This window comes from Pristiophorus japonicus, chromosome 6, assembly GCF_044704955.1.
Source record: "Pristiophorus japonicus isolate sPriJap1 chromosome 6, sPriJap1.hap1, whole genome shotgun sequence".
NCBI lineage: Eukaryota > Metazoa > Chordata > Chondrichthyes > Pristiophoridae > Pristiophorus > Pristiophorus japonicus.
Genome location: NC_091982.1, coordinates 249,885,922 through 249,958,010, shown reverse-complemented (window position 1 = coordinate 249,958,010; position 72,089 = coordinate 249,885,922). Strand labels below are relative to the sequence as shown.

Genomic DNA, 72,089 nt, shown 5'->3' with positions numbered 1-72,089 from the left:
TTCCAATCCGCTGGTACCTCCCTAGAGTCCAGAGAATTTTGGTAGATTATAACGAATGCATCTGCTATAACTTCCGCCATCTCTTTTAATACCCTGGGATGCATTTAATCAGGACCAGGGGACTTGTCTACCTTGAGTCCCATTAGCCTGTCCAGCACTACCGCCCTAGTGATAGTGATTGTCTCAAGGTCCTCCCTTCCCACATTCCTATGACCAGCAATTTTTGGCATGGTTTTTGTGTCTTCCACTATGAAGACCGAATCAAAATAATTGTTTAAAGTCTCAGCCATTTCCACATTTCCCATTATTAAATCCCCCTTCTCATCTTCTAAGGGACCAACATTTACTTTAGTCACTCTTTTCCGTTTTATATATCTGTAAAAGCTTTTACTATCTGTTTTTATGTTTTGCGCAAGTTTACCTTCGTAATCTATCTTTCCTTTCTTTATTGCTTTCTTAGTCATTCTTTGCTGTCGTTTAAAATGTTCCCAATCTTCTATTTTCGCACTAACCTTGGCCACCTTATACGCATTGGTTTTTAATTTGATACTCTCCTTTATTTCCTTGGTTATCCACGGCTGGTTATCCCTTCTCTTACCACCCTTCTTTTTCACTGGAATATATTTTTGTTGCGCACTATGAAAGAGCTCCTTAAAAGTCCTCCACTGTTCCTCAATTGTGCCACCGTTTAGTCTGTGCAGTAACCTTTTATGTGACAAGTGACTGTGAAAAGTAGCACCAATGCTGCCTCCGCAAAATCCTGCAAATTCATTGGCAGGATAGGCGCATCAACGTCAGCGTTCTCTCTCAGGCCAACATCGAGGTATTGACCACGCTCAACGAGCTCCGGTGGGTGGTCACAATGTCCGCGTGCCCGATGCTAGACTCCTGAAACAAACGCTCTACTCCGAGCTACGTCACGGCAGGCGAGCCCTGGGTGGGCAGAGAAAACGCTTCAAGGACATCCTCAAAGCCTCCTTGAAAAAATGCAACATCCCCATCGACTCCTGGGAATCCCTGGCCCATGACCGCTCAAAGTGGAGGAGGAGCAGCATCCAAGGAGGCACCGGACACTTCGAGACTTTTCGCCGGGAGCATGCGGAAGCCAAGTACGAAAAGCAGAAGCAGCGCATGACAAATCAGATACCCCACCCACCCGTCCCTCCTTCCACCGTCTGCCCCATCTGTGACAGAGACTGTAGATCCCGCATTGGACTCATCAGTCACCTTAGAGCTCAGCTTCGTGAGAAACAATTCATCCTCGACTCTGGGGAACTGCCTCAGAGAAGAGAGGGCCTCCACTGCCATCTGCTAACAGACAATAGTATGACAGGAAGATACATTTAAGATGGTGCTGTGGAGGAATTTATTCTCTCAGAGGGTCTTGAATCTTTGCAATTCTCTACCTCAGAGAACTGTGGAGGCTGAGTTATTGAATATATTCAAGACGGAGATAGACAGATTTTTGAACTTCAGGGGAGTCAAGAGTTATGGGGAACAGGCAGGAAAACATGCAATATGAAATAGGAGCAGGAGTCGGCCATTTGGCCCCTCGAGCCTCCTCCGCCATTCAATGAGATCATGGCTGATCTGATTTTGGCCTCAAATCCACTTCCTTGCCCGCTCCCCATAACCCTCGACTCCTTTATCATTCAAAAATCTGTCTATCTCCGCCTTAAATACATCCAGCCTCCACGAGAGTTCCACAGATTCATGACCCTCAGAGAAGAAATTCCTCATCATCTCCATTTTACATGGGCGACCCCTTATTCTGAAGCTATTCCCGCTAGTTCTAGATTCCCCCATGGGGGAAACATCCTCTCTGCATCTGCCCTGTCAAGCCTGCTCAGAATCTTATGTTTCAATAATATCACCTCCCATTCTTCTAAATGCCAATGAGTATAGGCCCAACCTGCTCAACCTATCTTAGAAAGATAGAAAATAGGTGCAGGAATAGGCCATTCAGCCCTTCGAGCCTGCACCACCATTCAATAAGATCATGGCTGATCATCTCCTCAATACGCCTTTCCTGCTTTCTCTCCATACCCCTTGATCCCTTTAACCATAAGGGCCATTTATAACTCCCTCTTGAATATATTCAACGAACTGGCATCAACAACTCTCTGCAGTAGAGAATTCCACAGGTTAACAACTCTGAGTGAAGAAGTTTCTCCTTATCTCAGTCTTAAATGGCTTACCCCTTATCCTTAGACTGTGTCCCCTGGTTCTGGACTTCCCCAACATTGGGAACATTCTTCCTGCGTCTAACCTGTCCAGTCCCGTCAGAATCTTACATGTTTCTATGAGATCCCCTCTCATTCTTCTAAACTCCAGTGAATACAGGCCCAGTCGATCCAGTCTCTCCTCATATATCAGTCCTGCCATCCCAGGAATCAGTCTGGTGAACTTCATAAGACAACCCCTTCATCTCAGTAATCAACCAAGTGAACCTTCTCTGAACTGCCTCAAATGCAAGTATATCCCTCCTTAAATAAGACAAAAACTGTACACAGTACTCTAGGTATGGTCTCACCAACGCCCTGTATAGTTGTAGCAAGATTTCCCTACTTTTATACTCCATTCCCCTTGCAATAAAGGCCAATATTCCATTGGCCTTCCTAATTACTTGCTGTACCTGCATGCTAACTTTTTGCTTTTCTTGCACAGGAGCCCCAGATGCCTCTGTACCGCAGCATTTTGTGGTCTCTCTCCATTTAAATAATAATTTGCTTTTTTTATTCTTCCTTCCAAAGTGGATAACCTCATATTTTCTCACATTATAATCCATCTGCCAAATCTTTGCCCATTCACTTAATCCATCTATATCCATTTGGAGATTCTTTGTGGCCTCTTCACAACTTGCTTTCCCACCCATCTTTGTATCATCAGTGGAGTTGAGGCCATGATCAAATGGTGGAGTAGGCTTGAGGGGCCAAATGGTCTACTTCTGCTCCTATTTCTTATATTCTAAGATATTACTCCTCAGACCCTGTCGCTGTTCATGTCCTGCTGCTTCTCCTTGTGTTTTGGAGAATGTCTGACTCAGCCTTCCCCTGCTGATGGGTACATTTTCAACTTGCTGCCCGGGTATAAAATTCGATTTTTCAGATCAGCCGCCCATTATAGAAATGAAAACAGAAAGTGTGGAAATACTCAGAAAGTCAGGCAGAGTCTGTGGAGAGAGGAACTGAATTAATGTTTCAGGTCGATGACATTTTGTCAGAACTGGAAAAAGTTAGAGATGTAACAGGTTTTTAAGCAAGTGTAGGGACAGGGAAAGGGGGGAAGGGAGAAAAGAACAAAAGGGAAGGTCTGTGATAGAGTGGAAGGCAGGAGAGATTAAATAACAAAAAGGTATGATTATATAAAGCAAAAGGAGATAATAATGGGACAAGTAAAGAAACAAATAATGAGTCTAGAAGAGGTGTAAATGGGAATGACAGAATCATCAACAGCTGGCCTGTGAAAAAATAAGGGTAGAGGTTATGGTCTGAAATTGTTGAACTTGATGTTGAGTCCAGAAGGCTGTAAAGTGCCTAATCGAAAAGAGGAGGTGTTGTTCTTCGAGCTTGCATTGAGCTTCATTGGAATAGTATGAGAGGCTGAGGACGGAGAGGTCAGAGTGGGAGTGGAGTGGGGAATTAAAGTGACAGGTAACCGGAAGCTCGGGGTCACACTTACGGACTGAACCGAGATGCTCCGCAAAACAGTCACCCAATCTGCATTTGGTATCTGCAATGTAGAGGAGACCACATCATGAGCAGCGAATACAGTATACTAAATTGAAAGAAGCACAAGTAAATCGCTGTTTCAACTGGAAGGAGTGTTTGGGGCCCTGGAAGGTGGGAAGGGAGGAGGTAAACGGGCAGGTGTTGCATCTCCTGCATTTCCACCGAAGGTGCCGTGGGAAGGGCAGGGGGTGCTGGGGATGATTGAAGAGTGGACACGAAGGGAGCGGTCCCTTCTGAATGCTGAGCGGGGAGGGGAAGGGAAGATGTGATTGATGGTGGGATCATGCTGGAGGTGGCGGAAATGTCGGAGGATGGTCCGTTGAATGTGGAGGCTGGTGGGGTGAAAGGAGAGGAGAGGAGGAATCCTACTGTGGTTCTGGAAGTGAAGGGAAGGGGTGAGGGCAGAAGTGCGGGAAAGAGAACGGACACGGTCGAGGGCCTTGTTCTCCATGATGAAGCGGAATCCTCGGTTGAGGAAAACATATCAGAAGCGCTGATACGGAAGGTGGCGTCATCAGACCAGATACAACAGACCAAGAAACCGGGAGAATGGAATGGCGTTCTTACAGGATGCGGGGTGGGAGGATGTGTGGTCCAGGTAGCTGTGGGAGTCGCTGGGCTTATAGTGGATATTGATCGATAGCCAATAGCTGGTGCACCAGAGATACCTGGCTTAGAATCTGCAGATGGGAGAGTAAGGATGAGGGGTGAGGGTGAGGGGTGAGAGAGAAGGTGGAGGGTGCAATGGGTGAGGGTGAGGGGGTGGGGGACTGAGGGGGAGGAGTGATGGTGGGAGGGGTGAGGGGGTGAGTGTGAGGGGGAGGGGCGAGCGTGATGGTACAATGATTGAGGGTGAGGGGGAGGGGTGAGTGTGTGAGGGGTAGGGGTGAGGGTGCAATGGGTGAGATTGGGGGTTAGGGTGAGAGGGGTGAGGGAGAATGAGGGGCGGGGGAGGGGGTGAACCGTGGGTGCAATGGGTAGGGGTGAGGGGTGAGTGTGAGGGGATGCAGGAGTGCAATGGGTGTGGGGTGCAGTGGATGACGGAGAGGAGAAGGGGTGGGTGAGGTTTACCACAGGGTAACGCTACTAATGGCCTCTCAGCTCCCGGTGACACTGTCATTTAAATAAATTATTTAATCAGGTGCCACAGCCAGTGCAATTGATCACTCGGTGATTGGTTAATTGCATTATCATAGAACCCGGCACAGGAGGAGGAGGCCATTTCGTGTCCGCACCAGCCAACAAAGAGCTATCCAGCCTAATCCCACTTTCCAACTCTTGGTCCATAGCCCTGTAGGTTACGGCACTTCAAGTGCATATCCAAGTACTTTTTATATGTGATGAGGGTTTCTGCCTCTACCACTCTTCCAGGCAGTGAGTTCCAGACCCGCAACACCCTCTGGGTGAAAGAAGTTCTCCTCAAATCCTCTCCAATCCATCTACTAATTACTATAAATGTAGGCCCCCTGGTTATTGGCCCCTCTGCTAAGGGAAACAGGTCCTTCCTATCCACTCTATCTGGACCCCTCATAATTTTTATACCTCAATGAACTCACCCCTTAGCCTCTTCTATTCCAAAGAAAACAATTGTAGCTTATCCAATCTTTCCTCATTGCTAAAATTCTCCAGTGCTGGCAATATCCTTGTAATTCTCCTCTGTACCTTCTCCAGTGTGATCACATCGTTCCTGAAACGTGGTGACCATAACTGCACGCAGTACACTAGCTGTGGCCTAAGTTGTGTTTTATATAGTTCAAGCATAACCTCTCTGCTCTTATATTTTGGGCCTTGGCTAATAAAGGAAAGTATACCTTCTTAACTATCGTACTTACCTGTCCTGCTCCCTTCAGGGATCTGTGGACATGCACTCCAAGGTCCCTGTTCCTCTACATTTATTGTGTATTCCCTTGCCTTGTTAGCCCTCCTCAAATGCATTACCTCACACTTCTCTGGATTGAATTCCATTTTCCACTGTTCTGCCCACTTAACCAGTTGATTAATTGCAGTCTACAGCTTTATTCCTCACTATCAACCACACAGGCAATTTTTGTATCATCTGCAAACTTCTTAATCATGCCTCCTACATTGAAGTCTAAATTGTTGATATATACTACAAAAAGCAAGGGACCCAGTACTGAGCCCTGCGGAACCCCACTGGAAACATCCTTCCAGTCACAAAAACACCCATCAATCATTACCCTTTACTTCCTGCCTCTGAGCCAATTTTGGATCCAATTTGCCACTTTGCCCTGGATCCCATGGGCTTTTACTTTCTTGACCAGTCTGTGATCAATTGCTCGGTGATTGATTGCTCGGTGATCAATTGCTAAGTTATTGATTACGCAGGCTTTCAGTATATAATAATTTAATTCCAACCCCCCGCGACCCCCCCATCACCCTCCCCCCACATCATAACCACCAAAACAAAGCTCACTGCCCGGGGTGAGCAGACTTATCAAACACCAAGAAATGAGCGGAATCCCTTGCATCTAGAGTTGCTATGGGTAGAAATTGCTCCTCGAACCGATTGAGGGCGGTAACCTTCTGGGGCCGGGACCTCCTCCGCCCAGCCCGGACGTCCCGCCCCGACGGGGAATTGGGTCGTGCGCCCCTCAAAGAAAGCGGGGCGCTGCCTCTGTCACTCCGCTTCCTGGCAGGGGCATTCCCGGGGCAGTAGCGCGGCACGGAGTCCAGCGCCCCACGGAATAGGTCAGCACTACGCGGATGCTCTGCGTAGCGCTCATGCACTACAACGCCCCTCCCCTTCAATTAAAGGGGAAGGTCGCCGAGCACTCTGCAGGCCCTTGGGTGGCCGTCAATGGGCCAAAACTGAGTGCTGGGCTGCATGATGGCGGCCCGGTCGATCCAAGGGCCAGCATTGTCGGGCAGACTCAAGAGTCAGCCGATAAATAAAGCTGACGACGGATGTCGACCTCCGCTCGTGCCTGCCTTGCGGCCCGTGGGGCAGTGAGGGGTCAGCATAAACTGCGACAATGTCATCACTGGTTGTGCGCCGGCCCAGGGAGTGGTGCGCACTGCCGGGACCGCACCCCCTAAACCTCCAAGGACATTTCCCGGGAGGCAGTAACGCCCCTCCCTCCCCCAGGCGAAAATGCTATTGTGCCCGGTTAGTGCCCCCAATATGTTTAATCGTGTATATCCACTTTCTGAATATCCTTTCTGTGACCCACCCATATATTAGCGGGAATATTGAAGCAGCCCATCACTTCAGCACATGGTCCATGAGGCATTTTGTTTTGTTCCATTTTGTTGTCTCGGTTCCCCATAGAATCAGTGGAGAGAAGGAGGGATACCACAGCCAGAATCCTGAAGCGATCATTAAGCATTTTGAGGATGTGGGCATCGCTGGCAAGGCCAGCATTTATTGCCCATCCTAAGTTGCCCTGAGAAGGTGGTGGTGGGCCTTCTTGAATCACTGCACAGACTTTGTGATGCAACAGAGTGTCTTGCTAAGCCATTCAGAAGGCAGTTGAGTCAACCATGTTGGTGTAGGACTGGAGTCACATATTGGCCAGACCGGGTAAGGGCATCAGATTTCCTTTCCGAAAGAACATTAGTGAACCAGTTGCGTTAGTAACAACAATCTTCCAGCTTCATGGTCACTTTTACTGACACCAGCTTTTTATTTTAAACCAAATTCAAATTCTTAAAGTGCTGTGCTGGGATTTGAAATCACATTCTCTGGATAAGAACATAAGAAATAGGAGCAGGATTAGGCCATTTGGCCCCTCGAGCCTGCTCCGCCACTTAATAAGATCATGGCTGATCTGATCATGGACTCAGCTCCACTTCTCTGCCGACTCCACATACCACTTTATTCCCTGAATCTTTCAAAAATCTGTCTATCTCCACCTTAAATATATTCAATGACCCAGCCTCCACAGCTCTCTGGGGCAGAGAATTCCATAGATTTACAACCCTCAGAGAAGAAATTTCTCCTCATCTCAGTTTTAAATAGGTGACCCCTTATTCGGAGACTATGGGCTAGAACCTCCACTTTTTTTGCATGCTTAACGATCATTTTACCGCTGAAATGATGCATAACACCCATATCTTGCTCATTTTGGCACAAAATGGAAACTGATGGGCATTTTTAGGAAACTTATCACCTAGCGTTACTTTCCCTATGTGCTTAATGCCGAGAAAAAATATTATCGCCCGCCCACTTTTTTTAGAATGGGCGAAATTAACGCCAATAATATCACCCAGCATTACTTTCTGCACGGAATTAATGCCGAGATTCAATAATACCGCCCGTCCATTTTTTTTTGTAGTATAGAGCACATTTGATGAAACTAACACCCAGGAGATTACCCATCATTTCACCACCTCGCACACATATCGTCCACAATATCGCTCGCCCAAAAAAACACCCAGAAAAAGTGGAACTGTTTGAACTAAAGCCAGCAGTGTGGCTGCCATTTTAAAAATCGCAGGTTGCTTCATTCAAAAGGCTGCTGTGCTTCAACCTCGGTGGATTTCGGATGTATTCTGCAGGTCGTTGGAGTTGATGTGAACATCTCTACAAACACCTTGACCATACTGTGACCGATTGCAATTGAATAGGTGTCTTCATTGGGACATTCCTTGTTTGTGACCAATCGGTGGAAAACAGAGAGCTACTGCAATGGGGCCTGTCCTTTCTCACCCTCCCTTGGTGACCAATTACATACAGCAGACTCAAGTTCACTGAAGGTACGCTCCACTGCATTATGTGCCTAATGTAAGACGTGACAGACTGATGAAGAGAGCCAGATGTTACACCCCCCACAAGTACAAGGAGAAGCATTCTTACCTCGACTTGCCTGACACCACCTGCCTTCGGAGACTGCGATTCCCCAAAGAAGTTATCACTGAGGTATGCCAGCTGATAAGGGCAGAGCTGCAGCTTGCCAGCATCATCAGTACTGCACCGTCCGTTGAGGGCAAAGTCACCGTGGCACTGTCATTCTATACCTCAGGTTCTTTTCAGGCCACAGCTGGAGACATTTGCGGACTTTCTCAGCATGCCACACAGCGCTGCATTAGACAGGTCACTGAAGCCTTGTGTGCACACAGGAGGGACTCGATCAGATTCTCTATGACCAGGGAGGCACAGAGTGAGAGGGCTCTAGGATTCTCCAGAATTGCAAACTTCCCCAAGATTCAGGGAGCAATAGACTGCACGCACATCGCAATGCGGGCACCTTTTCAGGATGCAGAAGTTTTCAGGAACCGCAAGGGATTCCACTCCCTGAATGTCCAACTGGTTATCGACCACCAGCAAATTATACTGGCAGTGAATGCTAAATGTCTGGGCAACATCCATGATGCTCACATCCTGCGTGAGAGTGCTGTATCTGACTTGTCACAAGGTCAATGCTGGATGCTTGGTGACAAAGGATATGACCCCTCTGCATGACACCCAACCGAAGCCGAGAGGTGATACAATGAGAGCCACAGAGCAACTCGCAATATCGTGGAGAAAACCATTCAAGTGCTGAAGCAGCGCTTTAGATGCCTGGACCACTCAGGAGGTGAGCACCAATACCACCCTGAGCAGGTAGCTCAATTCGTGGTGGTGTGCTCCATGCTGCACAACTTGGCTATCAGGAGGGGGCAAGAATTGCCTGATGAGCCTGACAGTCCACCTCACGAGAGAGAGGAAGAGGAGGATGAGGAGGCAGATGCTGACGTCAGCCCAGACAATCAGGCTGAAATTGAAGCCACGCCCCCACCCCTCTGTAGACCGCATGAAAGGGCCCATGGTGGCATGATAGCTGCAAGAACCTTACGTCAGGAGCTCATCAATGATCGCTTTGCCTGAAAGAATGTTGGTGTTATTTACAAGGCTGATACACTGCTGGATGTGCAGGTCATACATCAATGGTGGCATCACCTTAGTGACAGTTAAAGTTTAAGTTGATTGAAGTTAAGTGTAATTATACCCTTTGATGTTAAGGAATCACCAGCATGTAACGGTGCAGCTATCTGAGCCAATACGCTACAAGGTTTTGTTAAATAAAAAACATTTAAACCAAACATTACTCTGAAATCATCAGTATTTCTGTACAAACCAGCCCTCCCCCTCGCTTCTCCTCCCCACCTCTACCCCTTCCCCTCCTGACTCCAAGCCGCCTGGCCAAGGAGCTCCTCAGGCAATGCTTCATTGGGGGGGGTGGGGGAGGGGGGGTTGATGGCCGAAACGCTGCTTGGATGGATATGGGAGAGGACGGTCCCGAGGTGGGAATGTGCTCCAAGCCAGAAGCAAGATGTTGCTGCTGGCTCTCATATATGGTTGGCAATGGGGGTGTGGCACCTTGGGATGCAGTGCCGTGCTCCAGGATCACTGGCAGCCCTCTGCTACCAGTGTTCCTGGCTACCAGCTCCAGGGCCTCCTCCATCCCTTCCATGTTATATCTTATTTGTTGGACAAAAGCTCGGTGCCAACTATGTTCTTGGTGCTCAGTAAGCTTTTTGCTGCTGGCGGATCTCCCTCGTGCCTCCCACAACAGCCAGACAGGCACACACCACAGCCACACACGCTTTCAGTGCATCTGCACTCCCTCTCTATATCTCTCCTCTTCTGCGCATGTCATGATGACCCTTGACCTCCTGAATCGCGGGAATTGAGCATTGCCATGCCATTGCTAAGGACGGCAACACTTTACGGCAGAAGGTCAAAAAAATTTAACGCTAACGGCCATTTCATATCATTCGCGGTAACACCCATTTTCAAAAATGGAGACTAGGTGCTTTGAAAATGGGCGAGAAGCCAGCAATCTGAAACCCCTTTTTTACCGCCCACGCTGGAAATGGGCGATAAGAACAAAGGTGGAGGTTCTAGCCCGATGTCCCCGAGTTTTAGTTTCCCCTATGAGTGGAAATATCTTCTGCATCCACTTTGTCGAGCCCCCTCATGATCTTACATGTTTCGATAAGATCACCTCTCATTCTTCTGAACTCCAGCGAGTTTAGGGCCAACCTACTCAACCTATCTTCATAAGTCTACCCCCTCATCTCCAGAATCAACCTGGTGAACCTTCTCTGAACAGCCTCCATTCCTTCCTTGGAGACCAAAACTGTACGCAGTATTCCAGGTGTGGCCTCACCAATACCCTGTACAGTTGCACCAGGACTTCTCTGCTTTTATACTCTACCCTTGCAATAAGGGCCAATTACTTATCCAGAAACAGAACCACTATACTACCGTGTCCCTCTGGATGATTTGTTCAGTAACATAACCACTATACTTTCCATATTAGTCCTACCAAAGTGCATCATCTCACACTTCTCCACACTGAACTCCATTTGCCGTGCTTCTGTCCATTTCACCATCCTGTCCACTTGAAAAGCGGAGAGAATTTGCGCCAAGCAGCAGGAAATGGCATTTCCAAATGAGATGACAAATGATTAGAGTGAAATTTGAAGAAAAATTGGGATAGGCATGTGACAGCATCAATGGGAAGGAGAAAAAATATGCTGCAATTTGGAAATAAATTCTTAATCCAGCAAGATTTTCTGAGGAACAGATTTAACGTTTCAGGTCGATGACCTTTTGTCAGAACTGAAGAAAGGCCATCGGCCTGAAATGTTAACTCTCTCTCTCGCTCCACAGATGCTGCTGAGTATTTCCAGCATTTTTTGTTTCTATTTCAGGTTTCCAGCATCTGCAGTATTTTGCTTTTGTAAGATTTTTTGAGGAATCATTCCCAAATAGGACTGGCTAATCCGAGTGGAAACCTTTATTTCCTCATGGTATTAAAGTGATGATCTTAAGATTCTAGCAGCTGCGGTCTTTGTAGGATAGGAGCAGGGGAGGGGATTCCCTGTGTGCCGTATTAGGGCAGTACAGCAAAGTGTGCACCAGAAATAGTCTCCGGTCCGGATGTAGTGGAGAGGAAATCAATTGGGAGCATATAATGGAATGAGTACTTCTAATTAATATAATACAAATGAGCTCCGGAGCTGCTTCTCTGAGAAACATCTGAAGATATCAGATCCTCACGAGATTGGTTGCTCAATGCTCCATTGCTATATACAATGAGGAAAAATAATTACTGCACACTTTTAAATTAATACAAGTCTCAATGGAGTTGCCTGCCTCCTCACTGACCAGAGAACATGTTTATATTGATGTTTGTGAAACCATTTTTTACATTTTGCTAATTTTGTTTCTTTACAGAGTTAGGAAGGAAGGACTTGCATTTCTATACCGCCTTTCACAACATCCCAATGCGCTTTACAGCCAATGAAGTACTTTTTTAAAGAAGTGCGGTCACTGTTGTAATGTAGGAACTGTGACAGCCAAATTGCACACAGCAAGCTCCCACACACAGCAATGTGATAATGACCGGATGATAATGGCCCGGGTTTTGCGGTCAATGGCGAAGGAACGACACTTACCTTTGACCTCAAAAAAGCTGCTGACAAAGCTTTAGCATTCTCTGGAGCATCATTTTGACATCATTTTAATTTTGGAGCCATCCACAGGGGATTGGTGCCATCCAGGAACGGGGCAGGCGGCAGGCAGCTTGACGAATTCGCAGAGACGGCAAAGTAGGAAGTAAAAAGCTGGAAATATAAATCACATTTAAATCTTCATATAGAAAACAAAATAAAGATTGGGACATGCACATGGATTACATAGGATTACATAGGATATACGGCACAGAAGCAGACCATTCGATTGTTTTTTTATCTGGAGCTTCATAGAATCATAAAAATTTACAGCAGAGGAGGAGGCCACTCGGCCCATTGTGTCCGCGCCGGCCTATCAAGAGCTATCTAACATAATCCCACTTTCCAGATCTTGGTCCATAGCCCTTTAGGTTACGGCACTTTAAGTGCACATTCAAGTATCACGATCCTGCAAATCACCTGGGAGGACAGATGCACCAACGTTAGTGTTCTCGATCAGGCCAACATCCCCAGCATCAAAACACTGACCACACTCGACCAGCTCCATTGGGCGAGCCACATTGCTCGCATGCCCGACACAAGACTCCCAAAGCAAGCGCTCTACTCGGAACTCCTACACAGCAAGTGAACCACAGGTGGGCAGAGGAAATGATTCAAGGACACCCTCAAAGCCTCCTTGATAAAATGCAACATCTCCACCAACACCTGGGAGTCCCTGGCCAGAGCCCACCCTAAGTGGAAGAGCATCCGGGAGGGCGCTGAGCACCTCGAGTCTCGTCGCCGAGAGCATGAAGAAAGCAAGCGCAGGAAGTGGAAGGAGCATGCGGCAAACCAGACTCCCACCCACCTTTTGCTTCAACCACTGTCTGTCCCACCTGTGACAGAGACTGTAATTTCCGTATTGGACTGTTCAGTAACCTAAGAACTCACTTTTAGAGTGCAAGCAAGTCTTCCTCAATTTCGAGGGACTGCCTATGATGGTCATGATGAAGTATCTTTTAAATGTGGTGAGGGTTTCTGCCTCTATCACCCTTTCAGGCAGTGAGTTCCAAATCCCCACCACCCTCTGGATGAAGAAATTTCCCCTCTAAAACTTCCCCCAATTACTTTAAATCTATGGCCCCTGGATGTTGACCCTTCTGCCAAAGGAAACAGGTCCTTCCTATCCATTCTATCCAGGCCCCTCATAATTTTATACCCTCAATCAGGTCTCCTCTCAGCCTCCTCTGTTCCAAAGAAAGCAGACCCAGCATCTCAAATCTTTCCTCCAGTCCAGGCAACATTCTTGTAAATTTCCTCTGCACCCTTTCCAGTGCAATCATATCTATCCTGTAATGTGGTGACCAGAACTGCACACAGTATTCCAGCTGTGGCCTAACCAGTGTTTTATACAGTTCATTGAAACATAGAAAATAGGTGCAGGAGTAGGCCATTCGGCCTTTTGAGCCTGCACCGCTATTCCATGAGTTCATGGCTGAACATGCAACTTCAGTACCCCATTCCTGCTTTCTCGCCATACCCCTTGAACCCCCTAGTAGTAAGGACTGCATCTAATTCCTTTTTGAATATATTTAGTGAATTGGCCTCAACAACTTTCTGTGGTAGAGAATTCCACAGGTTCACCACTCTCTGGGTGAAGACGTATCTCCTCATCTCGATCCTAAATGGCTTACCCCTTATCCTTAGACTGTGACCCCCTGGTTCTGGACTTCCCCAACATTGGGAACATTCTTCCTGCATTTAACCTGTCTAAACTCATCAGAATTTTAAACGTTTCTATGTGATCCCCTCTCATTCTTCTGAACTCCAGTGAATACAAGCCCAGTTGATCCAGTCTTTCTTGATATGTCAGTCCCACCATCCCGGGAATCAGTCTGGTGAACCTTTGCTGCACTCCCTCAATAGCAAGAATGTCCTTCCTCAAGTTAGGAGACCAAAACTGTACACAATACTCCAGGCGTGGCCTCACCAAGGCCCTATACAACTGTAGTAGTACCTCCCTGCCCCTGTACTCAAATCCCCTCGCTATGAAGGCTAACATGCCATTTGCTTTCTTAACCGCCTGCTGTACCTGCATGACAACCTTCAATGACTGATGTACCATGACACCCAGGTCTCGTTGCACCTCCCCTTTACCTAATCTGTCACCATTCAGATAATAGTCTGTCTCTCTGTTTTTACCACCAAAGTGGATAACCTCACATTTATCCACATTATACTTCATCTGCCATGCATTTGCCCACTCACCTAACCTATCCAAGTCACCTATCACGCATAACCTCCTTGCTCTTGTATTCGATGCCTCAACTTATAAAAGGAAAGTATTCTGTATGCCTTCTTAACCACCTGATCTACCTGGCCTGCTACCTTCAGGGATCTGTGAACCTACACTCCAAGGTCCCTTTGTTCCTCTACACTTTTCAATGTTGTACCATTTAATGTGTATTCCCATGCTTTGTTAGACTTCCCCAAATGCATTACCTCACACTTATCTGATTGAATTCCATTTGCCACTGTTCTGTCCACCTGACCAGTACATTGATATCTTCCTGCAGTCCGCAGCTTCCTTCTTCATTATCAACCACACGGCCTATTTTAGTGCCATCTGCAAACTTCTTAATCATACCCCTACATTCAAGTACAAGTCATTGATGAAGACTTCACAGGCGGTGAGTGCCCGAAACAGGAAGTGTCTGGGCTGGGGACACGGGTCAGAATCTAAGGGGCCGAACTTGGTGGACTTACCATCCGCTGCCGCCAAGTTTTGTGTGCGGTCTCCCCTCTGAGCGAGTTTGGTGGAGGCCTCCTGCCGGCGGGGAGGGAAGACCGCTGGGGACCACCTGCTGACATCCGCTGGTGTGCAATGTGCGTAAGTGTCCTCCCGCCCGCCGAGCTGCCAGTTTGGTCCGGGCGGGAATCTGCGGTAGCAGGGGGAAGGACTGCCGCATGGAGGCAGGTCTAACCTCAGCGGTCAGTAGGAAGCCTGCAAAAAAAGGTTAGTAAACTTCTCTTTATTTTTTTCCCCCAGTGATTCAGGTGGATGGCGTCCCCTGAAGATTTTCCAGTGTTCTTTGTATTTTTTGGAAATTTTAATTTTATCAGTTCCCCCCTTCCTGGGCCCGACTTAATCCTCGGCGGGACTTTTTGGTAGCTCCCATCCGCTGCCACCCAGATTCAGGGCGCAAGTCCTTTTTTTGCCGCTGAGCGGTCTTTCCAGGACTTTTTCATGAAAGTTCCACCCTAAAGTACCGTCAGGATCTCAGCGATCATTTGGGCGGCACTTGGGCAGAACTTACCTTCCACCAAATTCGGGGCCATAGAATCATAGAACGGTTACACCACAGAAGGAGGCCATTCAGCCTATCAAGCCTATGCTGGCTCTCTGCAAGGGCACTTCAGACAGTCCCACTCCACTGCCTTTTCCCCATAGCCCTGCAATTATTTTTCCTTCAGATACTTATCCAATTCTCTTTTTGAAAGCCACGATTGAATCTGCCTCAAAATCGAGGAAGACTTGCTTCCACTCTTAACATGAGTTCTTAGGTGGCTGTACAGTCCAATACAAGAACCACAGTCCCTGTCACAGATGGAACAGATAGTCATTGAGGGAAGGGGTGCCGCATGCTCTTTCCGCTGCCTGTGCTTGATTTCTGCATGATCTCGGCGACGAGACTCGAGGTGTTCAGCCCCCTCCCAGATGCACTTTCTCCACTTAGGGCAGTCTTTGGCCAGGGACTCCCAGGTGTCAGTGGGAATGTTGCACTTTATCAGGGAGGCATTGAGGGTGTCCTTGTAACATTTCCGCTGCCCACCTTTGGATCGTTTGCCGTGAAGGAGTTCCGAGTAGGGCGCTTGCCTTGGGAGTCTCGTGTCTGGCATGCGGACAATGTGGCCTGCCCAGCAGAGCTGGTCGAGTGCGGTCAGTGCTTCAATGCTGGGGATGTTGGCAGCATGCTACCCACCACCACCTCAGTAAGATCCCAACACTGCTCGAGGTAGAAAAAGCCATACGATAGCTTAAAAACAAGGCTACAGGTGCGGATGGAATCCCTGCTGAGGCACTGAAGTATGACGGAGAGGCACTGTTGGCACAAATACATGACCTCGTCTCTCTTTTCTGAAGGGAGGAGAGCATACCGGGAGATCTCAGAGATGCAGTGATCATGACCATCTTTAAAAATGGGGACAAGTCCCTCTGCGGCAACTACAGAGGGATCTCCCTGCTATCAGCCACTGGTAAAGTCGTCGCTAGAGTCCTCCTCAACCGTCTTCTTCCTGTGGTCGAGGAGCTCCTCCCGGAGTCGCAGTGCGGATTTCGTCCCCTATGGGGCACAACTGCCTCCACTACCCTCTCAGGCAGTGCATTCCAGATCCTAACCACTCGCTCTGTAAAAATGTTTTTCCTCATGTCGCCTTTGGTTCTTCTGCCAATCACCTTAAATCTGTGTTCACTGTCCCTTCCGCGAATGGGAACAGTTTCTCTCTACCTACTCTGTCCAGACCCGTCATGATTTTGAGCACCTTTATCAAATCTCCTCACAACTTTCCCTGCTCCAAGGAGAACAATCCCAGCTTCTCCAGTCTAGCCACATTACCGAAGTGATTTACCAATATGACTCACTCTATTTCCATGCTGCGAGGAGGAGGATGAGGAAGAGTCTAGATTGACGACTCTTTGTGTGAGGCATCACAGAAGACATTTGTTTCCTACATGTCAGTGGCTATTCCACAGGGTTTACAGACCGAGAAGGTTTTACTCAGATCTTTCTGGCCATTCAGGCCTCAGAAGTTTGTGGAACATACTCCTCCCATCTTGAAGCTCTGGGAAGATAGGCCAACCATTGGCTGGAGATCTGTAACCCACTTCTTCCAGGACAACAACATTGTCAGTACCAGTGAATCTGACCATTGACTTGATTTCTTTTCCCACTGGGTCCTTACAGACAGCCTTGAGTGACCATTATTACGTTAGTTAATCAGCAGCATACTGTTGTATAAAGAAGGCCACTGATGCTCTATTCAGGTGGGAACTTGCACTTAAATAGCATCTTTCACAAACTTGGCACGTCCCAAAACACTTCACAACCAATGAAGTACTTTTAAAATGTAATGTAGGTAGGCTTAAGGAGCTTCTTAGAGGAGGAGGAGAGAGAGGTAGAGTGTGGCGAGGTGGCGAGGTTTGGGGAGGTGGCGCGGTTTGGGGAGGTGGCGCGGTTTTGGGGGGGAAGTTCAGAGCCTAGGGCCTCAGCAGCTGAAGGCGTTGGGGATATGCAAGAGGTCAGAATTGGAGGACGGCAGAGATCCCAGGGGTTTGTTGGGCTGGAGGAGGTTACAGAGATAGGGAGGGGCAAGGCCTTGGAGGGACTTTCAGACAAGGATAATCATTTTAAAACTGAGATATTGCCGGACGGGAGCCAATGGAAGTCAGTGAGTACAAAGGTGATGGGCGAACAGTACTCGGTGCGAGTTAGGATACGGCCAGCAGAGTTTTGGATGAGCTGAAGTTTATAGAGGGTGGAAGAAGGGAGACCAGAGAGGATAACAGGGATTTCCCCTGCAGCCATGGCTTATGATTCCAGTTAGGCATCTGCAGAGAAATATAATGAGGCCCATGGGTTCATAGAATCACACAGCACAGAGAGAGGCCATTCAGCCCATTGTGCCCTGTACCAGCTCTCTGAAAGATCTAGCAATATGTCCCAATCCCCTGGTCTTGCCCCATAGCCCTGCAAAAATTTCCTTTTGGAATGACAAGAATGGTATAGAGCCATCTATTGTTAATTAGATGTCTTGTTTTAGATACTTGTATAAATCTGGAGGAGCCCAGTGAGAGTCTGAAGACAATTGTCGTTTTCTGTTTTCTGCAGAATATCGCCATGCAGAAAGGATTAGGATTCATGAAGGGGATGATGAAGATGAAAATGAAGAGGGAGACCTCAGAAGGATGGTGCAGAAGGAGGTGGAGCTGTAGAACCATTAGGCTGCTGCCAGAGATAGGAGGAAGCAACTTATTGACAAGTGCTTTCAGTGAATAAAAGTTGTTGAACTGAATACAATTGTCCCCCTCCCAATTAGTCTTCCCTCCCAGCCCCAAATGCCTGATGAAGATCTGAATTTTCAAAAGCACCTGCACCTGGCCTCCACAATACAGAAGTCACACTTTTCCAAGTCTACTATATTGTCAACATCCGTAGAAATGAACATCAAAAGCTTCCAATAATTTCACACACTAACTGCTGCTATTTCCTACACTGTGTCTGCCTTTTGTGCCATCTACCTTACTTGCTCCAGCTCCTTATCTCCCTCAGGTGCTGGCATTGAGGGCCTTAAAGAAGTAAGCACATTCTCACTATCATGAGAGATAGCAACATCTATGGTCACTCCTTGTAGCCTACTGGTGTAAGGCACAGCTTCAAAGGTTCTACCAGTCAATGTCATGAAAGTGCTCCCATTACAGGAAGTCCAGGATCTTGACTCAGCAATGATGATAGAACGGCGACATATTAAGAAGTTAGGAAGATATGTGACTTGGAGGTGATGGTGCTCCCATGGCATTGAAACTTTTCAAGGTTACTATTGAATCTGTATCCACCACCCTATCAGGAAATGTATTGCAAATCCTAACCACTTGTTCTGGAAAAAGGTTTTTCCTCATGTCACCTTTGGTTCTTTTGCCAATCACCTTAAATCTGTGCCCTCTGGTTCCCGACCCTTCAGCCATTGGAAAGAGTTTTTCTTTATTTACTCTATCCAAATCCTTTATGATTTTAAACACGTCTATCAAATCTCCTCTTAGTCTTCTCTGCTCTAAGGAAAACAATCCCAGTCTATCCACCTAGCTGTAATCTACCATCCCTGGAACCATTCTAGTAAATCTCTTCTGCACCCTCTCCAAAGCCATCATGTCCTTCTTAAAGTGTGGTGCCCAGAATTGCACACAATACTCCAGCTGGAGCCAAACTAGTTTTTTTAATATAGATTTAGCATAACTTTCTGGCTTTTGTACTCTATGCCTCTATTTATAAAGCCCAGGATCCCATATACTTTATTTCCTGTTTTTTTAATCTATCCTGCCACCTTCAATGATTTCTGCACAAACACTTCCAGGACTCTCTGTTCTTGCACCCCCTTTAAAATTGTACCCTTTAGTTGTATCAGCTCACACATTCCTGCATTGAATTTCATCGGCCCATTCCACCAGCCTGCCTGTGTCCTCATAAAGTCTATAACTATCTTCCTTGCTGTTTGCTACACCTCCACATCTGCACATTTTGAAATTGTGCCCTGCACCCCCAAGTCCAAGTCATTAATGCATATCAAAAACAGCAGTGGTCCTAGTACTGAACCTTGGGGAACGCCACTGTGTACCTCCCTCCGAAAAACAGCCATTCACCACAACTCTTTGTTTTCTATCTCTTAGCCAACATTGTATCCACACTACTACTGTCCCTTTTATCCCATAGGTTTCAATCTTGTTAACAGGGCTAATATATGATACTTTACCAAACGCCTTTTGAAAATCCACAACATCAACTGCACTGCCCCCATCCACTCTGTTACCTGATCAATAAACTCAGTTAAATTAGTGATGGAAGGGATAGATATTGAGTCCAGTGACATTCAGTCCAGTGACATTCTTTATTTACATCTGGGAGCCATACTGAGGAGCATGCAGGACATACACACACCTCTCATTAACAAGTATAGACTCAAAGAACATGACCCTAAATAGACTAACAGGTCAATCAAAAGTGGAAGAAAAAATAAAATGAACTCCTCTAAGGCTACAGGGCGAAGAGGGAATTGTCCACTGGGAAGAATACAGGAAATTTCAGAAGCTTCTCAAGCGAGTGATTAGAGGGGCAAAGAGGCAGCTGGAAATTAAATCGTGGCAGACAGCAAACACAACAGCTAGAAATCATTCTTGCGTCACAGCAGCAAGAGGATGTCCTAGTTATGGAGGGGTTAAGGAAGGAGGACAATAGCAATCAAACAGAGATTGGGCAGAGAATAATTAATATATTTAATGAATAAGCCATTACCATATCCATTAAGACTACAGTAACAGGCTCCGTATTAATGGAAGTCATCAATGTCAATTTATAGATCAGGCCATCAAGATCTGGCCATCACAGTCAGTGGGAGTGAAATTGGTCTTTGCCAGTTTTGCAAAATAAACTCATAGCAAATGTGTAGCATTCAATGTAAAAAAGCTTTGTGTGCATGTAAAACTGGCTACTGAATCACTAAGAGCCTACTACTGGCATAAAGCAAATTTTTCCTTAGAATACAGTATTGTAGTATTTATGTCACTGGACTAGTAATCCAGTAGCACACGAGTTCAAATCCCTCCTTGGTAGGTTCAGAATTTGAATTTAGTTAAAAAAGCTGGAATGCCAGAATGAAAACAATCTTTTGTCAGTAAAAGTGAACATGAAGCTGTTGGATTGTTGTAAAAACCCAACTGGTTCACTGACGAACCTTTAGGGAAGGAAACCTGCTGTCCTCACCCGGTCTGGGCCTATATGTGACTCCAGTCCCTTACCAACATTGTTGACTCTTAACTGCCTTCTGAAGTGGCCTAGCAAGCCACTCAGTTGTACGGCAGTTCAAATAGAAGGCACATCACCACCACCTTCTCAGGGCAACTAGGGATGGGCAATAAAGGCTGGCCTTGCCAGCAATGCCCACACCCTGAGAATGAATGAAAAATATCACAAGGTAGGCGGAACAATAGCATATCAAATTTACTATGGACAACTGTAAAGTACTGCACATAGCGAGATAAAATGGGTGACATTTTAAGGTGATTGGCAAAAGAACCAGAGGCGACATGAGGAAACATTGTTTTATGAGTTGAGATCTGGAATGCATTGCCTAAAAGGGCGGTAGAAGCAGATTGAATAGCAACATTCAAAAGGGAGTTGGATAAATACTTGAAGGAAAACAATTTATGAAGGTGGGGAGTGGGATTAATTGGATTTCTCTACCAAAGAGCCGGCATAGGCACGTTGGGTTGAATGGACTCCTTCTGTGCGGTATAATTCCATGATTCAATGCATACTCTATGAATGGTGTTGAAATAGCAGAGGATGAAGTTGAAACAGATCTTGGGATTTTAGTAGGTCCAATACTTAATAGCCTGGATTTTATGATCAGATTTGCTTGATTCTTTTAAATAATTCATGGGATGTGGGCACTGCCAGCAAGGCCTGCTTTTATTGCCCATCCCGAATTGCCCTTGAGAAGGCAATGGTGAGCTGTCGATTTGAACTGGTGCAGCCCATGCGGCTGGTACAACTGAGTGCCTCGCGAGGCCATTTCAGAGGGCAATTAAGAGTCGACCAAATTGCTGTCGGTCTGGAGTCACATATAGGCCCAGACTGGGTAAGGATGGCAGATTTCCTTCCCTAAACAACATGTGAATTGAATAGGTTTTTACAACAATCTGGTAGTTTCATGGTCACCATCACTAATGCTAGCTTTTTATTCCAGATTTATTTGATTAATTGAATTGAAAAGTGGTGTTGGAAGCCCCTGCTGCAAACAAATGGTAATTTCAATCAAATATTAATTCGGAGTGAGGACGCACTTCACACCATTTCTCTAAGTTTGTGTGCTAAATTTGTCCATATATAATCATGGCCATGTCAGATAGACATCAGCGTTGCTAGGTGATGGTAAATATACAGATTGTTATATTAAGGTATGTGTACTTCAGTCACTTCTTACAACTGACCCTATTTGCTTTCCTATTGGAATCCCCCTATCTGAAGCATTTGGAAAAAGAGCATAGGAACAGGAAGAGGCCATTCAGCCCCTCGAGTTTGTTTTTCCATTCAATTGATTCATTGCAGATATGTACCTCAACTCCATTTACCCGTCTTGGTTTCAGATCTCTAAATTCACTTACTCAACAAAAATCTACCGATCTGAGTTTTGAACTTTTCAATTGACCCCCAGCCTCAACATGGATTTATGAAAGGGAAATCACGCTTGCCGAATCGGTTTTGGAGCTTTTTGATGTTGTAACTAGCAGAATAGATAAGGGCGGGGGGGGGGGGGCGGGGGGTGGGGTGGGGGGGTAGAAACCAGTGAATGTGGTTTATTTGGATTTTCAGAAGGCATTCAATAAGGTGCCACATAAGAGGTTTTTGAACAAAATTAGGGCTCATGGGATTGGGGCTAATATACTAGCATGGATTGAGAATTGGTTAATGGACAGAAAACAGAGTAGGAATAAACAGATCATTTTTGGGTTGGTAGGCTGTAACTAGTGGAGTACCGCAAGGATCAATGTTTGGGCCCCAGTTATTCACAATCTATATCAATGATTTGGATTAGGGGACCATATGTAATATATCTAAGTTTGCTGTTGTTACAACGCTAGGTGGGAATGTAAGTTGTGAGAAGGATACAAAGAGGCTTCAAGGGGATATAGACAGGCTAAGTGAGTGGGCAAGAACATGGCAAATGGAATATAATGTGAAGATATCCACTTTGGTCATAAAAATAGAAAAGCAGAGTATATTTTAAATGGTGAGAGATTGGGAAATGTTGGTGTTCAGAGGGACCTGGGTGTCCTTGTACACAAATCACTGAAAGTTATCATGCAGGTACAGCAAGCAATTGGGAAACAAATGGTATGTTGACCTTTATTACAAGAGGATTTGAGTATAAAAGTAAAGATGTCTTTCTGCAATTATATAGGGCCCTGGTGAGACCGCATCTGGAGTATTGTGTACAGTTTTGGTCTCTTTACCTAAGGAAGGATATACTTGGCATCGAGGGAGTGCAACAAAGGTTCATCAAACTGATTTCTGGGATGGGGGGATTGTCCTATGAGGAGAAATTGAGTAGAATAGGTCTATATTCTCTAGAGTTTAAAAGAATGAGAGGTGATCTCATTGAAACATGCAAAATTTTTACAGGGCTTGACAGGGTAGATGCAGTAAGGATGTTTCCCCTGGCTGGGGAGTCTAGAACCAGGGATCACAGTCTCAGAATAAGGGGTCGGCCACTTAGGACTGAGATGAGGAGAAATTTCTTCACTCAGAGGGTGGTGAATCTGGAATTTTCTACTCCAGAGGGCTGCAGGTGCTCAGTCTTTGAGTATATTCAAGACAGAGAGCAATAGATTTTTGGATATTAAAGGAATCAAGGGAAATGGCGGAGGAGGCTCGAGGGCCAAATGGCCTACTCCTGCTCCTAATTCTGATATTCTAAGAAGAATCAGGAGGGGAAGCAGAGTGACAATGGATTAATGTCCGACATGTCAGGCTAAATGAGAGGAGCTCACTTCCCATTTGCAGAAGCCTGCATGCTTGCCTCTACAGAGAGGAGTGAACAGGCCCCACCATGGTGGACAATTAGTACATGTGGCAGCTTTCATTCCTAAAGAAGGCTGGGGCAATGTAGCCTATCCTCAGATATAGTCCAATCAGGGTATGTCATGCTTGCAATGGAACTGCGTGGAAGAAGCATGATGGGATGATCACCAACCAGTGTAGCTTGAGTGCCCATACTTGTCATGGTGCTACCAGCCATTTCTGAAGGAAGTGCTAAACCTACCTGGCAACAGTTTACCCTTTCGATTTGCCTTTGAGAGGGTACAATGCAGGTTCACCAGAATGACACCACTGATAAAGGGGTAAATTATAAGGTCAGGTTGCATAAACTTGCTTTGCATTCCCTTGTAGTTATAAATAAACTGTTTCCTCTGGTGAGTGATTCCATAATCTTAAAATTATAGCTAGGTCATTTAGGAATGAAATCAGGAAGCACTTCTTCACACAGAGAGTTGTAGAAATCTGGATCTCTCTCTCTCCTGAAAGGTTGTGGATTTTGGATTATTTGAAATTTTCAATACTGAGATCGATGGATATATGTTGGGTTGGAGTATCAAGGAATCTAGATCAAAGGTGGGAAAATGAAGTTAAGGTACAGATCAGCCATGATCTGATTAAATGGCACAACAGGCTTGAGGGACTGAATGGCCTCCTCCTGTTGCTATGTTCCTGAGTAGCCCCTATTGAAATTCTAGCATAGAGTTGAGTGAATTTATGGTGTTCAGTAAGCCAAGGCAGTGGATGTTGAGTGAGCGGAGAGAGCGAGTGTTCAAATGCTATTTGACTGTGGAGATTATCACAGTTGATCATTCCATCACACAACCTGACTTTCACACACCTGCAGTTTCCAGGAGGTGTTATTGGACAGTGATCAGGAGTGGGGACATTGGCTGATATTTCCTCTCCTTAGCCCAGTGGCACTGACGCCAATGGTGGCAACCTACGTACATCCTCAACTGAGATCAGCTATGTCGACATGGGCCAGGGATCAAACCTGGCATCTTGTGGCCTTTGCCACTTGATACTACACCCTCAGCCAATGCAGTTGCCCACAGGGTCGTTGGACACACATCCAATAAAGGTGCAACCTAAAAGGCAGTGAAATTGGTCTTGGACGGGAACACAAATTGGGCGATAGTGAATTAGATGCCCGTTTTACAACCTGCCCGATGGGAAATAAAACCTGGCAGTGTGTAAAATGGGCACCGCCTGTAATGTATTTGCTTCATGGGTTCTTTGCTTAAGAATTCATAGCGACATATTGCAATTAAGAACTAGTCGGTTTATTAACAAAGGATTAACGATCATACGACACATTACTAGTTTATCCACTAGGCTCACAACTGCATACCTCATCATGGATAATCTAGGCTCAAGTGACTGTGGTTTTATTGAGTCTTGTGAACATCATGTGACTTGCTAAGCCAATCACAATGCAACAGCTCTACAAACCTGTGAGCATACTCACAGATGCATACATTATATCACCTATTTTGCCATACTGCCAAAAACCCCAAAAGATACAAACACATTTGAAAGACTGGGAGCAACAGTAAATTTACAGATGGTACATCACATCAGATATATGGTACTGTATCTTGTGTCAGAAACTATTCAATGTGAGCACTTTAACCTGTATTGAATCTGGTATTTTCCAGTTTACAGAAACTGTTTATTTATGTTGGAATGAAGTCAGGTGGAATTCCATTCATGATGATTAGTCCAAAAATCCCAAAGAACATCTTATCCCCATCGGACAAAATTATTTACTTGGAATTACTCAGGTAGAACTAATACTTTATGGTATCATCTCACGAACTCCCCAGTATGATACACGAGAAGCACAAGCAGAGGAGGAACAATATCTTTATATATATTTCTGTCTCAGGAGCTGGATTTAGATCATTTGGGATTGAACCAAGCTGTACTTCGAAATCCCCGCTGTTGCATGCATCTATTGGACTGTATAAATGCTAGATATATAAGATATTCATACCATTTTAACAGTGTTGCTTGCCTTCATGGGTCATGCAATGTATTGGAAATTCTCTTTAGTCATTCTGCACTCTATACTCGTGCCCCAATCCAAAGCAACTGGAGTGTGCAAACTACAAGAACACTTTGTTTCACCTGGGATGGCACAGGACAGCGACATAACAATCGGTGGCATGTTCCCCGTTAGTTTATATGTTAATGTGCCAAAGCTTCACTATACGAGAAAACCTGACCAGTTACGCTGCACAGGGTGAGTCACTGTACGTTGGATTGTGTAAATATTGCACTGTATAGTTTCTTTGCTGGGGTCTAAGTGACTCGCCTGTGAAATATCAAAAATTTTTAGTATTGATAAAGGGACAAGACCCACAATGAAGGATAACACCAGGGTTGGGAAGAGTAGGAGAGAAGATCAAGTAAATTAGGAAAAGTGGCGTGGATTTAAAACCTCATGGGATGGGGATGAGTAAAGTTCAGTTTCAGGTGGAGGGGCACAAACGGGCGGTAAAGGATCGGCCACCCATATACACCCCAACTGATTTTCCTTCCCCATGAGTAACGGAGTAAATAACAGGCTCCCGATCTACTACTGCCCGCTTTATGACCCAGCCAAAGTTGAATTTCACCCCATCTAGTAGTTGGACAGAAGCAAAAATTGGGAGTTCTCTAGTTTTAGGATCCTGGGAAAGAATGAGTTAGAGTAGGAAACAGTGTGAAGAGACTTGATTTTAACCTGTGAGGATGCAGGGAGGAGGACGAGTGTAGGACAAGGTACTTGCAGCTCAGAAAGAAGAATAGAGGAAAGTTGAGAAGAGTGATGAGTGGAGTAATACTGATCAAATAGGGAGAGACAAGGTATTCGTACACAATGAATGGGTTTCATAGAATCATAAAAGTTTACGGCACAGAAGGAGGCCATTCAGCCCATCATTTTTGTGCCGGCAAAAAAAAGAGCTATCCAGCCTAATCCCACTTTCCAGCCCTTGTTCCGTAGTCTTACATGTTACAGCACTTCAAGTGTATATCCAAGTACTTTTTAAATGTGATGAACATTTCTGCCTCTACCACCCTTTCAGGCAATGAGTTCCAGACCCCACCACCCTCTGGGTGAAAAATGTTCTCCTCAACTCCTCTCTAAATCTCCCACCAATTACTTTAAACCTATGCCCCTTGGTTATTGACCTGTCTGCTAAGGGAAATAGATCCTTCCTATCCACTCTATCCAGGCCCTTCATTATTTTATACATCTCAATTAAACTTCCCCTCGATCTCCTTTGTTCCGAAGAAAGCTGCCCCAGCCTACCAATCTTTCCTCATAGCTAAAATTCTCCAGTCCTGGCAACATCATCGTAAATCTCCTCCGTACCCTCTCTAGTGCAATCATATGTTTCCTGTAATGTGGTGACCAGAACTGCACGCAGTACTCTAGCTGTGGCCTAACTAGTGTTTTATACAGTTCAAGCATAACCAAGCTGCTCTTATATTCTATGCCTCGGCTAATAAAGGCAAGTATCCCGTATGTCTTCTAAACTGCCTTATCTACCCTATCCTGCTACCTTCAGGGATCTGTGGACATGCACTCCAAGGTCCCTCTGTCCTCTGTTCCTCTACATTTCTCAATATCCTACCATTTATTGTGTATTCCCAATGCCTTGTTAGCCCTCCCACACACCTCTGGATTGAATTCCATTTGCCACTGTTCTGCCCACCTGACCAGTCCATTGATAGCTTCCTGCAGTCCACAGCTTTCTTCCTCACTATCAACCACACAGCTAATTTATTTTATCATTTTGTTTCATTTGATTGTGTGATAAATGTGATTTTCAGCTTCATTCACAAGTACACAAATTATCTTTTCTGACAATAATTGGATATTCAATTTTTGTTCTGTTATTTATTTGTAATATGTTAACATAATGACCCTTTTTTTCAAAGTCCAGGAAACAGAGCTGCGATAACTGGCTATCTGGCAGAACATAAGGGGAAGATTGTATAATCTGTTCCCTAATGGAGGGATAAAATATTCAATCTGTGGGATTACTGATGGTGAGATTGCAGGCATAAAATGCAACTTTGGTGATGGTACAAAACTAGCAATAAAGGACTGACCCTCTTCTTAAGGCAGTCCCTCGGCATCGAGGATGACTTGCTTTCACACGAATATGAGTTCTCAGGTGACTGATGAGTCCAATGTGGGACCTACAGCCTCTGTCACAGATGTGTCAGACACAGGTTGAAGGGACATAAGAACCTAAGAAATAGGAGCAGGAATGGTCCACATGGCCCCTTGAGCCTGGTAGGCATTTAATACAATCATGGCTGATCCGATCATGGACCGAGGTCCCCTTCCCTGCCCGGTCCCCATAACCCCTTATCGGTTAAGAAACTGTCTATCTCTAACTTAAATTTATTCAATATCCTGGCTTCCACAGCTCTCTGAGGCAACGAATTCCACAGCTTTACAACCCTCAGAAGAAATTCCTCCTCATCTCAGTTTTAAATGGGTGGCCCCTTATTCTAAGATTATGCCTCCTAGTTCTCGTCTCCCCTATCAGTGGAAACATCCTCTCTGCATCCACCTTGTCAAGGCCCCTCATAATCTTATACGTTTTGATAAGATCACCTCTCATTCTTCTGAATTCCAATGAGTAGAGGTCCAACCTACTCAACCTTTCCTCATAAGTCAACCCCCTCATCTCCAGAATCAACCTAGTGAACCTTATCTGAACTGCCTCCAAAGCAAGTTTATCCTTTCGTAAATATGGAAACCAAAATTGTACACAGTATTCCAGGTGTGGCCTCACCAATACCCTGTATAACTGTAGCAAGACTTCCCTGCTTTTATACTCCATCCCCTTTGCAATAAAGGCCAAGAATCCATTGGCCTTCCTGATCACTTGCTGTACCTGCATACTAAATTTTTGTGTTTCATGCACATGTACCCAAGGTTCTGCTGTACTGCAGCATTTTGCAATTTTTCTCCATTTAAATAATAACTTGCTCTTTGATTTTTTTCTGCCAAAGTGCATGACCTCACACTTTCCAACATTATACTCCATCTGCCAAATTTTTGCCCACTCACTTAGCCTGTCTATGTCCTTTTGTAGATATTTTGTGTCCTCCTCACACATTGCTTTTCCTCCCATCTTTGATTCATCAGCAAACTTGGCTACGTTACACTCGGTCGTTTCTTCTAAGTCATTAATATAGATTGTAAATAGTTGTGGTCTCAGCACTGATCCCTGCGACACCACACTAGTTACTGATTGCCAACCCGAGAATGAACCATTTATCCCAACTCTCTGTTTTCTGTTAGTTAGCCAATCCTCTATTCATGCGAATATATTACCCCCAACCCTGTGAACTTTTATCTTGTACAGTAACCTTTTATGTGGCACCTTGTCAAATGCCTTCTGGAAGCCCAAATACACAACATCCACTGGTTCCCCTTTATCCATCCTGTTTGTTACATCCTCAAAGAATTCCAGCAAATTCGTCAAACATGACTTCCCCTTCATCAATCCATGCTGGCTCTGCCTGACTGAATTATGCTTTTTCAAATGTCCTGCTACTGCTTCTTTAATAATGGACTCCAACATTCTTCCAACCACAGATGTTAGGCTAACTGGTTTATAGTTTCCTGCTTTTTGTCTGTCTCCTTTTTCAAATAGGGACGTAACATTTGCAGTTTTCTAATCTGCTGGGACCTCTCCAGAATCAAAGGAATTTTGGTAAATTACAACCAATGCATCCACTATCCCTGCTGCTACTTCTCTTAACACCCTAGGATGCAAGCCATCAGGTCCAGGGGATTTATCCACCTTTAGTCCCATTATCCTACTGAGTACCACCTCCTTAAATGATTGTGATTGTGTTAAGTTCCTCCCCGCCAGCCCCTTCATAGCCCCCTGACTATCCACTGTTGGGATATTTTTAATATCCTCTACTGTAGAGACTGATACAAACTATTTGTTCAGAGTTTCTGTGATCTCTATGTTCCCCGTTACTAATTCCCTGGTCTCGTCCTCTAAGGGACCAACATTTACTTTAGCCACTCGTTTCCTTTTTATATACCTATAGAAACTCTTGTTATCTGTTTTTATATTTTGTGCTAGTTTACTTTCATAGACTATCTTCCCTTTCTTAATCATTATTTTTGTCATTCTTTGCTGGCTTTTAAAAGCTTCCCAATCTTCTGTCCTCCCACTAGTTTTGACCATTTTGTTGGCCCTTGTTTTTAATATGGATATCGTCCTTTATTTCTTTAGTTAGCCAGGATAGCTATCTTTTCTTTTACACACTTTTCTCCTCACTGGAATATATTTTTCTTGAGACTTATGAAATATTTCCTTAAATGTGCACCACTGTTCATCAACCATTCTACACTTTAATCTATTTTCCCAGTCCTCTTTAGCCAACTCTGCCCTCATACCTTCATAGTCTCCTTTATTTAAGCTTAGTACGCTGGTTTGAGATGCAACTTTCTCACCCTCCATCTGAATTTGAAATTTAACCATGCTATGATCACTCATTCCAAGGGGATCCTTTACTAGGAGATTGTTTATTAATCCTGTCTCATTACACAGGACCAGATCCAAGATAGCTTGCCCCCTGGATGGGTTGTGTGCTTTGATTGTCGTGCACTCCTTTTATTGTTTGCGTTTGGATTCCACGTGCTCCCCGCAAAGAGACTAGAGGTGTTCGGCGCCTTCCCGGATGCTTCTCCACCACTTTGAGCGGTCTTGGGCAAGCGATTCCCAGGTATTGGTTGGAATGTTGCACTTTTTTTAAGCATTTCCTCTACCCACCTGGGACCTGTTTGCCATGTTAGAGCTCCGAGTAGAGCATTTGTTCTGGGAGTCTCCTATTGGGCATGTGGACGATGTGGCCAGTCCATTGGAACTGATCGCGCATGGTCAATGCTTCGATGGTGGGGATGTTGGCCTGAACGAGAAAACTGACATTGGTGCGCCTATCCTGCCAATGGATTAGCAGGATCTTGCGGAGGCAGATTTGGTGGTACTTCTCCAGTGCTTTGAGGTGCCTGCTGTACATGGCCTAGGTCTCTGAAGCATACAGGAGCATGGGTATCACCACTGCTCTGTAGACCATGAGCTTTGTGCCAGGTTTGAGAATGTTCTTCAAACATTCTCTTCCTCAGGTGATCGAAGGCTGCACTGGCACTCTGAAGGCTGTGTTGAATTTTGTCATCGACGTATGCCCTGGTTGACAGTAGGTTTGCGAGGTATGGAAAGTGTTACACAATCAGCTCGATATTTCTTTCCACTGACTTCAATTGTTGCAGTGTCTAATGCATGATCAATCCACTGCCACACATTTTGCACCTGGCGTAAGATTTAATTTTACACCCTCCAACTTTCTTGAAGGTTTTTTCTCCTTGCTTTATCTCCCTGCACAATGCACCAACCAAGCCAACAGTGGGTGATTTGCTCTAGGGTCTGTGAGGGCGGCCGTGGGAATCTCTGTCTCTGAAGTGAAGATTTTAATCTAACGCACCTCGCAGGAACAGGATGGGCGAATACTGATTTTAAACCCCGCACGATTACATATATAGGATACTTTCCTTTATTAACTGAAATGTAGAATATAAGAGCAGGGAGGTTATGCTTGAACTGTATAAAACACCAGTTAGTCCACAGCTGGAGTATTGCGTGCAGTTCTGGTCACCAAATAACAAGAAAGATGTAATTGCACTAGAGAGGGTACAGAGGAGAGTTACAAGTATGTTGCCAGAACTTGAGAATTTGTAGCTACAGAGAAAGATTGGATAGGCTGGGTCTGTTTTGTTTGCAACAGAGGAGGCTGAGGGGAGACTTGATTGAAATGTATAAGATTATGAAAGGCCTAGATAGAATGGATAGTAAGGACCTAGTTCCGTTAGCAGAGAGGTCAATAACCAGGAGCATAGATTTAAAGTAATTGGTAAAAGGCAAAGACCCTATTTAAAACAGAGGCAGACAAAAAAGCAGGAAACTGCAGATCAGTTAGCCTAACATCTGTCGTTAGGAAATGCTGGAGTCCATTATTAAGGAAGCAGTAGCGGGCCATTTGGAAAAGCATAATTCAATCAAGCAAAGTGAGCATGGTTTTATGAAAGGGAAATCCTGTTTGACAAATTTGCTGGCGTCCTTTGAGGATGTAACAAGAAGGGTGGATAAGGGGCAATCAGTGGATGTGGTGTATTTCAATTTCCAGAAGGCAGTTGATAAGGTGCCACATAAAAGGTTACTGCACAAGATAAAAGATCACGGGGTTGGGAGTAATTTATTAGCATGAATAGAGGATTGGCTAACTAACAGAAAACAGTGAGTCAGGATAAATGGGTCATTTTCCGGTTGACAAACAGTAATTAGTGGGGTGCTGCAGGGATCAGTGCTGGGTCCTCAACTATTTACAATCTATATTAATGACTTCGATGAAGGAACAGAGGAACAGAGTGTAATGTAGCGAAGTTTGCTGATGTTACAAAGATGGGTGGGAAAGCAAATTGTGAGGACACAAAAAAATCTGCAAATGGATATAGACAGGCTAAGTGAGTGGGCAACAATTTGGCAGATGGAGTATAATAGAAACATAGAAATCTACAGTGCAGAAAGAAGCCATTTTGGCCCATCGTGTGAGCACCGGCCGACAAAGAGCCATCCGATCCTCGGTCAGCAGCCCTGAAGGTTACATATAAACCTATGAACAATGAACAATGACGGAAAGGTAAAGAGCATCCGGCCCAACCAGTCTGCCCCACACAACTGTGACACCCCTTGCACTGCAAAATTCTACACTCCACCTCAACCGGAGCCATGCGATCTCCTGATAGAGGCAAAAAATCCGATAAAAACCCAGACCAATTGGGGAAAAAAGACTGGGAAAATTCCTCTCCATCCAGGTGATCAAAACTAATCCAGGAGATCACCCTGGCTGTATTCGATTCCCAGAAGTATTTTCCATTATATCTGTGCCAGTCAACAAGAGGTTATCCAGTCTAATTCCACTTATCAGCTCGAGGTCCATAACCCTGCAGGTTACGGCATTTCAGGTGCCCATCCAAGCATCTTTTACAAATGGTGAGGGTTTCTGCATCCACCACACATCCAAGCAGTGAGTGTCAGACTCCCACAATCCTCTGCATGAAGAAACTTTCCTTCAAATCCCCTTTGAACCTGCCACCAACCACCTTAAAACTATGCTCCCTCATAATTGACTCCTCCACCAGGGGAAATAGGCCCTCGCTATCCATTATATCCAGGCCCCTCAAAATTTTATACACCTCAAAGACTCCTCTGTTCCAATGAGAACAAACTCAGCCTATCCAATCTTTCCTCGTAGCCAAGATTCTCCATTTCAGGTAGCATCCGTTAAATCTCCTCTGCACCCTCTCGAGTGCAATCACGACCTTCCTATAATAGGGTGTTGAGAACTGCACGCAGTATTCCAGCTGTGGCCTAACCAGAGTATTATACAATTTAAGCATAACCTCCCTGCTCTTGTATTCTATGTGTTGGCCAATAAAGGCAAGCATTCCGTATGCCTTCTTAACCACCTTTTCCACCTGGCCTGCTACTTTCTAGACAAGCACTCCACGGTCCCTTTGTTCATCTACACTTCTAAGCGGCCTACTGTTTAATGTATATACCCTTTTCTTATTAGCCCTCCCCAAGTACATTTCCTCATACTTCCCCAAATTAAATTCCATTTGCCACTGCTCTGCCCACCTGACCAGTAGATCGATATCCTCCTGCAGTCCATGGCTTTCCTCTTCATTATCAACCACACAGCCAATTTTAGTGTCATCTGCAAACTTCTTAATCATACTCGCTATATTCAAATCTAGATCATTGATGTATACCACAAAAAGCAAGGGACCCAGTACTGAGTCCTGCGGAACCCCACTGGAAATATCTTTCATTCACAAAAACATCCATCAACCATTACACTTTACTCCTACCTCGAAGCCAATTTTGGATCCAACTTGCTACTTTCCCCTGGATGCCATGGGCTCTAATCTTCGTGACCACACTACCATGTGGGACCTTATCAAAAGCTTTGCTAAAGTCCATATACACTACATGGTACACACTGCCCTCATCGACCCACCTGGTTCCCTCCTCGAATAATTTAATCAGGTTAGTCAAACATGATCTTCCCTTACATCTTCCCAATGGCATAGGTAAAAAGAGGGACGAGGTCCTGCAGGCAGTGTTTAGGGTGCTAAGAGAGAGATTAAAAAGCAGGACCTCATAGGTAGTAATCTCCGGATTACTCCTGGTGCCATGAGCTAATGAGTACAGAAATAGAACGATAGAGCAGATGAATGCTTGGCTGGAGAGATGGTGCTGGAGGGAGGGTTTTTGTTTCTTGAGGAATTGGGACCGCTTCTGAGGGAGTTGGGACCTGTACAAGCCGGACGGGTTGCACTTCAACAGAGCCAGGACCAATATCCTCGCTGGGGGGTTTGCTAGTGCTGTTGGGGAGGGTTGAAACAAGTTTGGCAGGGGTATGGGAATCTGAGAATAGATTCAGTAGGGAGGGGAGTTAAGCTAGAATTAGAAAGCAAAAAGGTAGAAAGTGAGTTTGATGAACAGAGGAAACAAGCAGGAAAGAAGACGAAAAAAACACAAATTTTAAAGCTCTTTTTCTAAATACACATAGCATTCATAACAAAACAGAAGAATTGATGGATCAACTAGATACAAATGAGTATCATCTAATAGCCAGGACAGAGGCATGGTTGCAAGATGACCAGGACTAGGAACTAAATATTCAGGGGTATTAGACAATTTGGAAGGCTAGACAGAAAGGAAAAGGAGGCGGGGTAGCACTGTTAATAAAGGATGAGATCAGTGCATTAGTGAGAAACGATATTGGCTCAGAGGATCAAGATGTTGAATCAGTTTGGTTGGAGATAAGTAATAATAAAGGGGAAAAGTCGCTGGTGGGTGCAGTCTATAGGCCCCCTAGCAAGAAATAATGGAGGAATGTAAAAAAGGAACAGCAATAATCATGGGTGATTTTAACCTTCATATTGATTGGACAAAGAAAATTGGCCAGGGTAGCCTTGAGGAGGAGTTCATAGAGTGCTTGCGGGATAGCTTCCTTGAACAGTATGTTGCGGAACCAACCAGTGAGCAGGCTATCTTGGATCAAGTACTGAGATGGAACAGATCGCTTCTCGGCCTTTTGGCCAAGATCATGCGTAACTGACCTGACAGGGGAGTAACCATGACCCCTACGTGGTTCTCCCTGGATCAGGAAGGTGATTCTCCTATGCTTTTTGGAAATAGGAGGTGGGTGGGGTGGCTTGACCTGACCCATCCACCTCCACGGAGGTGTGTGGGGGGCCTGACCCATCCACCTCCATGGCACGAACCTGGTATTGCAGTACTTCTAGGAATGGTGCTTGGGCTCTCGGCCTTTTGGCTAAGAGCATTGGCGCAGGGTGATCCTTGATGTGTGCAAGGTGACCTCTGGCGTTTGTGATCTGACAAAAAATTGGAAAGATTGGCAACGAATAAAAAAAAAGTACTGAGATGGAACAGGGGCTTGCTCCGTCCACTCCACGCATCGACCTGGTATTGCAGTGTTTCCAGGAACGGTGCAGCTTCCCCTCTTGGCCTTTTGGCTAAGATCAAGTGTAGTAGCGCAAAGTGATCTTTGGCACTGGAGTTGATCTGACAAGAATGAACCAAAAAAAAAAGTACTGTGTAATGAGACAGGATTAATAAATGATCTCACAGTAAAAGTTCCGCTAGGAATGAGTGACCATAACATGGTTAACTTTCAAATTCAGCTGGAGGGAGAGAAAATTGGTTCTCAAACCAGTGTCCTTAGCTTAAATAAAGGGGACTACAAAGTTGGCTAAAGTAGACTGGGAAAATAGACTAAAGTGTGGGATGGTTGATGAGCAGTGGCAGACATTTAAGGAGTTATTTCATAACTCGCAACAGAAATATATCCCAATGAGAAGGAAAGACTATAAGGGAAGAGATAACCATCCGTGGCTAACTAAGGAAATAAGGGTGGGTATCAAATTGAAAACAAAGGCATACAATGTGGCCAAGACTAGTGAGAGGCCAGAGGATTGGAACATTTTAAAAGTCAGCAGAGAATGACTAAAAAAAATGATTAAGAAAGGGAAGATAGATTATGAAAGTAAACTAGCACGAAATATAAAAAACAGATAGTAAGAGTATCTGCAGGTACATAAAAAGGAAACGAGTGGCTAAAGTAAATGTTGGTTCCCTGCAGGATGAGACTGGGGAATTAATAATGGAGAACAGGGAAATGTCAGAGACATTGAACAAATATTTTGTATCAGTCTTCATGGTAGAAGAGACTAAAAACATCCCAATAGTGGATAATCAAGGGGCTATAGGGAGAGAGGAAAGTAATACTATCACTATCACTAAGAAGTACTAGGTAAAATAATGGGACTAAAGGCAGACAAGTCCCCTGGACTTGATGGCTTACATCGTCGGGTCTTAAGAGAAGTGGCCGCAGGGATAGTGGATACATTGGTTGTAATCTACCAAAATTCACTGGATTCTGGGGCGGTCCCAGCAGATTGGAAAACCGCAAATGTAATGCCCCTATTTATAATAGGAGGCAGAAAAAAAGCAGGAAATTATAGATCAGTTAGCCTGAAATCCGTCGTTGGGAAATTGCTGCAGTCCATTATTAAGGAAGCAGAAGCAGGACATTTGGAAAAGCATCGTTCAAACAAGCAGAGTTAGCATGGTTTTATGAAAGGGAAATCATGTTTGACAAATTTGTTGAAGTTCGTTGAGGATGTAATGAGCAGGACATATAAGGGGGAACCAGTGGATGTGGTGCATTTGGATGTCCAGAAGGCATTCGATAATGTGCCACATAAGAGGTTACTGCACAAGATAAAAACTCACGGGGTTGGGGGTAATATATTAGCATGGATAGAGGATTGGCTAACTAACAGAAAACAGAGAGTCAGGATAAATGGGTCATTTTCTATTTGGCAAACAGTGACTAGTGGGGTGCCGCAGGGGTTCGTGCTAGGTCCTCAATTATTTACAATTTATATTAATGACTGGATGAAAGGACCGGATGTAACGTAGCGAAGTTTGCTGATGATACAAAGATAGGTGGGAAAGCAAATTGTGAGGGGTACACAAAGAGTCTGCAAATAGATATGGACAGGCTGAGTGAGTGGGCAAAAATTTGACAGATGGAGTATAATGTGGGAAAATGTGAGGTTATGCCTGGCAGAAATAATAGAAAAGCAAATTCTAATTTAAATGGAGAAAAATTGCAAAGTGCTGCAGTACAGAGAGACCTGGGGGTCCTTGTGCATGAAACACAAAAAGTTATTATGCAGGTACAGCAAGTAATCAGGAAGGCAAATGGAATGTTGGCCTTTATTGCAATGGGGATAGAGTATAAAATCAGAGAAGTGCTGCTACAAATGTACAGGATATTGATGAGGCCACACCTGAAGTACTGCCTACAGTTTTGGTCTCCATATTTAACGAAGGATATACTTGCATTGGAGGCTGTTCAGAGAAGATTCACTAGGTTGATTCCAGAGATGAGGGGGGTGACTTATGAGGATAGGTTGAATAAGTTGGGCCCATACACATTGGAGTTCAGAAGAATGAGATGACCTTATTGAAACTTATAAGATAATGAGGGGGCTAGACAAGGTGGATGCAGAGAGGATATTTTCACTCATAGGGGAAACTAAAACTAGGGGACATAGTCTTAGAATAAGGGGTCACCCATTTAAAACTGAGATGAGGAGAAATTTGTTCTCTGAGGGTTGTAAATCTATTGAATTCTCTGCCCCACAGAGCTGTGGAGGCTGGGTCATTGAATATATTTAAAGCTGAGACAGACAGATTTTTGAGCAATAAGGGAGTAAAGGGTTATTGGGAGCAGGCTGGGAAGTGGAGCTGAGTCCATGATCAGATCAGCCTTGTGCAGAGACATGCTTATTCTTTCAGTCTTGTACCTACCCTTCAAGTTTGTCCCGAAACCCCGGAGTATTTGGAGGTATTTGGTTGGGTTGATTTCCTCTATCCAGCTCAATACCTCTGAAGTGGCCTCGCAAACCAGTCAGTTGCAGCAAACTCAGGGCGACCAGCAATTGGCAGCCCAATAAGTGACGCCCACATCCCGAGAATGTCATGCAGGCAAATTCACAGAGCCAGGCTGGTCATTTTACTGGTTAGATTGAAGGTTCCGAACAAACCTTTGCTTCAAATATGTAACTCCCGGTGAGATGTACCTGAAATCATCCTACAGTTGACTCAAAGAGAAACAGATTGGGGAACTTTTGAGGAGTCGCTGCTTTTGACGCTAATCCGCTCGCTGCAACACTTTTTGGGGCAAACATAAACATTAAATCAAGTGCCCCTCCCGATCTGGGGGACACTCCAAACATTCTTCAGGCCCTTTTTTGTGTTTTTTTTGTATTTTTTGGTAGTTTTTTTGGTGTTTTTTTGGGGGCTTTAAAATCATAAATTTTACAAGTGCCTCCTATGAAAGGGGAGGGGGATAGTCGCTCGCTGCAGATCCGGCGTGAGGCCGGAGGGCTGATTTGCTGCACGTTCCGTTTTCCGATTAATGATTAATCAATCGCCCGGTTGCCCCATCGAGCGAGGTTGCCACAGCCAATACCAATTCACTCACATCATTCTGTTGTATTTAAGGCATTCTCAAATATAAAATATTGCATTAGCTCCTGGCTTTAAAATATTGGCAATTTCTGCTTTCAAAACATTAATCAAACAACAAGTGGTTAAACATCAATGAAGGAATATCTGTGACTGTGTTACTGGGATTAATGTGTGCCGGACAGATTTGATTTCAGAGCCTTTCGCTGGTTGCAGACGATGATCTTTACCATTGAAGAAATAAACAAGGAGCCGAGGATTTTGCCCAATGTTACTCTGGGCTACAAGGTATACGACACTTGCGATATCTACGCTCTGAGAGCAGCTATGACATTTCTCAGTGGCGGTGAGGAGGACATCACTAACAGCACATGCAGTGGGAGAGTGTCTGTTCCAGCAATAATCGGTGAAGCCGGGTCTCTTCAGTCCAGTATCGTGGCAAGCACAACAGGACCGTTCCAGATTCCCATTGTAAGCTTTCACCACTTTTCAACTCTGACTCCTTTAACTTTTTATTGTGGTGCCAGTTTTCTCTCCTGTCCTACAATAAGTTTTGACTCCTTGGTGGGGCAACAACAACATCTTCTAAACGAGTGAAACTCCCCACGGCGCTTCACAGGAGCGTTATCAGATATCATTTGACACCGAGTTAGGACAGGGGACAAAAAGCTTGGTCTTACGGTTTTAAAGAGCGTGTTAAATGAAGAAAGAGAGGCGGAAAAGTTTAGGGAGGGAGTTCCTGAGTAGCTGTAGACACAGCCACTAATGGCAGGGCGAAGGAAATCGTGGATGTGCCAGAGGACAGAATTGGGCATGGTTCCAAAGACATTGGCGACTTTCCAATGTATCACCCAAGTGATCGTTGTTTAACTGCGAGCTTTGCTACTGCGGGTTAGACTATTTGACTCTGGTAGGCATCACAGTCAAGCCTGGTCCTGTCTCATCTGATATCAGCACATGAATAACTAGCAAAAGGGAACGTGGCACATGTCTGAATGGGAATCAAGTTCTAGCCTGAGATGAAAAAAAAAGGGGGGAAAAAAAAAGGGCCTTGTAAATGTCTGGAGTGTTACCCAGGTCGGGTGGCACCGTTTAATGTTTTATGTTTTCGCAGGTAAACTCAAAAGAGTTTCTAGCCTGAGATGATGAAATGTTGCAGAAGGAGGGGGAGTTTCCATACTGCTGGGGATGAGGACGCAAGGTGAACTATGTGTGGCAAGTAGTAGGCTAGGGTTGTATAATGATAGAGAAAACTAGCTGCTTTCATTAGAAAAGAGTTTTATTTGATAGAGGTGTTTAACAATATGAAAGGGGAGGGACAGAATAGAGTAAACGGAAATTCTAAGATTCTAGATTTTGACTTTGTGCAGTAGTGTAAAGCGGGTGTTGGTGAATTGGCAGTCTAGTTTATATCTCTCCCCAATGTATTTCCCTTGACTATTGATCCGTCCTGTATTATGAGCCTCAATTCCGCTCCATGGGCCTGGCTGGGCTCTGCACGATTGGCCACCGTCCTGGGCTGTGGAACTAGGACTCTGGGACTACGGGTGATGGTCTGTGTGTTTGGGACTATGCGTCTGGTATTATGGGCCTGGCTATTCACTGTGGCGTCTCAATAACAAAAAAAAAATCACACTATTTGCTTTCTTCCAGATCAGTTACTTCTCGACTTGTACGTGTTTGAGCGACAAGAGTAAATATCCAACATTTTTCCGAACAGCACCCAGTGATTACTTTCAGACCAAGGCTTTGGCGCAACTTGTGAAACACTTTGGCTGGACTTGGATTGGAGCCTTTGGGAATGATGACGACTACGGGAGATTTGGGATTCAACAATTCATTCAACAGGTCACTGACTTCGGCACTTGTATCGCTTTCTCATACATTCTGCCCAAGATTTACAACGCGGAGAAGATATCTCAAATGGTGAACGTTATAAAAAGATCAACAGCCAAGGTCATAATCGTTTTCACTCCAGAGAGGGAAATGCTTCAGTTGATAGAAGAGATCGCTCGACAGAATGTCACTGGCATTCAGTGGCTGGCTAGCGAAGCCTGGGTCACTGGAGCTGTGCTTTTTACTGACCAGTTCCTACCATATCTGGAAGGAGCCATTGGCTTTTCATTTCGCAGAGCGGAAATCCCTGGGCTACGGGAATTCCTTCTCCGAGTGAAACCCTCCCCACACCAGAGCAACAACTATGCGAATGTGTTTTGGGAGGAGCTGTTTGACTGCAAGTTTAAACTGCCGGAAAATATCACCGAATTAGCAACTTTCAGAGCCCGTTTATGCACAGGATCAGAGAGTCTGGAAGAAATTAATACCATATATTCTGATACGTCACAACTGAGAGTCTCGTACAACGTGTATAAAGGCGTGTATGCCATTGCTCACGCACTGCGGCGCTTAAGCTTATGCGAGAGTGGTAAAGGACCTTTTGAGAACAATAGCTGTGCAAGTATACACAACTTTGAACCATGGCAGGTGAGCATTTATGTAAAATATATCGAAAAAGCTATTTTTATTATGGGAACTCTGAAAATCATAGAGTACAGTAGGAGGCCATTGTGCCTGTGCAGGCTCTTTGATGGAGCTATCCAATTAATTTCACTTGCCTGCTCTTTCACTGCAACTTTCTCCCTTTCAAGTATTTATCCAATTCCCTTTTGAAAGTTACTACTGAATCTGCTTCCACCACCCTTTCAGGGAGCGCGTTCCTGATCATCATAACACGCCGTGTAAAGGACATTCTCCTTATGTAGCCTCGATTCTTTTGCCAATTATCTTAACTATGTGTCCTCTGGTTATCGAACCTCCTGTCAGCAAAGACAGTTTCTCCTCATTTAATCTATCAAATCTCCCCTTAACCTCTCTGCTCTAAGGGGAACAAATCCAATCTATCCAGATAACTGAAGTAACTGAGATGGGCTGAAATCTTTCAAATAAAGCCAAGCACGTTCGTTAAACGGGAGTTTCCCTCCTTTTGCTGATGTTAAATACCGCGAAGCTCTGGCGGTGTTGTCTGGTCAACACTTTGGTGATAGATTGGCGCAACCTGTGGTGAAACTGAGCAAGTTGCTAAAACAATCTGTTTAATTGGGGGATCAGCAGGTCTCCACAGGTGATGTTGACCAAATTAGATCCAATCGTTGCTTGCAGAAATGGACGGTGCGATTCACAGATCCACGAGTTGAGATCATCGCAGCTCTGACGTGTTAGAATAAAGGTTAAGTCGTAACATTTTAAAGATCACATGATTGGATGGTCAGGTGTGTCCTCCCATTAAACCTCTCAGTGGCTGGCCTTGTCAAACTAATTTCCTTTTATTGACAAAGCGAGCTGAATGGCCAAGGCCCAAAGTGTAGGAAACCAACAACTTAGGAAAAATAGGTTAGAAGGGGAGGGGGTGGAATCCAGCCCAAGGGGGCACAACTCTTTTTGTGGGAGTACAAAATAACATTAGATCGAGTGCCCCCCGATCTGGAGGACACTCCAGACACTTATAACAGCCCTCTTTTTTTTTAGTTTTTTTTTGTATTTTTGTAGGGTTTTTTTTGGTGTTTTTTAGGGCATTAAAGTTCCATATTTTACAAGTGCCCCCTATAAAAGGGGAGGGGGCACTAAAAAAAACCCGGAAATTAAAACAAATTAAACTTTAAAACATAAAATCAAATTAAAATTTGGTTGCTGGAGGTGATGATGTACTCCAGTCCCTCCGGCGCCCACCTCTCGTGGAAGGCCGCAAGCGTACCGGTGGACACTGCGTGCTCCATCTCTAGGGACACCCTGGCCCGGATGTAGGCACGGAAGAGAGGCAGGCAGTCGGGCTGAATGACCCCCTCGACCGCCTGCTGCCTGGACCGGCTGATGGCACCCTTGGCCGTTCCCAGGAGCAGTCCTACGAGGAGGCCCTCGGACCTACCCGCTCCCCTCCGCACAGGGTGCCCAAAGATCAGGAGTGTGGGACTGAAGTGCAACCAGAAATTGAGGAGCAGCCCCTTTAAATAATGCCAAGGGGGCACAATCTTAAAAATTAGTGTGTGCCATTTAGGAGTGAAATCAGGAAGCATTTTTTCACAGAAAGGATAGTGGACATCTGATATTCCTTCTGTGGATGTTGAGGGTCAACTAATATTTTCAAGACTGAAGTCAATAGATTTTTTTTCGATAAGGGTATAAAGGTGTATGGATTAAAGGTGGGTAAATGGAGTTAAGCTACTGATCAGCCCTGATTGAATTGATTTGTGGAACGGGCTTGAGGGGCTGAATGGCCTTCTCCTGTTCCTAAATACAGAGCAGGAATTAACAAAGCCAAGAGAATGATGAACTACACAGAGCTAAACAGTAGAATCCAAGTCAGAAGAGGTAATGTTCAAAATGTACAGGGCTCTGGTGAGTCTGCAGCTCGTGTAGTGGGTCCAGTTCTTGTCACCATAAAAGGGAAGACATTCAACATTACTCTCTGATCTCTATCTTCCACTCCTGACCAAGACATGTTTAAAATTCATTCTGAATATGTCAGCCTCACTGGCATGGCTGGCATTTATTGCCCATCTCCAGTTATTCTGAAAAGGTGAAGGTGGGCCACCTTCTTCAATCATTGAAGCAATTTGATGCAGCCTAGAAAGCCATTGGGTTGTATCAGAGAGCAGTTAAGCAACCTACAAATGGCCTACTCCTGCTCCTATTTCTTATGTATTCAAGCACTGGAGACAGTGCAGAGAAAAGGCACTGGATGATCCTCACTGTCGGGGCCTGAGCTATGATGAAACATTGGAGAGAATTGCGCTTTTCATCCTGGAAATGAGGCATCAGAGAACCGATCGTATAGAGATGTATATGTTTAAGAATATGGAAACAGTTAACCTGGAATATTACCTTAAATTAAACTGTAGATTTAGAAATAAGAAACACACAAGTTAGAGGTAATTTTAGGATAGCTATCACAGTCTTTCTTCACACAAGGAGTGACCAATGTATGGAATATATTTGCAGCAAGGAGATAGTAAGGCAAAGACCCTGGAATCATTTAAGAAATAAATTGCATATTATATGGGGGTCAGGGGCATTGGAACCTCTCTCATGACTGAATTAAGATGGGCTGAATGGCCTCCCTCATCCACAATTATCTTATCAAGAGGGAGTAGATAGTGGACATCCACTTGGGTTTTAAAAGCCATTAGATTGTAGGAGGCAGCGAAGATCGAGGGAAGGAAGGTGTGATTGCTCTTGAAGTGCCAATAACATCAACAGTTCAGGAGGTTTTAATCTACTTCATAGCTTTCATGTGTACAGTAGTGTAGTGGTGATATTGAATTAGTAAGCAAGAGACCTGGGTGAATAATTCAGAGAAAATTAGGCCAAATCCCACCAGGGCAGATGAAAATTTGAATCCAGTTTCAAAAATCTACAATTAAAAAGCTGGTATCAGTAAAAGTGACCATGAGGCTGTTGCATTTTTGCAAAAACCCAATGGATTCAGGAGTATTGTTTAGGGAAGGAAATCTGCCATCTTTACCTGGTCAGGACTATATGTGACACTGGTCTCACCAACATGTTTGCTTCTTAACTGCATTCTGATGTAACCTAGACAGCCATTATGTTGTATCAATCTGCTGCCCAATGTTCAAGAAGCACACCCACCACAACCTTCTCATGATAACTTGAGATAGGCAATAAATGCTGACTATGCCAGTGACTCCCATGTCCCCAGAATGAATGTTAAACATGGCTTGGTCTGGTGTGGAAGAAAGAAATTAGAGAGTGATGATGAAAGAAGAATAATGGAAATATAAAGTATGGAGTTATAAGCATTGAAATGTTTTTTTCTGCATTACTGACAAACTATCCTGTTCTACCCATTCAGCTCCTGTATTATCTGAAGGAAGTCAGATTCACCGACCAGTTTGGAGGAGAAGTAGGATTTGATGAAAATGGAGATGCAATTGCATCGTATGACATGATTAATTGTCAGAGAGGTGCCAGTGGAAATGTTGAGTATGTCCAGGTCGGTCATTTTGATGCTTTCGCTTCCCCAGGACAGGAACTTTCTCTGGAGGAACATTCCATTGTTTGGACTGGTGGCAAAGCTCAGGTATGATGAGGGCAGCAGAAACCTTTTGACTAAAATCTAAAAGAATCATAATGCATCCAATCGTTGATTGATCATGAAGTGCTGAATGGTTACTTGGTCACTATGTGTTTAAATAGTTAATATATCTATGTGCTCAATGGTTAATTGGTTACAACGTGGCCAACAGTTAGCTACAATGTGCTCAATACTTAATTAATCACAACGCGCCAAATGGTTTATAAAGCGACATCTGCTACATTGCTTAGTTTTATTACTGCTGGATACACCTGCACCATCAGACTATGTGGTGTTTCTAGTAAATGATTTCCTGCTGGAAAGCACATGTAAGAACATAAGAAATAGGAGTAGGAGTAGGCCATTTGGCCCCTCGAGCCTGCTCCGCCATTTAATAAGTACATGGCTGATCTGATCATGGACTCGGCTCCACTTCCCTGCCTGCTCCCATAACCCTTTATTCCCTTATCGCTCAAAAATCTGTCCATCTGCCCTATAAATATATTCAATGACCCAGTGTCCACCGTTCTCTGGGGCAGAGAATTCCACAGATTTACAACCCTCTGAGAGAAGAAATTGCTCCTCATCTCAGTTTTAAATGGGCGGCCCCTTATTCTGATACTATGCCCCCTAGTTTTAGTTTCCACTATGAGTGAAAATATTCTCTCTGCATCCACCTTGTCGAGCCCCCTCATTATCTTATAAGTTTCGATAAGATCACCTCTTGTTCTTCTGACCCCCAATAAGTATAGGCTCAACCTATCTTCAGAAGTCAACTCCCTCATCGCCACAATCAACCTAGTGAACCTTCTCTGAACAGAATGCAAGTATATCCTTCCTTAAATATGGAGACTAAAATTGGACAGAGCACTCTAGGTGTGGCCTCACCAATACCCTGTACAGTTGTAGCAGGACTTCTCTGCTTTTATACTCTATCCCCCTTGCAATAAAGGCCAACATTCCATTTGCCTTCCTCATTACTTGCATATTAACTTTTTGTGTTTCATGCACAAGGACACCCCTGTCCTTCTGTACTGCAGCACTTAGCAATTTTTCTTCATTTAAATTATAACTTTTCTATTTTTTCTGCCAAAGTGGATAACCTCACATTTTCCCACATTAAACTCTATCTGCCAAATTTTTGCTCACTCACTTAGCCAGTCTAGATCCCTTTGCTGATTTTTTTTTTTTGTCCTCCTCACAATTTGCTTTCCCACCCATCTTTGTATCATCAGCAAACTAGACTACATTACACTCAGTCCGTTAAGCCAAGTCAATACTGTAGATTGTAAATAGTTGATGCCCCAGCATCGATCCCTGTGGCACCCCACTAGTTATCATTTGCTAACTGGAAAATTACCCATTTATCCTGACTCTCTGTTTTCTGTTAGTTAGCCAATCCCCTTTCCATGCACATGTATTACCCCCAACCCCATGCAGTAACTTTTTATGTGGCAGCTTTTTGAATGCCTTCTGGAAATCCAAATACACCACATCCATTGGTTATCCCTTATCCATCCTGGTCATTACATCCTCAAAGGACTCCAGCAAATTTGCCAAACATGATTTTTCTTTCATAGAAACTTAGAAAATAGGTGGAGGAGTAGGCCATTCAGCCCTTCGAGCCTGCACCAGCATTCAATAAGATCATGGCTGATCATTCACCTCAGTACCCCTTTCCTGCTTTCTCTCCATACCCCTTGATCTCTTCAGCCGTAAGGGCCATATCTAACTCCCTCTTCAATATATCCAATGAACTGGCTTCAACAACTCTCTGCGGTAGGGAATTCCACAGGTTAACAACTCTGAGTGAAGAAGTTTCTCCTCATCTCAGTCCTAAATGGCTTACCCCTTATCCTTGGACTATGTCCCCTGGTTCTGGACTTCCCCAACATCGGGACCATTCTTCCTGCATCTAAACTGTTCAGAATTTTATACGTTTCTATGAGATCCCCTCTCATCCTTCTAAACTTCAGTGAATACAGGCTCAGTCGATCCAGGCTCTCCTCATATGTCAGCCCTGCCATCCTGGGAATCAGTCTGGTGAACCTTCGCTGCACTCCCTCAATAGCAAGAATGTCCTTCCTCAGATTAGGAGACCAAAACTGAATACAATATTCCAGGTGAGGCCTCACTAAGGCCCTGTACAACTGCAGTAAGACTTCGCTGCTCCTAGACGCAAATCCCCTAGCTATGAAGGCCAACATACCATTTGCCGCCTTCACTGCCTGCTGTACCTGCATGCCAACTTTCAGTGATTGATGTACCATGACATCCAGCTCTCATTGCACCTTCCCTTTTTTTAATCTCCCACCATTCAGATAATGTTCTGCCTTCGTGTTTTTGCCACAAAAGTGGATAACCTCACATTTATCCACATTATACTGCATCTGCAATGCGTTTGCCCACTCACCTAACCTGTCCAAGTCACCCTGCAGCCTTTTAGCGTCCTCCTCACAGCTCACACTGCCACCCAGCTTAGTGTCATCTGTAAACTTGGAGATATTACACTCAATTCCCTCATCCAAATCATTAATGTATATTGTAAATAGCTGGGGTCCCAGCACTGAGCCCTAAAACCATGTTAACTGCGCTTGATTGAATCATGTTTTTCCAAATGTCCTGCTATTGTTTCCTTAATAATGAACTCCAGCATTTTCCTGACAACAGATGTTAGGCTAACTGGTCTATAGTTTCTTGCTTTCTGAGTGCCTCCTTTTTTTAAATGGGGGTGTTGCATTTGCGGTTTTCCAATCCACTGGGACCTCCCCAGAATCGAGGGAATGTTGGTAGATTACAACCAATGCATCCATTATCTCTGCAGCACTTCTCCTTAAGACCCTAGGATGGAAGCCATCAGGTCCAGGGGACTTGTCTGCCTTTAGTCCCATTATGTTACCGAGTCCTCCTACTTTAGTGATAGTGATTGTATTAAATTCCTCCCTTCTATTGCCCCTTGGTTATCCATTATTGGGATGTTTTTAGTGTCTTCTACCATGGAGACCAATACAAAATATTTGTTCAACATCTCTGCTATTTCCCTGTTCCATTATTAATTCCCCAGTCTCAGCCTCTAAGGGGCCAACATTTACTTTAGCCAATCTTTTCCTTTTATGTACCTGCAGAAACTCTTGCTATCTGTTTTTATATTTTGTGCTAGTTTTCTTTCATAATTTCTCTTCCCTTTCATTATTTTTTAGTCCTTCTTTGCTGGCTTTTAAATGTTTCCCAATCCTCTGGCCTCCCAATTGTCTGGCCACATTGTATGCCTTTGTTTTCAAATTGATACCATTCCTTATTTCCTTATTTCACCACTGATTGTTATCCCTTCTTTTACAGTCTTTCCTTCTCATTGGGAAATATTTTTGTTGAGAGTTATGAAATATCTCCTTAAATGTCTGCCATTGCTCATCAACCGTCGCACACTTTAATCTATTTCCCAGTCCACTTTAATGAACTCTGCCTTCATACCTTTTGTAGTCTCCTTTATTTAAGCTTAGGACACTGGTATTATATCCAACTTTCTCACCCTCCCAAATGAGGAGTTGAGGAGGTATGAGAGGGAAGCCATGTTTCTAGAACCGTATCCCATCTTTCAGGAGAGCAGGATGTAAAATTGGTGGAGTGTGTTTGCAAACAGGGAACCTCTTTGACTATCAGTTAGAAAGAATCAAGGCTAAATTTATCATTTCACCTTGCCTGCCCATTTTTGGGGCATTGTCATGTTAAGAGGGTTGATCGCATCAACGGTTATTCTGTCTTGTGTTCTTGTACATAGCCTCCTCGGTCAGCGTGTAGTGAAAGCTGCCCCCCTGGGACGAGGAAAGCGTCTCGTAATGGTGAACCTCTTTGCTGCTTTGACTGTGTGCCGTGTGCCGATGGGGAGATTAGTAATGAAACAGGTAATGCTCACTCATGTATGCTTAATTTGAAAAAGGCTTTATTTCAAGGTTGTTGTAATTATATAAACAGGAACACTAGAGGGGACATGTACCAGGGTCGGACTACTGGTTGTATAGATTTGAGGCTTGCAGGTTCAAGTTAGTCAACTCCCATTTTTCTACCTAAAGACAACTGCCTTCCCACAGCCCATAACTGGTCCAAATTGCTGAGTGTTGTTTCCGTAAATAAACAGACTAACTGAAGTAGGAGTAAAGTAACTTAACTCTGCCCTTTATCGCAACTCCCAAAATGGTGTCCAAAAACCAGCATGAACAGAATGTTTACAGCAACTGTGAATAGCTCCCGCAGGGTCCTAATGCCTATCCTGTGAGAGTTCATGCAAGAAACAAACAGAGTATGAACACATGTTTCCCCACTTCTGTAAACACAGTCTATGAACAGACAAAGTCCTTGACATAGCCAGATCCTGTTCTCATATGCTAAGACTGGCGTGGAGCTTGCAGTGTTTGACTGAGGTTTTTGGTTGGGAAACAGAACAGTGCCTCTCTTCCATCCTGCTGGTCTGTTGGCCTGTGAGTTAGGATCAGTCTATGAGCATTCCATCAAGTTCCATCATTGAGCTCGTAGGTGTGAAGGCTGACCTTTTGCCGGATCTGTTTTGGAGGTGAAAGTGAAGATGCGAGCTTATGACTCCAGTTTGGATGCTTTACTCTGACCCAATCTCTGTTCTTCAGTTGGGGCTTTTGAGCGGGTCGTTTTGTGTCAGTGTACGATTTCGCTTTTCGTTGACATTCCAAAATCTGGGATGCGAGTGTAGTTATCTTCACGCTAGGTTTGGCTGGGAGTTTGGTAATGTCCAGTAGCCTGTGACGATTCTGCCCAATCAATGAGCTCAGTAGGTGTCTTCCCCGTTAGCGACTACTTTGTCGAATGGTATGTGCGGAGAATGGTTTGAACTGCTTTGTCGAATTTTGGCCTGTTACGAGGTTGGCTTTCAAACCCTCTTTGATGATGCAGTTAAATCGCTCAACACCTCCATTGCTTTGATGATTGTACTGAGCAGTAAGGCGATGGTCGATAGCATGACAAGTGAGGAAATCCGTGAACTGGTCGGACACAAACTGTGGTCCATTTTCAGTGATTGTGACCTCTGGGAGGCCCCTCTTCAAGCACATATGCTGCACAACAGTGACAATCATTGATGAGATCACTGAACTTGTAGCGATTTCTGGCCATTTGGAATGCAGGTCATGTACTACAACAAGGAACTACTGGTGTTTTGGAGCTGCTTCAACTGGACGAAGATATCGAATTGAAGTTGTTGCCTAGGTCTTTGTGGCCATGAAATAGGCTTCATTGGCGCTGGTTGGATGTTTGTGGCCTTTTCGCCTTTGCAGTGTGAGACAAACTCGTCAATACGAGTGTCAATCCCAGGCCACCATACTGAATCGCAACATCTCTGCTTCATGCAGACAATGCCAGGGTGTCCATTGTGTGCCAATCAGAGTACTTGCTGTTAGAGCAGTAATTCCCAAGTTACTTCATCACCATGAGCTAGACAGCCATCATTCCAAAAGTAAAATTCATCATGAAGTCTGTGGAAGGTTTTCAGCAGTTCCAGAATTTGCTTAGGCCACTCAGTCTGGAGGAAATGGCACATCTGCTGGAGCATTGCATCACACTGTGATTCGTTTTGAATTTGTTGCAGGAGACCAGGTTTCTGATGGAATAAGTGATGATCAACATGACCTGTGTTGTCATCAGTGCACAAGTCAGCACCAGAGTCCAAAGCAGGTGTCGAACGGCTGAGCATGTCAGCTACGGGGTTGCGACTGCCAGCATTGTACTGTACTTCCAAGTTATACTGATGGTGATATTACCATCGGCTGATTCGTAGTGGTCTGTGCCCAGATCCAGTTGTAGCAAGTAGCGTGGTTAGCATTTGGCCATCCGTATGGAGAGTAAATTTCCTGCCATAGAAGTAGATGTGCCAGTGTTCACATGGTTAGATGCAAGTGAGTGCTTCTCATTCCCCTGTAGAGTATTTACATTCCACAGACAAGAGCATGCAAGAGGCAAAGGCTACTGGGCAATCCAGGCCGTCAATCCATTGTGAGAGTACAGCACCTATGGCGGTGCCTGATGCATCTGTGGTGACTTATGTAGTGGCATTTGAACCAAAGTGAATGAGGATAGGAGGAGATGTAATTTTCTCTGAGCGTGGTGAATACCTGAGCCTGGGAATCTGTCCGTTCCCAAGGGACGTCCTTGCGCAGCAACTTGCAAAGTGATTCGGCAATGTGCGCATAGGATGGGGCGAACTTCAGATAGAAGCTGAAATTGCCGAGGAATGATGAAATTTCTTTGCTGTTCATAGTCTCCTGCATTCGTTGGATTGTGTCAATGTTGTTCAGCATTGGCTTGACACCTTGTGCTGGACTGTAGCAAAGAAACCTTATGTCTCCAGCAGTGAATATATACTTATCGGAATTAAATGTAATGTTATGTGTAGCAAGCCTAGCCATAAATGTGTGAAGTCGCTGGTCATGTTCTTCCATTGTCCATCCATGAACAATATATTGTCAAACAGATTGAGAGCTCCCTCTATGCCTGCTAGCATAGTAGTGACAATCTTCTGAAATGCACTTGGTGCAGAAGATAGTCCGTAGGGCAGGCGTCGATACTGATACAGACCATCATGCGTCGTGAATGCCGTGAGCAGTTTGCTGTCCTCCACTCGGGATATTTGCAGGTAACTGCGGTGCATGTTGAGTTTCATAAAAACTATTAAGCCATGGAATTCTGAAGACAGTTTGTCGATGGTAGGAAGAGGGCACTTGTCGGGATGATGTCCTTGTCGACCTCTTTCAGGTCGATGCATAGGCGGATCTCCCCATTTTTGCACCAAGCAAAGACTAAGTTTGAGATCCAGGGTAAGAAGTCGATGCTCTCAAAGATTCCCTGAGATTCGAGTCATGTTAATTCTGCAGATACTTGGTCACGAACCGTGAATGGAAGACGGCGAAGTCACTAGATAATCAGTTTGATGGAAGGGTCAACGCGGGGACGATGGCAGAATTTTGTTGTCACTCCAAACCCTGTGAAAATTGAGGGACACTGCTTGTCAAAGTCCGACGTGTACACAGGTGTGCCAGTTGTGTCATAAACTTTGAACCCAAGCTTGTCAAAAAGGTCAACATCCATGAGGCTTCATCCCTTTATGATCTGAAAGGAAAAGTTCTCCAATGTTATGTCCCTGTAGTATATCGAGACAGATATGACCCCAAGTACCTCAATTTTGCAGTCTGAGTATGCATGAAGAGTGGAAGTTGCGAGCTGCAGTTGAGTGTGTGATGTGGGTCTTGTACGCTGCCTCACTCAATATGGAGACTTTGGCTTCAAGTTCAATGAGGAGGTAGATGGGTTCCATCAATGTTTACATCACAGTCCTTGAATTTGCCCAAACCAATGTGCGAAATGTCACTAACAGTGTAAACCATACTGGGTTCATCACTATCTGGGTTGTCCACATGTTGAATATGCTGCGATGAGCAACAGACATTAACAAAATGGTACATTTTACCACATGCAGAGCACTCCTTCCCACGTGCAGGGCTGTTACGACTCTTTGCTGAATGTGATTTTAAAGCAGTGAAAGTTGGGCTCGCGATCCATGCCGGGTGGCTTATTACTAACCCAGGTCCTCTGCTGTGATTTCTGCTTTGGATGAACACCTTGCACAATGGCTGTAGCTGAAGTCTGCTGCAGAGGCAGCAGGGGATCGGATCGCTTTTGAATTGGAAAGCGCGTTCGCTTTGGATGGCCAAATTAGTTGCTTTATCTGTAAGGGGGGGATGTTTGGGGTGTGTTGTGGTCTCTATGAGGGGATCAGGTTCCCTTCTGACCAACTTGAGCAGTTTCTAATCGCTCCCCTTCCCTTGGATTCTGTACTCTGGATTTATTTGGGGCGTGTGACAAAAGTGCAGAGGACACTGGTTTGATGCAAAGAACTTTGGTTTTATTACAGTCAAAGTAATACAGGCTTATTACTCTAGCAAGAAAATACACGGCCAAACTTACAATCACTAATAAAGAAAAGACAAGGAAAGGTACAAGGTCAAACTTATAATCACTCTAATAAAGTACCATACACTACACATTCAAAGGGGGTTGCAGTAAAATTATACCTCCCACCTCCCAATACCTAATTCTAGCTAGGGTAGACTCCAGGGCAGGGACTATCCTTTTGATAGTTAGTGGTAGTAGATGGTGATGTTCTTCCTTCCTTCAGGACTTCGAGGCTGGAGAAGTTAGTTTACAACTGTCCCGTTGGTTTCTCTCCTTGTCTTGATGAGGTAGTAGCAACCACCTCTCTCCCCCACCAACCTCTGTTGAAAACAGGGGCAGTTATATGATTTCAGTGTTCTAATCTTGCCGCCCGATCTGTTCACAATCCTTTGTATAATTTTGGCAGGCTTGGTTCTTCTTTGTAATATTTTGTCGGGCTCATTAAAGTTGATATGTCTTGGGTGGGTTGATGTTCGAAAACTGTTTCCTGATGGAAATTTTAGTTTGGTAATTGCAATGTCCTTTTGTGCTTTAGTCTTTCACATACAGGCTGGATTGAGCCTCTTTTTGATGTATATGCTGAAAATGGTTTGTCCAGACCCATGTTGATGGGGAGCTATTTCTGGGTTATACTGTGATGGTAATGTCTCTTGTGGAGGAAGATTTCCAAATACTCCATTCTTCCAGACAGGTGACCTCAGTCCTCACACCCAGACAGTTCCAATAATCAAGTGGGCTTCTTTTGTTCCCTAGTGCCACTCACAGGCTTGAATTTGTCTTGTAAAAGTTCATAATTCTATTAAAGTACGTAGTTTCTTCCATAAGCACTTTAGAGTTCCAAACATTTCAGTAGATAGTCCCAAATTAAATTTCCTTTCTAATGAGCCCAAACACAGAGGGGGTTCTGGTGAATTTTACGCTCTGCAGTCCCCCCTGTTGACACTCTACACTCCTTGAGTGTAATCAAGGTAAGCAAAATTCCTGCTCCCGAGGGTCAACCTTCCCTACATTTATACTAGCTAAACATTACCCTGCATACCCCGTTGAAATGCAATGCAATATACAGGCGAATACAGTCATTATAATTTGGTTATAGCGTAGAGGGGTATGATGTCCCTCTTTTACTCAGTTTCCAGAGTAAAATTTATGGTATACTGTCATACACCACTTCAAGTAAAGTAAAACAAAGCACATAGTCAAAACACATTCTCAAATCGCATAAAAGGTCCATAGTAAAACACGTTTTAAGTTCAGTAAAATAAAGGTACATAGTCAAAACATTTAAGTAACACTCTTGCAACACTCGCGATGTTGCGGTTTACAGCAGGTAAAATCAAACACAAATTAAACATGGTACTATGGTGTCACCCCTCCCTGCGCGATTCCCAAGTTCGGTCAAGGAGCGTATAGCACCCTTTGGTGCCTGACCTGACGGCCTCTGCGTTTCACTCGGCAAGTGAGACACCATAAGTAAAGTATATTTGCGAGTTGACAAATAACTGAAGTGTGGGAAGCGATTCGGATCAAGACTGGGACCTCTATTTCTGAAAAGGTTTCACCAAGGCGGAATGGTGATCTCAAGAATCTTTTTCCGTATCTCAATGGTTTTCTGTTCTAGAGTATAGAAGTGTTTTTGTGAGATAATTACGGCTTTTAGCAGAGCAGTAAGATGTTCGGGTAGAGGGGGAATTGCATAACCAAAATGTACAACATAATCCTGCAGGTTTGTAATGTTTTCCTTCACAGTGAGGTGGACAGTGGAGGGTTCAGGAATGGGGACAATCCGTTCCTGGGCCATTGAACTGATGCCTCAGGTTTGAAGCAAAAACTGCTGTCACTTACTGGACACCAGAAGTGTCCATGTTGGTAGTGGGGCGCACTGGTGGTGACACAATATGTCCCATTCCCCTATGTATGCTACCTGTGGAGGGACATGGTCTTGTGCTGTTACTTCCATGGTGCAGTTAATAAGCTGTGCACCAGCAGTTTTAAACCCACACTGTGACTTTGGGCAGTTAAGTACTGGGGACACAGTATTATGTGTGCACCCTGGCTCCGGCACCCGGAGAGGTCAGTACCCGTTACAGCGTGCTCCCACTTTATGATATAGAATGGGACTGCTGCGAAACGACTGTGTGCACCTCCCTGAATAACTCCAATGTTCTCCACCCGGTATACTGGTGCAGGTCAGGCTGTCCCACCCATGACCGGCATCCTTGATACTATCCCCATAATGTGGTTAGATTTCCCACAGTCTACTAGGACAGGGTAGGCTTCAGAGGCTAGGTGGAGCTGACACGGGCTTAGTGAATTGCTGTACGGGTGGAGGGCTGCGAGGTGCTTGTTCCTGATCCAAGAGGGGACTACACCTTGTTTTAAATCCTCCAGGTTGTTGCGGCCCTCGCCCAACAACCATGCCCCATATAATACGCACACCTCGTTCTGTGCAGCCTGGTCAGAAGCGTTTCTATCCTCCCGTATAAGTGCATTCACTGTCTGTGCATGTTTTTCCAGCTCAGCCACTATTTCTTTTAAATGGACAGTCATAGCCTGGTCCTCGTGTAGTTCTGAACCTACTACGGTATTCTCCTGTTTCAGGATTTTTTTCAATTGGGTCTTTAAATTGTTTATCTGTGTTTGCAGTTCTATGTCATCTAGGCTATTTATTACAGAGGATGCTGTATTGTAGGTAGTGACAATGTCATTTATAATTCCCCTTCTAGGTCTCCCTGAGCACATGGTGTCCCTAGTGTTTAGGGTGTATAGGTCTGCTTTGTCTACATTTCCAAAGTCTAACTCAAAATTTCTTGAACATGTCTCTAAGTAGGGCCTGGTATAGCAGCTCTGTTTCCTTCAGACACCCTGCAGGCAGGTGTACCTCAGTAAGTTTAATATTACTGAAGCTACTGCATAATATACCCCCTGATATAACACCTTTTTGGTCGGTACCAATACTAATCCGTTCCCAGGTCCCTTGATGGTGGTAGGACACCTTTCTATTACTGTGCGTATTGGCGGGATTGTGGGTAGGGGTTTCTTAATGTGTGCTCTTAGTTCGGTGGTGTTAATTGGGAGTGGGGAGTGTGGGATCACACACCCGTGCAGGCTAGAATCCCACTCCACCCCTTCCCATTCATCTTGCCACTGCCTGGCGAAGGCGATCAATATGCCTGCGGGGCAAATATTCTCTGATCCCCACATGCCAACATAAATTCCTTGTTCGGATTCCCATCATTTTTCCCAACACACTGTCCCTCCTCCCCGTGTCCCTGTGATGGTGCACTATGTATCATTACCGAGTCTTCCAGTCCGATTCTTGGTCCCATGCATCCTTGCTGAGTTTTCTGAGCCACCACCATCTTCCCAGGGGAATGTTCTCTTTGCAAGTCAAACACACATGCTTTCCCTCTGTAACACTGACTCGGGCAGCGATGATCCGCATCCGGGGGCATAGAAGTGAGGCCTCCCCGTAGGTAAAACCTTCCTAGCTGGAGTAGCGGGTAGAATTAGATCCCAGCCACCCTGGGCACCTTCACTCGTGGGCGTAAACGGTGAGTTCCTCCATGTCTCGGGAGCCACCCGCGGCAGATACGATCGATGCTCTCCTTCCTGAACACCTGTAAATGAGGGATTCTTCCACGTCTCCTCAGTTGCTGCTGCTCATCCTTATCAGGGCGAGCAGAAATAGGATCCTTCTCATGCTGACCTCTTTCCTGTAGGGGCACATAAAACAGATTGTCTAGCCCTGAGAAAGCTCTCTGGCTTGACAAAGGTGACCGAGTTCCAATTTGGGCTCCTAGTCTTAATTGACTGGCTGTCTTATTCAGTTCCTTGTGGGCTGATGTCTGCTTTTAACTTTATCTCACAGCCGTTTTGCTTGTTATCTTATCGGTGCTTCCTTAATAGCTATACCAATAGATTCTTCTTACTCCTGGGTGTGACCCGGCCTGTGCTTTTAACAGCTGCACAGGTAGATTCTTTTCCTTACCCCAGTTAACTAATATATATATACTTATCATTACACAGATAATCTTACTCTATTCTAACTTACTCACTAAACTTACTTAAATTCATATTGCTAAACATCCTTAAATTCACATTGCTGTATATATACATCTGCCACCCGTCTCCAGGTGGCCAAGTTAATTCCTGCCTTCTCTTTGTCGTCTTCTCCCGCTGGGTGTCCAGCGAGGTAGGTGATAGATCGGTCTGCACCGAATAACACTAAGTACCCTGACCGGACGCGGGTTTGAGTCCCAAATGATCGGGGGAATGTCCCCTCTGGTGTTGCAACACACTGCTGTTTTGGGGGTGGCTGACTGGTTCATTTCTTCCCCTGGAGGTTCTGCCTGGCTGAGGGCTATGGGCTGGGGACTCTCACTTGGTGGCTGGTCCACCGCTATCTCTTCTGGGGGTCCCTTGTTTCCCGAGGCTACCGGCTGGGTGTCTCTGCTCATGGGCTGGTCTCTGACCTTAGGTGCCCTTTTGTGGCTGGTCCCTTTACCGGGTCTGAACCATTCAAATTGGAGCACTGGTGACCAAGATGTCTTTGGCTGTGGCATGCGTGGGGTCCTTCTTAAGGCTCTGGCTGCTGGGTGTGCGTCCAAGTCCCAAATGATTGGTGGGTCAGCTCCTCCAGTAACACAGGCCACCATGCAGTCTGTGGGTCTGCCACGTCCCCTGTGGGATTTCCACAATCGGGGGCTGTTGGCTGGGGGTCCCTGCCTTTAGTGTGGTTTACAGTTTAGCTGCTGCCCCGGGGTTGAAAAGTTTGCACTGATTTATGTGGAACCACTTTGTTCGGCGGGGCAATTTTATGGCATAGACCATGGGGCTAGCCTTGTCGACAATGTGGTACGGTCCCATGTACAGTGCCTCAAAGAACCCTACTCTAGTGTAGTTACTCACCATAACCTGGTCCCCTATTTCCCACTCGTGGTGCTTGCGGGATTCTAGCAGCAGTCGGTTGCTTCAATGCTGTTTTCCCATGTTGTTAGCAGCCTGCCAGTGAATCTGTTTAAGGTGTTCAAACAGATTCCTGATAAAGCTGTCCCAGTTTGCTTCCCTAAGCTGACAGCCCCGGGACTCATGGAAGAACACATGGGTGGGGGTTCGCATGGCTCTGCCGGTCATGAGCTCGTACGGGGAGTACCCCGTGCTCTTTGACTGGCTGGCCTGGATACCCATGAGGACTAGTGGTAGGACCTCTACCCACCCCTTGGGTGAGTCCCCTGTGTCTCTGCGCAGCCTTTCCTTGATGATACGGTTTAAATGCTCCACAGGCCAGGATGACTGCGGATTGTGGGCGACATGCCATTTCCCTTTGATGCCGAGTACCTTAAGGGTCTCCTGCATCACCTGCCCAATGAAATGACTCCCTTGGTCGGTCTCCACGTATTGTGTTAGTCCCCGTCAAGAGAACACTTCTCTGACCAGGATCCTAGCTGTTCCCAGGGCCGTGGCTGTTCGGCATGGGAAGCTTCCACCCATTTGGTGAATATATCCACCAATACTGGGCAGTACTTGTAACCTCCCTGGGCTGTGGGTAGGGGCCCGATGTAATCAATTTGGATTGACTGCCAGGGTCCCTCTACCCTCCTGATATGTCCCATCGACACCTTTCTTTTCTGGGGGTCAGGGTTGTTGGCCGCGCACACCAGACAGCTAGCACAGAACTTGCGGACATCTTCCCTGAGTCCTGGCCACCACCCTGCCTGTTCCACTCGTTGCCAAGTGGTCTCAGGTCTGGGGTGTCCTTCTCCTGGACCCTCATGGGCCAGCTGGAGGAATTCTCTCCGGTGTTGGTGCGGTACTACCCATTGTTCTCCCCTGAACAGCATGCCACCTTTAATGGCAATTGCTGAGGTGCCGTACAGGCCGTCTATCCTTTTCCCTTTTGCTAACGTGTTCAGGACAGTTTTGAGGATGGGGTCTTGGATCTGGACCATTTTTAGGTCCGGGGGCAAAGCTATCCCTGCCTTCCCTGCCGTCCCTATCCTACCCCTGACTGCTGCTATGGATCCTGAGTTGTACGGATCCCAGAGCTTGCCCGTGCGGGCCCCCTGCTTGGCTAACATGTCAGTCTGCTGGTTTCCCTCACTACGGGGTTCTGTGGTGGAATGTGCCTTCACCTTATGTATGTAGATATTCCTTTGCTCCCCTATGGCGTTCTTGATCTTTTCCAGTAGGGGCTTAATTTTCAGGGGTCTCCCGTCTGCGGATGTGTATCTGCGGCGGGACCAAATAGCCAGGTACTCCATACACGAATTGCATGTGAACATACTGTCCGAGCAAATCGTGTATGGGGTAGGGAATTCTTCGGGGTGTGTGACTATATACACCACCGCAGACAGTTCAGCGTGCTGGGCGCTCATAGTACTGGGGAGTTTAATCGGCAGGGCAATGCCTGCCTCGGGGTCATAAACTCCGCAGTCTCTGAGTCGTTCACCCGCAGATACCGTGCTTGAACTGTCCACATAGATCTCTCGGCCTGGGGGGTGTAACCCAGCCCGAAAGCCTATGTTAATTTCCTATACCTCTCCTATGGAACACCGGTGGGCTGTCCTTGGATAAATCATGTTAGCTGCGAGTCTTTGCTCGTAGAAACGCTTTACCCGTAGGTCCATTTGAGAGAGGAGCAGGGTCCAGCAAGCAATGCGGGCACTGCTCACTGTCCCGTCCTTAATTTTCCTGTCCAGGAGCATTTGGGTGGGCATATGGTGGGTAAGGAGTGTGATAGGGGGATCCCCTGTGAAGATCAGTGAACTTTTCACAGCCCAGTGAGTGGCTAGGAGGTGCCACTCACAGTTGGAATATCCCTTCTCCACGTCTGTGAGTATCCTGGAGGAGTAAACCACTGGTCTCAGCCGGCCGTGCCGCTCTTGGAGCAGTACTGTGCTCAGGCTGTCCCTATTGGCTGCTACCTCCAATAAAAACTCTTTACCACCATTTATGGCCCCCTAGAGCTGGTGTGGTCTGCAGGTCTTTCTTGAGTTGGATAAATGCTGCCTTGCAACCTTTGTCCCATTCCCACTCTACTCCCTTGTGTAGGAGTCGGAGCAGAGGGGCTGCGGTGGCTGCATAATCCTCAATGAAGTCTCTGCAGTACCCGGTTAGCCCTAGAAAAGATCTTACTCCTGTTATTGTGTTGGGGGCAGGTAACTTTTGCACTGCTTCCCTTCTAGCTTTGTCAATGGTGCTCTCCCCTGCGCGCACAGCTAGTCCCAGGAATTTTACTTCCTTCAGTCCGATCTGTGCCTTCTTGGGGTTTACTTCAAATCCTCCTTCTTTCAGCAGCTCAGCCAGCAGTGGCTATGCTCCTCCCCCTCATCGTTGAACAGGAGCAGGTCATCTACATACTGTACTAATTGCTGGGGTCTGCTGAAACTCTAAACAGTTGGCCATACACTGACGGAAAACACTGGGGCTGTTGTGGAAGCCCTGAGGGAAACAGTTCCAAGTGTATTGCTGTCCTTTAAAGGTAAAAACAAACTTGTACTGATCTTCCCTTCTTAAAGGTCTGGACCAGAACCCGTTGGAAATATCCAGCACCGTGAAGATGGTCGCGGAGGCTGGGATACTTCCAATGAGGTCAGTGACAGCAGCAACAGTGGGTGCATCGGCGGGGATGTTACGGTTGAGTACTCGATATTCCACCGTGGTTCTCCAGGAGTTGTCCGGTTTCTTAACCGGCCACAATGGGGAGTTCACATGGGTAGCTATTGGTCTCAATACCCGCTGTTTAACCAGCGAACCCAAGGCTGTTTCCATGTCTGCCTCCACCTCCCTGGGGAAGTTGTACTGTTTATTTGGTCGGGTCATGGGGTCCCTATCTATACTAAGCTCGACCCCGTTTATTCTCCCACAGTTGTGTTTGTGAGTGGCAGAAGCTGCAAGGTTTTTCTTCACATACTCTTGGTATTCTATCGGTGTGTTACTGACCAGTGATTCAAGGTCGTAATCCTCCTTTGGTTTCATGGTGCATACCGTCCCTTTTCCCTGTTTTCCTGGGATAACCATCACCTCACTCTCCTGTCCTGTACAGACTGACCCCTCAAAAACAGTGGTTTCTTAAATCCACCAGGATCCCGGGGCCTAGGATGAAGTCAGCCCCCAGGATCCCTCTCCCTTCCTGCTCCCACTTCATCAGGACACAAGTCAACTTAGTGTGGAACGTACCTAAATGAATGGAGAGCGGAACGGAGAATGAGCCAGTCTGTTCAGTGCCTGTGAAACCCACCAAGGTGTAGGGGACCCCATTAGACAGAGGTGAGGTGGCGGGGTTAGCTGCATAGACAAGGGTGTTTGAAGCACTGGTGTCCAGCAGGTAAGTCCCTTTCACCCTTCCATCTGTATGGTCGGTCTCCCCCATGCATCATACTCGAGGGCACACAGGTGGTTTTGGTTGGGAGGGGGCAGGTAGGATTTCGGTACTAGTGTCAGTGGCTACCTTTCCTGGGCCATCTAACATGGCTCGGAGCGCAGTTAAAAAGGTCTCGAATGAGTGGGGAGGGACTGGCTTATCTGTCTCTTTTTTGGGCAGGGGCTAGAGAATTCTTCCCTGCACTACTCTTCCACGGATTTCTACAATCCCTTCTCCAGTGCCCACTCTTTCCACACCCAAAGCAGGTATGTTTTGTATCGGAGGGGTTGCCCCCCTCGTGGCGCCATTCTCTCTTTTCTTGGTTAGGTCGGATTTTGTGAACCCTTACCTTTTGTGGGTGCTCTTCTGTCCCTCTGCCATTTCTGCAAGCTAGGGTCAGTTGCCTAAGCACTCCCTAATCTGTGGCTTGGGGATCTCTGGGTCGAACCAGGCCTCAGCCTTGGTTCTTATTCTGGGTAAACGGTTAGCTACTAGGCTTCAGAGCCAGTGTGCTAATTCATCTGGGTTTAATTTGATCTCTGTCTTGTCCCCACTACAGGCGCTTTTGAATACAGTCACAGTCGGTCTGCAAAAGCCTGTGGTGTTTCTCCTGTGAGCTGCACCGTTTTCTCTACTCTAGAGAACGGACTCCCATCATTGCAGCCCATATCTTCTAAAATGTCTTTCTGGACGGCAGTAAGTGTTTCCTGTCCTCTCTTGCTCTCAATAGAGAGGCGCTGGTACAGTTTGCTGTCTAAGGATAGGAGAAGCATTTTTGCCATTTCTGCATCATCGCACCCATTAATATCCCCTGCCTGTTCCGCTTCCACAAAGTGAACCGAGGGGTCTCCCTTTGGTGTTGGCTTTCCCATGTGGCTTATCATAGCCCTAAACTGGTGGGGAGTGTGGGGGGACCACAAACTGACATTCCAGGGGCCCTGGACCCCTGTTAAGGTTGGGTGGGCCAAACTCCTGTTGCCGGACCGGGCACATTGGCCCTGGGTCTGGCTCTTCCTGTTCTGGCTCACCTCCCTCTTTCCCCTGTGGCTAAGCTGAGCTGAAACTCGGTGTTGCAGGTGGTGGTGGTTCACTATCCCTGACCATCCTGCAACTGATTTGTCCCTCCTGCTAGTGTAGTCACCGGTGCCACAGGTAGTGGCCAGGTAGTTTCTTCCTTCTCTTCCAGGTTTACCTGGGCTTATTAGGCATACCATGCCTTTTGTCTTGGTCAGAGCAAGGTTTAAACTTTTAATTTGTTGCTGGCAGGGACCGTGGTCTCCTGATTCAAACCCATTAGTGCTATCTACTTTATACGCTGCTTGCACATCTTTTAATCTTTCCTGGAGTTCTTTTTTACTTGTAGGGTGAGGTGAGTGCTTTCCTCCCTCAGTGACTTTTCAGTTCATTTGGCCTCGGTTACCTGACATTGAAAATAGTCCTGACTGTTTTTAAACCTTTCCATTATTTGGGTCCTTTCCTGTTTTAGCTTACGGAGTTCTCCTGATCTTTCTTCTGGCATAACCCTTTCCTGGTAGCTCTCTGCACAATCCATAACTCTGCCTGTAATGTTTCATTCATTCTGTCTAGCAGCTGGACCTGTCACTGTCGACAGACCAACCAAATTGCTTTCTCTACTGCTTCTTTGTGATCTTTACTTACTGTCCACTGGGCTGCAGCATCAGCCGGACGCTCAGCGTGCAATAGACTAAGCACCCATTCCTTAGTTACATTCACTTTCTTATACACATAGGAGGAAATCCTCTCTTCCATTTTGGTTCTTTGCCCCAAACCAGCACTCGCTACATCACACCCCATGTACCAGAATTGTGCCACGGTCGCTATTTTGTAAGGGGGGGGGGTTCTCCGAGGGGGTCAGGTTCCCTTCTGACCAACTTTTGTGGTTTCGAACTGTTCCCCCTCCCTTGGGTTCTGTACTCTGGATTTATTTGGGGGGTGTGACAAAAGTGCAGAGGATCCTGGTTTGATGCAAAGAACTTTGGTTTTATTACAGTCAAAGTGATACAGGCTTATTACTCTAGCAAGAAAATACACGGCCAAACTTACAATCACTAATAAAGAAAAGACAAGGAAAGGTACAAGGTCAAACTTATAATCACTCTAATAAAGTACCATACACTACACATTCAAAGGGGGTTGCAGTAAAATTATACCTCCCACCTCCCAATACCTAATTCTAGCTAGGGTAGACTCCAGGGCAGGGACTTATGCTTACCAATCCTTTTGATAGTTAGTGGTAGTATATGGTGATGTTCTTCCTTCCTTCAGGACTTCGAGGCTGGAGAAGTTAGAAACATAGAAAATAGGTGCAGGAGTAGGCCATTCGGCCCTTCTAGCCTGCACCGCCATTCAATGAGTTCATGGCTGAACATTCAACTTCAGTACCCCATTCCTGCTTTCTCGCCATACTCCTTGATCCCCCTAGTAGTAAGGACCTCATCTAACTCCTTTTTGAATATATTTAGTGAATTGGCCTCAACAACTTTCTGTGGTAGAGAATTCCACAGGTTCACCACTCTCTGGGTGAAGAAGTTCCTCCGCATGTCGGTCCTAAATGGCTTACCCCTTATCCTTAGACTGTGACCTCTGGTTCTGGACTTCCCCAACATTGGGAACATTCTTCCTGCATCTAACCTGTCTAACCCCGTCAGAATTTTAAATGTTTCTATGAGGTCCCCTCTCATTCTTCTGAACTCCAATGAATACAAGCCTAGTTGATCCAGTCTTTCTTGATAGGTCAGTCCCGCCATCCCGGGAATCAGTCTGGTGAACCTTTGCTGCACTCCCTCAATAGCAAGAATGTCCTTCCTCAGGTTAGGAGACCAAAACTGTACACAATACTCCAGGTGTGGCCTCACCAATGCCCTGTACAACTGTAGCAACACCTCCCTGCCCCTGTACTCAAATCCCCTTGCTATGAAGGCCAACATGCCAATTGCTTTCTTAACCGCCTGCTGCACCTGCATGCCAACCTTCAATGACTGATGTACCATGACACCCAGGTCTCGTTGCACCTCCCCTTTTCCTAATCTGTCACCATTCAGATAATAGTCTGTCTCTCTGTTTTTACCACCAAAGTGGATAACCTCACCAGTTTACAACTGTCCCGTTGGTTTCTCTCCTTGTCTTGATGAGGTAATAGCAACCACCTCTCTCCCCCATCAACCTCTGTTGAAAACAGGGGCAGTTATATGATTTCAGTGTTCTAATCATGCCGCCCAATCTGTTCACAATCCTTTGTATAATTTTGGCAGGCTTGGTTCTTCTTTGTAATATTTTGTCGGGCTCATTAAAGTTGATATGTCTTGGGTGGGTTGATGTTCGAAAACTGTTTCCTGATGGAAATATTAGTTTGGTAATTGCAATGTCCTTTTGTGCTTTAGTCTTTCACATACAGGCTGGATTGAGCCTCTTTTTGATGTATATGCTGAAAATGGTTTGTCCAGACCCATGTTGATGGGGAGCTATTTCTGGGTTATACTGTGATGGTAATGTCTCTTGTGGAGGAAGATTTCCAAATACTCCATTCTTCCAGACAGGTGACATCAATCCTCACACCCAGACAGTTCCAATAATCAAGTGGGCTTCTTTTGTTCCCTAGTGCCACTCACAGGCTTGAATTTGTCTTGTAAAAGTTCATAATTCTATTAAAGTACGTAGTTTCTTCCATAAGCACTTTAGAGTTCCAAACTTTGCGGTAGAGTGTTTCAAATTAAATTTCCTTTCGAATGAGCCCAAACACAGGGAGTTGGGGGGGGGGGGGGTTCTGGTGAATTTTGCTCTCTCCATATCCAATGTAATTTTGTCACAAATGTGGGGGATCATTATTTTCTCAATAATCTGATCCCCGATCATTTCCTCTAAGTGCTCCAAAGTTATACTAGCAGCCAGTTAAGTTAATGAAATTATGTACTGTTTGGTTCACCATTCCCTTGCTGCCTTTGATGAAAATTGCATCTCTCCATCATGATATTTTCTTTGCCCTAGAGATATATTTTAGGCCACTTTGCAATATGTTGTAGGACTCCATGTCTTCTATTTGGCCAAAGATGCATTGGCCTTTGATGCCGAGGCAGTGGATAAGTATTGCATGGCAGCGAGCTGGTATGTTGTTGCTATCTAACCCACTCACCCTGATGTACACAGAAAAGCTTTTTATCCATATCGGCCATGGAATTGGAGGGTCCCCGGGTGTGGAGAGGAAAGGCAGGGGAACAGGGAGGTTAATTTAATTCATCCTCATCGCCAAATTATGTTGTATACGTAAATAAACAGACTAATTAAACCAGGAACAAAGTAACTTAACTCTGTCCTTAATAGCAACTCCCAAAATGGTGTCCCAAAACCAGCATGAACCAGAATATTTACAGCAACTGTGAATAGTTCCTGCGGGGCCTTAATGCCCGTCCTGTGTGAGTTTGCAACAGAATATGAACACAACACTTTGAAACTCTTCAAACCTTCCTTCACCCTGCCCAATTGCTCATTCTTAAGTGTGAACCTTGAAAGTCATTGATGAAGGGTATTTGGCAGTGGAGAGCATCATCACCAAGCTTGGTCCTGTCCAAATCCGATGTCCACACACAGCTGCAGTGTTTGATTTGCGATCAGGAGTGGGAGCCTGGGCTGATTTCCCTTCCTTAACTGGAGGACATTGAAGCAAATTTTAACTCCATACAAGCTATCCTGGCTTGTAGAGCTCAGTGCCACACTGGGAAGCAACTTTACAGACTGATCCTTCATAGAAAAGCCCACCACATATATAAACTTTCTTCAAAGTTTTTTGACAGACCCGTATAAAATATTACAGGACCTTAAAGCACAGACGAAGGCCTTTCGGCCCATCTTAGCTTGCTGACTCTTTGAAATAGCTATGCAATTAGTCCCAACCCTCTGCTCTTTTCTCATGAACTTGCACTTTTTTCTTTGCAAGTATTTATCCAATTCACTTTTGAAAGCTACTATTCAATCGGGTTCTACCGCCTTTCAGGCTGTGCATCCCGGATCTTCATAACCCGTTGATTAAAGGCCCATAGTACAAGACACCACCAAATTTACAAAGAGCACGAGAAAAGATTAGACAAATTGGGATCGCGTGATTTATATCATTAAGCCTGGGTTGTAAAGGCTTCAGATTATAGGATCCGAACACGGGGTGGACTGAGAAAGCTCTTCAGCCCATCCTTCCAAAAAGCCAACCGTATCATCCTCTCATTGCAGCAGCTAACTGACTCTTGAATTAGTCTAGCATCTTTTGTTCATGGAGTAAATTAAGATTAAGGAAAGTGCGGGTTTCTGCGGTTTTGTGGTCATGCTGAAGATTGTTGATCCACCTTTGACCAGCATGCTTTTCCATCCACAGGTTCAGTGAGGTGCACGAAATGCTCTTCAGATGACTGGTCAAATGCTGAACAGACCGCGTGCATCCCAAGGGAAATCGAGTACCTTTCCTTTGAAGATGTGACAGGCATTACATTGACGATAATTGCATTATTGGGAGCCTGTCTGACCGTCGCAGTTATGGCCATTTTCTTTCGTCACAGGAACACTCCCATCGTGAAAGCCAATAATTCCGAGCTGAGCTTCCTTCTCCTGAGCTCCTTGGTCCTGTGCTTCCTGTGTTCCATGGCATTCATTGGCCGGCCAACTGCCTGGTCCTGTATGCTGAGGCACACGGCTTTTGGAGTAATCTTCGTGCTCTGTATCTCTTGTATACTCGCTAAAACAGTGGTGGTGCTAATGGCATTCAGGGCGACGCTTCCCAACAGCAACATGATGAAATGGTTTGGAGCCACGCAACAACGGGCTGTGATCTTTCTCTGCACCTGTGTCCAGATTGGGATCTGTGCCACGTGGCTAGCCAGGTCACCCCCATTCCCACTTAAAAACACCGCCTACCAAAGTGCAAAAACCATCCTAGAATGCAACGTTGGCTCGCCGGTGTCTTTTTACACAGCATTAGCTTACATTAGTTTCTTGTCTAGTATCTGCTTTGTGCTAGCCTTTCTGGCAAGGAAATTGCCCGATAAATTCAACGAGGCTAAATTCATAACTTTCAGCATGTTGATCTTTTTTGCAGTGTGGATGGCCTTTATACCTGCCTACGTCAGCTCACCCGGAAAATACACGGTGGCAGTGGAGATCTTTGCCATTTTGTCATCAAGCTTTGGGCTCCTTCTGTGTATTTTTGCCCCCAAATGCTACATAATACTGCTCAAGCCAGAGAAGAATATTAAAAAAGTGCTCATGGGTAAACGTTAACATTCGCCAGCTAAAATATGGCACTATTAACCTAACCACCCGGTGGGAAACCGACACAGTCAGATCGACCGCCCGTTTTACCTCCCATTCGATTTTAGAGCGCTGTGCAAAACGTGCGACTAATCTGATCGCGTCAGTCTCCCACCGGGCAACTTCGGGTAACATTATTCTCTGATAAAGTATGTCCCTTTTCTCTTTTCTTCTCGACTGGCTTCATATGCAAATGGTATTTAGATAGATTGTGCCGCATTTGCCAGGTGGAATACAGATTCTCATCTCTGGAATGTGGTATTGCATGCAGACTGAAGGATCTGCTCTCTCTGCTGGCTGTAAGGGAAGGAGTTCTGGTTCCGAATGGGTTAGTTCCAACAGCCAAAGACTGTCCAATTATCCAATGATTAGCACTAAGTTGGCAATTTTCTTCAGAGCAGTCACAGCATAGTTAGTGGGGAAGATTCAAAATATCACCGTAGTGTAGTTAGGGACAGTCCGCCGAGGTTGTGTTTGAGACACCTGAGTGGACGGATACAGTGGTCACCCTGGGAACATTTTCCAAGACCGTGAACCATCTGTGGGGCCTCGCACTCACTGGGCAACTTAAAATCGGGGTGTATTGTTTGCGATCGGCCAAATGTTGAAATAAATAGCTGGAGATATGCAAACAGTGATTTTCTGATACGCCATCCCTTGGGTTAGACGCTGAGTTTGTGCGATAGTGTAAAATGGGCTGGTAGCGAGTCGGCAGCCCGTTTTAGATCTCTCCCCATTTTTGAAGGCAGTGGAACTAAAAAAAAAATCCTCCATTTCCAGATTTCGCACAAGATCGACCCCCTTGTGTACGAGTGACCACCAATAGCACGGAATCTTGGAAAACGTCACTTTATGTGTGGAAACACTGTAGATGGATTCACGAAGATTTCCTCGGGCCAGTGTTTACAATGAAACAATTTATGTATGATTTTGCTGGAAAAAGAACCAGAGGAAATATGTGTGATAGGATTTATGATGCATCCAAAAATAAATGATTAAGTATCAGCTGGGGTATAGTGTGCACGTCTGTCCACCATATTTTAGGAAGGAGGGCAAGACAGAGGAGATTTACCGGAATGGTTCCAGGGATGAGGGACTTCAATTATACGAACATGTGGAGAGGCAAGAGAAGCTGGGTATGTTCTGCTTAGCTAGAGAATGATAAGGGTTGATTTGATAGAGATGTTCGAAATTATGAAGCGGTTTTATAGTCTGGATAGGGCGAAATTGTTTCCACTGGCAGGCGGGTCGGTAACCAGAGGACACAAATTTAAGATTATTGGCAAATGAACCAGATAGGAGATGAGGCGATTTTCTTTTACACAGTGAGTTGCTGTGATCTGGAATGCGCTGCTTGAAAGGTTGGACGAAGCAGATTCAATAGTAATTAACAAAAGGGAATTGTGTGTGTGTGTATAGTTGAAAAGGAGAAATATGTGGGAAAAAATAGGAGTGTGGTTAATTGAATAACTCGTTCAAAGGGTAGGTACGGGCACAATGGACCGAATGGCCCCTTCTTGTTATAGGATTCTGTGATTCTGCGAGTGAGGTGAGCCAGGAGGTTGCATGCAACCCTTACTACATCTAACCCAGGAGTGCTTGCAGATGACGGAGGTGGCCAAATGTAGTGAATGTGTTCCATTTCACAGACGGAGCATCCTTCACTTTAATAACCACACAAATCACAAAAAATATTTAAATGAAAACACAGGTGGAAGAGAATATCGCAAAGGCCCAAGCAGGCTGAAGACTTTTTAAAACTCAAGATATATTTGGTGAACAAGAGTTTAGTGTCAGTTGATGAGTATGATTTTATGAATGGGTGTCTTAACGTCTATGGGGTAATTTTCAACTTCTCAACCTGGACAGTAAACCCGATACTCGTTGTGTTGAAATCAATGGAATGAAAATCAGACGGTTTTATAAGGGCAGGAGATTGGCCCCAGCAGGTTTATGCACAGGTGGAGAAGTTGACAATGACACGCTATGTAGCCAGTCTTCCTTCTCCATAACTTACATTCTCTCATACATTTCAAATCAATGTCATATTTACGACTATTGCCGCTGTTTAAACTCTGCTATATTGTCTGTTGAATATTGAGCGTGCTGTGTTCCTCTTCCAATGACGAAACATGGTTCAACGGTACTAACATAACGACTGGAAGAAGTTAAAGCAATGTTACATATCAATTGTAATTTCCTCAAAATAAAAGCAGTTATTCGACTCTAGTTATAAGTCTTGGCACACTCTTGACCTTGGATCAGAAGTCATTGGGTTCAAGACCCATTCCAGAAACTTAGGCGTATAATCTTGGATGAGACTTCAATGCTGCCATGTCGGGGTGCCATCTTTCATCTGGGATGTTAAACTGAGGCCCTGTCTACCCTCTCAGGTCGATGTAAAATATCCCATCACATTACTCGAGGTCCTGGTGTCTTGGCCAATATTTATCTCTCAAACAATACCACTGAAAAACAGATTAACTAGTCATTTTTCTCATTGCTGTATTTGGGAGCTTGCTGTGCACAGATTAGCTGCCGCAACAATGGCTGGCTGCACGTCAAAAGTACTTCATTGGCAGCGAAGCGCTTTGGAATGCCCTGAGGTTATTAAAGGCATTGTATAAATGCAGGTTTCCTTTCCTAATAAACTTTAGTGAAGCATTTGGATATTATTAAATGACAATCGGTCAGCTTCATCGTCACTTTTACTGGTGGCATTTTTAAATTTCCAGATTATATTATTAAATTCAATTCAAATTCTAAAATTGCCATGGATTTTAACTGGATTATTCGTGCAGCAGAATTATCAAGATGCTACCATGCCAATATGTTATGAATAGTAGGAAGTTAGGTGTAAGAAAGAAAGTTATGTTCAGCTTTTTACACAAATGATAATAAAAGGTAAGAAATTCACGAGGGCCCCGTTTGGGGCAGTAGTTTTTAAAAGTAGAAAAATTAACACCAGGCTCTAATGTTTTCCTATTGTTAAAACTTTCAGGGATAGTGCTCCAGTAAGGAAATGGAGCGCTGAATCAGGCGCTGCACTTCCGTCCTGCAGCACAAGAGGCAGCAGACGGGGCGGTAACTTGTGCAGTGCTACACACTGGGCTGTGCAGCATTGCCTGCGAGAAGGGGGGGGGGGGACCTTCCCCCCCGCCTTAAAGGGAAGGGCCATGGTTGCACTAAAAAATAACTTACCTCTCCCCGACAGCTGCCGTGATCCGTGGGAAAGAACCAGGGAAAAACTGAAAGAGGGGTGAATTTTTGTTTTACTTACCACGGTCATCTCACCTTTAAGCATTGCCCCGAAGCACCCAGTCTCACTATGAACGCCCCCTGCAGCTGTCGGTGTTTTTGCCTGGTGAAGCTGCAGGGGGCGGAATTGAAGTTCGGATCTGGGGCGCTGCAGGGGCGACAAGCATGGCGATGATATCACGATCTCCAGGCGAAGAAGAGATCGAGGTGCAACACCATACCGCCACCAGCCTCCTGCCGAATATGGCGCGAGTCAATGTTATCGTCGCGACTGGTCGCTAAAAGTAGTTAGCACCCCATTATCGCCCACCGGAGGCGATAACAGGAGTTGCTAATGAGGCCAATTTTTAAGCCTTAATGAATAAGTTACTAGAGTTACAGTGAAGGAGAAAGTATCAATGGGTCCAACCAGCAAGTATATGTTTCTCTGTAAAAAGAAGACTTTGAGAGATGTGCTTATATGTGGGGAGATGCGGTTGATAAAATCATAATGGGGACATGTTTTTAGACTAATGGGCTTTTCTTACAATGTGTTCAGGTTGTTATGTTCGAGAACAATATAAGTGAAATTCATAACACTGTATGTTAGCGGTATAAACAGAGTAATGAAGCAAGGACCTTAAATGAAGCATTTAAATATCACTTGTTAGGCCTGAGCTGAAGTATTGTGACCAATTCTGGGTACCACACTTTAGGAAGGGCGTCAAGACCTTAGAAATGCTACAGATAAGATTTCCAAGAATGGTACCAGGGATGATGGACTTCAGTTACGTTGTGAGATTAGAGAAGCTGGGATTGTTCACCTTACAGCAGGGAGGAAAGGGAAGATTTAATAAGAACATAAGAAATACGAGCAGGAGTAGGTCATTTGGCCCCTCGAGCCTGCTCCGCCATTTAATAAGATCATGGCTGATCTGATCATGGACTCAGTTCCACTTCCTTGCCCGCTTCCCATAACCCTTTATTCCCTTATCACTCAAAATTCGGTCTATCTAAACCTTAAATATATTCAATAACCCAGCCTCCACAGCTCTCTGGGACAGAGAATTCCACATATTTACAACCCTCTGAGAGAAGAAATTCCTCCTCAGGTTTAAATAGGTGGTCCCTTATTCTGAGACCATGTCACCTGGTTTTAGTTTTCCATACGAGTGGAAGTATCCTCTCTGCATCCACCTTGTCGAACCTTCATTATCTTAAATGTTTCGATCAGATCAGCTCTCATTCTTCTGAACTCCAATTAGTATAGGCCCAACTTACTCAACCTAACTTTATAAGTCAACCCCCTTATCTCCAGAATCATCCTAGTGAACCTTCTCTAAACAGCCTCCAATGCAAATATATCCTTCCTAAATACAGAGACCAAAACTGTACGCAGTACTCCAGGTGTGGCCTCACCAATACCATGTAAAGTGGTAGCAGGACTTCTCTGCTTTTATAATCTATCCCCCTTGCAATAAAGGCCGACATTCCATTTGCCTTCCTGATTACTTGTTGTATCTGCATACCAACTTTTTGTGTTCCATGCACAAGTACACCCAGGTGCCTCTGTACTGCAGCACTTTGCAATTTTCCTCCATTTAAATTATAATTTGCTTTTCTATTTTTTTCTGCCAAACTGGATAACCTCGCATTTTCCCACATTATACTGCATCTGCCAAATTAATGCCCACTCACTCAGCCTGTCTATGTCCCTTTGCAGATTGTTTGTGTCCTCCTCACAATTTGCTTTCCCACCCATCTTTGTATCATCAGCAAACTTGGTTACATTACGTTGGGTCCCTTCATCCAAGTTTTTAATGTAGATTGTAAATAGTTGAGGCCCCAGAACCGATTCATTAGTTACTGTTTGCCAATCAGAAAATTACCCATTTATCCTGACTCCCTGTTTTCTGTTAGTTAGTCAATCCTCTATCCATGCTAATATATTACCCCCAACCCCGT

General features: G+C 45.1%; 1 protein-coding gene and 2 pseudogenes across 1 annotated transcript; all 3 read left to right on the top strand.

Moving 5' to 3' along the window:
• The first annotated feature begins 34,674 nt into the window (after positions 1-34,674).
• On the top strand, positions 34,675-34,876 carry LOC139266460 (U2 spliceosomal RNA; annotated as a pseudogene).
• Positions 34,877-34,910: 34 nt separating this feature from the next.
• On the top strand, positions 34,911-35,116 carry LOC139266420 (U2 spliceosomal RNA; annotated as a pseudogene).
• A 3,260-nt stretch (positions 35,117-38,376) lies between these two features.
• Positions 38,377-66,857, top strand: LOC139265456 (extracellular calcium-sensing receptor-like). Its single transcript, XM_070882464.1, has 5 exons — positions 38,377-38,628; positions 39,811-40,641; positions 44,024-44,251; positions 48,024-48,147; positions 65,959-66,857. The coding sequence occupies exons 1-5, from the start codon at positions 38,377-38,379 to the stop codon at positions 66,855-66,857; spliced, it is 2,334 nt and encodes a 777-aa protein (XP_070738565.1).
• Positions 66,858-72,089: the final 5,232 nt, after the last annotated feature.

Excerpts from the sequence above, each read along its gene's own strand:
- LOC139265456 (XM_070882464.1), top strand. The coding sequence starts at position 38,377 with ATGATCTTTACCATTGAAGAAATAAACAAGGAGCCGAGGATTTTGCCC. Across the intron at positions 38,629-39,810 it reads GACCGTTCCAGATTCCCATT|ATCAGTTACTTCTCGACTTG; the intron begins GTAAGCTTTCAC and ends GCTTTCTTCCAG. Across the intron at positions 40,642-44,023 it reads ACAACTTTGAACCATGGCAG|CTCCTGTATTATCTGAAGGA; the intron begins GTGAGCATTTAT and ends CTACCCATTCAG.